The 60,137-nt window shown below is 32.9% G+C and overlaps 1 protein-coding gene across 1 annotated transcript; it reads left to right on the top strand.

The window, feature by feature from the left end:
- Nucleotides 1-2,133: 2,133 nt before the first annotated feature.
- On the top strand, nt 2,134-56,490 carry LOC133190639 (uncharacterized). The gene is made up of 17 exons (XM_061326330.1): nt 2,134-2,203; nt 11,024-11,161; nt 18,354-18,529; nt 21,588-21,854; nt 25,481-25,604; nt 27,515-27,717; nt 30,255-30,397; nt 34,542-34,686; nt 40,475-40,563; nt 43,608-43,806; nt 46,843-46,985; nt 47,827-47,998; nt 50,442-50,606; nt 50,848-51,006; nt 55,129-55,216; nt 55,543-55,618; nt 56,404-56,490. The coding sequence occupies exons 3-17, from the start codon at nt 18,427-18,429 to the stop codon at nt 56,488-56,490; spliced, it is 2,163 nt and encodes a 720-aa protein (XP_061182314.1). The 5' UTR covers nt 2,134-2,203; nt 11,024-11,161; nt 18,354-18,426.
- Nucleotides 56,491-60,137: the final 3,647 nt, after the last annotated feature.

Raw genomic sequence — 60,137 nt, 5'->3', positions numbered from 1 at the left:
AAGCTTCTTTTTTTGTTTAAATACATGTAATGTTACATTGATGTCATAGCTGCATGTTAAAAAAAAAATTCTCAAATTGTAATTTCCTTTGAAAGAAAAAATGCTATTTTTGGAATCCACAACCGGTGGTGACCTGAAGTAGGGCCTACCGACAACGTAAAAATGTTGATATTGCATATCTATCTGTCATGCTCTATGATCTCTGATAAAAAAAAAAAAAAAAAACTATCAATGTCTCACAATCTTAAGTATTATGAATTTGAAGAAGGGGTTAACTAAAGGGATCAAAAGTAAAACTTTTTACATCAAGTTTTCTTCTAAAACCAAACTACTATAGATTATATAAGTTAAAACATTTAAAAATTCAAGTTGAAATTGGAGATTCTGTATTTTCGAGGTATTGAGTACTTCCATGATTTAAAATTATATGCTGCCATCCTTACTGGAAGACGAACAAGTGAACAAATAATCAATCTTCAAGAAATGTTCATAATCACTTTAATTTTATAAATGATACTAGTAAATGGAGGAATATGATAATCATAAACTCAGAGTCTTACACATTATGATACATGTATAAGGACATGTAGGTATACTCTTGATATTAGAGAAAGCATGTGTTTATTGCCATTCTTTGTATCTTCAGAAAGTGGATAAATACTTGTATATCTCTACAATCTGAGTGAAATCAAATCTTAGATCTGCACCGTATTCACTCTGCGCGAATCTAGGGATACTGATATTGATTAGACTGAAAACTTCTGAAATACACTGGTTTTAAAGCAAGAATCATATGAAGTTGGTCAAGACGGGGAACACCCCCCTTTCCAGCTCCCATGCACACACACACACACACATATGAAAACAACTTGTATATATATCCAATCTTCCAGCATTGAAGACTTCAAATAGTGGAATGACTTGACAACAGTTGGAAGACTAGCCTAAGGGTATAAAAGGCAAAGTCAGGCATTCAGAAGGTAGCTGTAGAAGTTAGATGATGAATCAGGAATAAAAAGTTGAGGTGTTCCATCCTAACAGCAAAAGATTCAATGAAATTGAATACATATCAGATGTGTAGGTGTTGAATACTCAGTATAATTAGACATAATTCCCATTTATCACTATTAGCATGTAAGGGTGGGATGTGTCCTAATTTATGACCTTGAATTTTGGTAAGAATTATCTCCCCCTGTTTTTAATAACGCTAATAAACACAAATCAATTTTAAGAAACTTATCTGGTAAAAAAAAATCGTTATTTCTAAAAAATTGCTCCAAAGACTTCATCGCAATCTTTGTTAAGTACTCACTGCTTAATTAATTACATTTTGAAACTTTCTCTAGGTACATGTACATTGTAAATCCTTTTCTACTGTAAAATGCTTTAAATTAATATCAGAGTATTATGTATGTGATGGGCATTTAAGGATAGAGAAAACTTACAGGTAAGAGCAGAATAAAAGTGTAAAAGTTATAAACACCAGTGGCAAGTATCCGAGGAAATTGATGTTAAGCTCTGGGTGTAGTAAATCTGAAGAAGATTGAGACAACTGGTCCTTATCTATCAATGGGAACCTAGGGGAGAAACAATTGATGCAAGTAGTACCTTACCCATGCAGTCCCCATCTCTAGATAAGAGAAAATTTAAGTAGTGTGTGATATACCCATATATACACCCTCAGACAGAGCTGTCTTTAAGTTAATAATATGCATGTATCATTCCAATCATTAACTCAGACAGAGTAAAAGGAAAACATATATCCCTTTTAAGATCCTGATCATACAATTACATAGGAAATATCTTTGAAATCTTCTTCTCAAGAACAACTAAGCCATAATTAGTCATATTTATACAGAAACAACCTTAGGTATTGTAGAATCAAGTTTGTTCAAATAATGACCCCTCAGGGGTTGGGGCACAACAGAGGGTCAAAGTTTTACGTAAGAATATATAGGAATCATCTTGAAAAGAAAATCTTTTGCACAAGAACAGCAAAGCCATGATTAGTCATATTATTATAGAAGCATCCTCAGGTAGTGTAGATTCCAATTTGTTCAAATTTACGGTGCATTTAAATCGTTTTATCGAAACAGTTGCGAATTGACCGAACACCGCTTTTATATCAATGGAACTGAAAACACAAAAGAATGAAAAGGAGGAAGTAATTTATCAGTAAAGGATAGACAGACGACATAAAAAGGTATTGTGCTCGAGATAAAGGTAATTAACCGCTACAGTTTTTTGGTGAGTCTACTTCAGTTTTGTCTAAAATATGTATCGTAATATTTCATTTTTTTTAAAGCGAAAGTAGACATGTATTTTCATAGTAGTTTTGGGAAAATGTGTTTGTTTAGGTCCGATGGATAAATTAAGGAAAGACACCAGAAAGAAATATGTCGAACCTTAGACGCAGGAGTTCTTCTTTAATACCATAAGAAAACCGTGTTACATAATCATCATGTTCGTAACTTAAATATTATAGCTGATTCTCATTTTATTTTGTGAATTGTCTATAAAACAAAACAAGGTCATGACAAAAATGTCAAATAATCGATCATTCCCATGATGTGTTAGTTCTACTTGCATGTGTTCAAACCATAACCCCTTGGGTAAGGATTACACCAATAATTCTGGAACAGTTTTGATCAGAAATATTTTGACATTCACAAGAACAAAGTGGATAAAAGTTTATTTTGAACTTTGATACATGTTTTTTCAGACAATAAATATATTTGCATTATAGTTCTCTTGAGTTGTTGCATTTTATGAAATTTTATGTATCAAAATGAAATATATGGAGATAATGAACAGTATTCAAGCTCAAAAGTCCATTAAACAATACAAAATAGGAGCAGAGCAAACACAGACCTCCAAAACATCAGAGGTGAGATCGGGTGCCATGGGGGAGTGAGCACCCTCTGCCGACCAGTCACACCCGCCATGTGCTCCTTGTCATGATCGGGTAATAACAGAAAAATCCGTCGACAATTTAGTTTGTAAATAATAGCCTAACAATTAGTATGAAATTTGACAGCATTTGACTCAATGATAAATTGTATTTGCTGACAAGTTCATTCATTGTATGGACCATAGAACTTACGAAATGATGACTTTAAACGAGACTGCTGATATTCTTGTTTCATCAACTTGTTTGTCAATAATTTAGCTCGTTTTAGAAATTGTACATATGTAGAGCATGCTCTTGCATATCGAATTAACTGAGAGATATAAACCCCATATGCAGGTGATGGAGGTATATTGCTGCATAAGTAAGGAAAGTTGACGATTGAAAAGTTAAAGTCATCACGTTCATCATAAAGCTTAGTTGTTAGATTACCATTAACATCTTTTTCAAGTAAAATATCCAAATATGAAACAGATGTGTCAGACTCTGTGGTATATTTTATCTCAAGCTCACCGGGATTTATTGTATCATCATAAGAATGGAAATAACCATTGTTAATTAACAATACGTCGTCGATATATCTAAATGTCAAGTTGAAGGCCACAGCAAGTGTTTTCTTCTTTTCACGTATAAGATTTTGGACAAATTCTGCTTTATATGAATGCAAAAAAAGGTCTGCTAATAACGGGGCACAATTGGTACCCATGGAAATTCCAATAGATTGTTGGAAGACCTGGTCTCCAAAAACCATATAGATATTGTCAATCAGAAACTCAAGCATCTTTTTAATGTCAACTTCAGAGTACTTGTGTGTACAATCAGAATGTTTTTTAAGAAAATAATTTTGCAAATGACCAATGACAAGGTAAGTAAATTTACGAGTTCCATTTTTATTGAAAAAGCAGCTGTCAATGATATCAAAAAGCCTGGACTTTAATTTATCATGGGGAATGGTTGTGTATAAAGTTGAAAAGTTGTAAGTTTTTAAGCTGTTGATTTTGGTAAAATCTTGTGATTTCAAATTTTCCAAAAGTTCCTTGGAATTTTTAAGTATGTACATCTGATTTACACCACTTCTCGAATATATTGTTGCACAGTACTCTAGAAGTTTCTCCTTCACTACTGTTAATATCTTAGCGAGGAGTAAAGAAAGAGGCTTGGTTGAACATTTACTGGAACCCGCTATGTATCTTTATTTGTGAGGATTTTTATGAAGTTTCGGAATCCAATATAGATATGGTAATTCAAATTCATTTTGGTTGTTTGGAATATTAAAAATATTCAAAACTGATGTATGATTTTGAAGAATTTCTTCCTTAGAAAGGTAACTATGAGTATAAGTTGGATTACCACTTGAAGAATTAAATCCAAGTTCCTCTGAAATACCGGTACATTTAATATAATGAGCCTTACAAACAAGGACATTGTTGTTACCTGCTTTGTCAGCAGGGACCAGTACGTACTGATCATGTAATCTAATTCTTTTTTCACTTCTGGATTATTGAAAACAGAAGGATAGATGGTTCTCATATTGCCCCTCAATCGTTTAATGTGAGATTTTACATACATCTGATAAATTTAATCCATTCTGACAAAGTGTAAAGGTCTTCTTTTTCATGTCTGCCCATTGCGTGGCGTAATCCTCTACAGAATCCATAATATTTATGAAATTCCGATGCCAGTTGAAGGATCAGGATTCCCTATATTCAGGAGACCTTTTAAAATTAATGATCTAAGGTCCTCATTATTAACTATATTTACATCACCAGTAATAACGTGTCCAGCAGGACGATAGTTATTGGGTGAAGAAGAACATGAACAAGATGGAGGATTATGTTTCAGATATTCTATATCCAGGCCCTGTAAAGTTTTCCTGTAATTAAAAAGTTTGGAAGCAATAGTCGATGTATATTTGTAGGAAATACAAGGTGTAGTCTTTAACTTGAAATACGGTGGAATACAAGACTGGACCCTTTTGCATGTGATTAAGAATATTACTTGATATATTAACCAGGTCAATTCCTTTATTGGCACATTGAAGTTTAAAGGAAAAAACTGATTGTTTTAGCTGCATTTTCTTCAGTAAAACATGGGGGTTTCAAAACTCATTACTCCCTATTATATAAAGAAGATCCCTCTTGATTTTTAGCTATAGGTGGAATGGTTTGTTTCAGAAATTCATATGTAGTTGCTTAAAATGGTCTTCAGATGATAATTATAATTAGCTTTTTGCTTTGCATTTTTTACAATGAAAATTTATATAAACTTCCTATCAAAATGATCAAACATGATCAAATGTAAAAAAAAAATTAATATATTGCATAAACTGGTTTCCAGACTGAAAGTCTTAAATTATCTATAATGATCATGATTATTATTAACTTTTTTAGTTCTTTTTCTAAGATTTTGCAATAAATGTAAGGTTATAAACTATGATCATATTGCCCTGTTCTCATGGAGAGATTAATTTGAATTATATACAAGTTACTGCAATTTAAATTGGAATTGCATTCACATTAAAAATTTAATGCAAGTTAGTTTAATTAATTTAATGTGTATTCAGTTGCTCTACATTTACCATGTTAACTCCGTGTGAACACTAAGGATCTAAAAAAATTCCTAGTTTCTCATCCAATTTTTTTTTAAAGATTGAGGCGGGCGGGCAGATTTTATTTTCTATTTTTAGCTCACTTGAGCTGAAAGATCAAGTGAGCTTTTCTGATCACATTTTGTCTGTAGTCCATCTGTACGTCCGTCCATCTGTCTGTAAATTTTTCACATTTTCGACTTCTTCTCCAGAATCACTGACCCAATTTCAATTAAACTTGCCACAAAGCATCCTTGGGTGAAGAGGGTTCAAGTTTGTTCAAATGAAGGGCCACGCCTTTTCCAAGGGGAGATATTTAAGAATAAGTGACAAATTAAAAGCATCTTTTAAAATTCTTCTTCTCAAGAACCACAGGGCCAGGAAAGATGAAACTCATGTGGAAACATCCTCAGGTAGTGTAGATTTAAGTTTGTTCAAATCATGACCCCCGGGGGTAGGGCAGGGCCACAATGGATAATTACAATTTTACATAGAAATGTACAGGAAAAATCCTTAAAAATCTTCTTCTTAAGAACAGCAAAGTCATGATGAGTCATATTTATATGGAAGCATCCTCAGGTAGTGTAGATTCAAGTTTGTTCAAATCATGACCCCCGGGTGTAGGGGCCACAATGGACAATTAAAGTTTTACATAGAAATATATAGGAAAAATCATTAAAAATCTTCTAAAGAACAGCAAAGCCATGATGAGTCATATTTATATGGAAGTATCCTCAGGTAGTGTAGATGCAAGTTTGTTCAAATCATGACCCCCGGGTGTAGGGTGGGGCCACAATGGAGGATCAAAGTTTTACATGTATAGAAATATAGAGGAAAATCTTTAAAAATCTTCTTTTTAAGAACAGCAAAGCCATGATAAGTCATATTTATATGGAAGCATCCTCAGGTAGTGTGGATTCAAGTTTATTCAAATCATGACCCCCTGGGGTAGGGTGGGGCAACAATGGAGGATCAAAGTTTTACTTTGAAATATATAGGAAAAATCATTAAAAATCTTCTTCTAAAGAATAGCAAAGCCCTGATAGGTCATATTTATATGGAAGCATCCTCAGGCAGTGAAGATTCAAGTTTGTTCAAATCATGACCCCCGGGGGTAGGGTGGGGCCACGATGGAGGATCAAATTTTTACATAGATTCTGAAATATATAGGAAAAATCTTAAAAACTCTTCTTCTAAAGAACAGCAAAGCCCTGATAGGTCATATTTATATGGAAGCATCCTCAGGTAGTGTAGATTCAATATAGTTAAAATCATGACCCACAGGGGGATCCAAAGTTTTACATAAGATCATATAGGAAAATAATTTCTTCTCAAGAAAGAAAAGCTATGTTTAGTCATTTTGATATGGAAGCATCCTCAGGTAGTGTAGATTCAAGTTTGTTCAAATGATGACCCCTTGGATAGGGAGGAGCCACAATGGGGGATCAAATTTTTACAAAGGAATATATAGGAATTTTTTTTTAAAAATCTTCTCAAATACAACAAAGCCATTTGTTATATTGACATGGAAGCATCATCAAGTAGCTTAAAATTCAAGCGCCCCCCCCCCCCCCAATCTTTTCAATACTGAACTGATTTACTGATCTGTTCTTTTGCATAGCCAATGTGCTCAGGTGAGCGATGTGGTTCATGGGCCTCTTGTTTATTATGTTTTCATTGTGCAGATTTTTTGTTGACCTAGCTGATCAATCAGTGCAGATTTATCTATAATGCCTGAATAAAAGTCATGGTAGAGGTCCATGTAAATATGCATATCATTCCCTAACTACACATAATCACCTATCTATCACAACCAATGATCCTTGTTTTATGCATATTAACGTCTTGTCAGCTGTCAAAATCATGCTGACATTTGCGGGTTTTAAAATGAAAGTTGAATATAATGCTAGTTGAATACCAATCCCAATCAGAAAGAAGACAAAGAAAAACAGAAAAAAACAAAGGGGGGGGGGGGTAAAAAAATTGGGGCGGGTGGGGATGAGCTTGAGAATCTAGGAATTTTTTTATTATGGCCTTATTTATAATAAGCAAAGCTTATTTGAATTAAATTTTGACACGTGTATTAGCAAAATTAAACCACGTACATGCTATTATTGATTGAAAAACAAAGGAAAATTAAGTGTGTACAGACTCTACGAGACAAACTCTATGACATAATGTCAATTTTTTTTATCTGCTTTGCTTCAGGTGACTGATTTGTAATTCATAATAGCTTTATTTTAATTAGTAATAGAATTTTAATGGGCATTAGTTTAACAGGTAGTGGACACAATTTAAATTCACATTTATTTAATTTGCATTATTTTACTTCACATTGAATTACTGTGAATTAAAAATTTAATGTGCATTAATGTGAACAGTGCACAACTGAAGAAAGACCTCTATCGATTTTAAAGCCAAATAGTGAAATGTCAGGATCAACCCATCTCCTGTCTCTGTAATTATGAATTTAATAGGTCTTCCACCCACTGAATTTATCCTTGACAGGGGGACATAAATTCTCTAAATAAAAGCTTTTTTATAGACATGTACATGTTCATATTTTTTGTCGGCAAGATATATAGTAAGTCAGGTGAGCATTGTGAGCCATGGGCCTTTTGTTTTTAAACATTAATTGTTTTTGGATCAGTGCATCCAAACGTAAGGGTTCAAACACAAGAAAAAACTGTTCAAATCACGGGCTAGGGTTAGGGTGGCGCCACTTTAATGGATGAAATTTTTTACATTGAAACATATAGGAAAAAATCTTTAAAAATCTTTTCAAGAATCACTGGACCAGAAAAGATGAATATTATGTGAAGGCTTTCCCAGTGGATAAAGTGGGGCATCACAAAGGGTATAAAAGTTTCACTTGGAACTACATGTATGTATCTAAGATTTTTTTAAAAGTCTTCTTAAGAAACACAAAAGAATGATTAATTTGCAAGCATTCCCATATTGTGTGAATTTATTTATTTTTTTTTCATTATTATTTTTTTTAATTATGGACCCAGGTTAGAGTCAGTTTAAGGATACACGAAAGGTTTCCAAATGCCTGAATTTCATTAGCATGTAATACTGTAAACCAACTATTATTCGCATCATCTTTTATTCGCGATTCGTCAGTTTGCAATCAATCCACCATGATTAATTTTCGCGACCAAGATACATTCTACGAAAATACACAGTAAAATATATTGTTTGTGGTGATAAAAATTCGTGATTAAAGAAGGTCGCGAGACTTGCGGATATTTCTCGCACGCAAATAAAAGTTTGTTTACAGTATTTTTTTCATTATCATAGGTAATATAATAAAAGTAAATATCATTTGAAAGCTTATTAAATTCACTATTTAATTATCCTAACTTAAACTTTCATTGATAACTTTATATTTGAAAAATTTTTAAATTTTGATGTAAATTTTAGTGCATAAATATTTTATAAATCAACTTTGTTGTATTTAAATACCCCTCAAAGTAATCATTTGGTCCTTTAAGGTAAATTAAAGATTGAACTTTTTCTCTGATTTTTTATAATTCTTCTTATTCGAAGGTTACGGCCATTTGCACTTCAGGGTTACCAAAGCAAGATATCAAAAATCTGAGATGTGGTTTTGGGAACCCACATTTGAGAAGCAACTTAGCCAATTTTCAGAGAAATAGGTCCATAAATAAGGGAGCTGAATCCTTTGAAATAATACAAAATTATTATACCTCTACTAATTTTTGACCATATAAGAGTAAATTGATTTATTACATTTTCAACAGTGAAATACTGTAATTTATTTACTGAATAAAGTGATATTCTGACACAGTGTGAAAGCATGGTAATCTCACAGTGTGAAAATATCAGAAGTGCGGCAAAACTTACGATTTTCGTTCCCTTCACGAAGAGTGTTTTTAAATAAATCCCTGGCCTGTTATAAGATAGAGTTATTGAGCCATCCTAACAGAGACTTACAGTTATTCTGCCAAAGTTTTTCCAAATATGTCATTGAAAATCCATGTTTACAACATTTTTCAATCTCGCAATTGCTTAGCTATGACGTCTCAACAGCTCAACTATGACATCACAGCATATGACACTGATATATTTTGCTGATTCCCTGAAAATCACCGTTAAAAGACTTGATTCCCTGCAAAAAGGTGCTTCAGTTTGATGAACTGTCATACACACCTATTTGGAACACTTTACAATTTCTTTAAATCATATGAAAAGTACCGATATGTTCCAAATAAAATCATGAATATTATAATGCAGCTCAGTTAAAGTTATATATAAGGAGGCGGGGCCTAATATTTATACGGGAAAAAGTAACTTGTTATTGTGACGTCAACATGGTAAACTAATGTGCACTGAGAGCTAGATGGATCATGTTACTTTGTCACAGTGTAAATTGTTAATAAAATAAACAAAGTTGCTTGCAGATCTATACAAGTGTTTTATAGACCATTAATTGATTCAAATGCAAAGACCTTTTATTGAATTTATTTATTTATTTTATCTACATTCTGAGTAATCAAAGTTTCCCAGTGCACACCTTTAATATACAGGTAATTGCACTGCATATAAAATAGAGTTGCAGTTACGGATTTTGAAAATAGTCTAATTTTGGTATTGGTATAATAAAACAGTTAAAGTATATCATTGAGGGAGTCAGCAAGATTCCCTCCGCTGCACCTGGGGAAATAGACTTGCTTTTGGGAACTGAAATCTTGCTGACTCCCTCAATGATCCATATACTTTAACTGTATACTGTCTAATCTTCCTTTACAGTAGAGGGCAAAAACCCATTACACAACAAAATCTGCCAAAGGTAGAAATATATGATACCTTGGAGATTCAGCTTTGGAAACCTGTCACTTAGTCATATTTCCTATGCATATTCACAAGTATGGGAGGTTCTTTTCTATATTTTGATGTTACGAATAAAAGCCTTAAAACTTTGCTTTAAACTTAGTCTAAATAGTTGTTATTTTACCCCCCTCCCCCCGCAAACGACGTTTGGGGGTATATTGGAATCAGCATTTCCGTCTTTCTGTCCTTCTGTCTGTAGACGTGATTTTGTCCAGACCTTTTCTCGGAGACTATTGCATGGATTTGTCTGAAATTTTGTACACTTATTATTCACCATATGAAGGTGTGCACCTGGTATTTTCATCATGATTGGATAATTTTTCTGCATTTTACAGGTGTTTTTTTTTCATTTTTATTGACTTGGTCATTTTGAGTTCGTGTAGGTTTGAGACAGAATCTAGAATTGCTAGTTAGTACATCTGTATAAAAATGTGAATTGCAGCTTAAAACTACTCATTGAAACTTAAAAAAAAATCACCAAGTATGAAAAAAAGATTTTTGGTAGATAATCTGTACAAATCTAAGAGTCATATACAGTAACCTTATTAAAAAGAAGTTGCATCAGGATTACTCATTTCTTTTTTTTCATTACATAAAACTTTGTAACAAATTAAAAAAAATCTTTGTTTTCAACAGAATGACATATACGTGCATTTTCTATTGTGTGACAGATCAGATGGTGTAAATCCATTTGTCCCTTGGGAGTAATGATTGGACATGCATCCAGTTGAAGAGTTCCGAGTGGGAAGCTTTTAGAACATCTCTGATCTTTTATCTATGTCTCCTGGGAATTTGGCAGAAGAATTAAGGTACCTAAAGATCTCTGTTCTCTAAATCTCTTAATTGTAATTTATAATAGTCTAGCTGCCAAATTAAAATACAGTTACTGCATGACCAGCCTTTTATTTGAAAAATGAATTTTGGATTAAATTATCAAGATTAATTTGATATTGTATAATATGATATTTTTATTCTTTTTCAACAAACAAACTGCAGAGTGTACAATGTAATTTCTCACAAAAATGACAAATGCAAAAGTGTTCCACACGCAATTGCCACAAAAAAAAAAAAAAAAAAAAAAATGAGTAAAACAAACACGATGCATATGAGAATTAATTCAGTACAAAATCTAAAAAGAACAATGGGTTTTAAAATGAATCATGTACAGTTTTAAGTAATAACTAAATAACTAAATATAAGACATCCTACAATTTGTTACAAACAAACACAAAAATTATGTGTACCGTAATTTTTTAAAAAGGTAATGCAAAAACAATCTCATCCCCTCCTTCAAACTTTGTATATTAAAGGTAAACATACATATTGAACTGTTAGGCATGCATTAATTTGCATTTGAAGCATATATAATTATATATACCTTCAAGAATTGACAATTATATACATGCAGGTACATGTATGAAAGATATATCAAAGAAAATACATTTTACTGGATGTTTATTGAATGCCAACAATCAGATAAGAATTGGAGCTTAATTGTGTAATATAAAAAATAAATCATTTAATTAAGATGCAGTGTATTGTGTCATTGATACATATGTAATAATATTTTCTATTCTACAATTCTCTTTCATTCAGAGACCACCATGAAGGAAACGAGGAGAAAAAACAATTTGGTCAAAAGATGCTATTTATAAGTGATTTAAATGATTAGCCAAGTAATGATGGGGGGGGGGGGGGTATTTTGAAGCATTATACTTTCATGTAAATATTTTTTTTTTAAAAGTGGGTCAAACTCTTAGGTCAAGGTGAAAAGGTCAAAAATATTTACACCCATGGAAAGGTCTTGTCAAAATGAATACACTTGTGAATATTAAAGCCCTAGCACCAACTATTCAAAAGTGATGACCAAGGTTAAAGTTGGGTAATTTTTTGCAAAAGTAGGTCAATCTCCAAGGTCAAGAGGTCAAATATGTTGGTATCCAAAGGAAGGTCTTCTCGCAAGGAATACACATGTATTAACAGTAGTGAAGGAGAAACTTCAAGAGTACTGTGCAACAATATATTCGAGAAGTGGTGTAAATCAGATGTGGATACTTAAAAATTCCAAGGAACTTTTGGAAAATTTGAAATCACAAGATTTTACCAAAATCAACAGCTTAAAAACTTACGACTTTTCAGCTTTATACACAACTATTCCCCATGATAAATTAAAGTCCAGGCTTTTTGATATCATTGACAGCTGCTTTTTCAATAAAAATGGAACTCGTAAATTTACTTACCTTGTCATTGGTCATTTGCAAAATTATTTTCTTAAAAAACATTCTGATTGTACACACACATGACACAAGTACTCTGAAGTTGACATTAAAAAGATGCTTGAGTTTCTGATTGACAACATCTATATGGTTTTTGGAGACCAGGTCTTCCAACAATCTATTGGAATTTCCATGGGTACCAATTGTGCCCCGTCATTAGCAGACCTTTTTTGTATTCATATGAAGCAGAATTTGTCCAAAATCTTATACGTGAAAAGAAGAAAACACTTGCTGTGGCCTTCAACTCGACATTTAGATACATCGACGACATATTGTCAATTAAAAATGGCTATTTCCATTCTTATGTCGATACGATATATCCTGGTGAGCTTGAGATAAAAGATACCACAGAGTCTGACACATCTGTTTCATATTTGGATATTTTACTTGAAAAAGACGTTACTGGTAATCTAACAACCAAGCTTTATGATAAACTTGATGACTTTAACTTTTCAATCGTCAACTTCCCTTACTTACGCAGCAATATACCTTCATCACCTACATACCGGGTTTATATCTCTTAGTTAAGTCGATATGCAAGGGCATGCTCTACGTATATACAATTTCTAAAACGAGGTAAATTATTGACAAACAAGTTGATGAAACAAGAATATCAGCTGTCTCGTTTAAAGTCATCATTTCGTAAGTTCTATGGTCTATACAATGACCTTGTCAGCAAATACAATTTATCATTGAGTCAAATGCTGACTGACGTTTTTCATACTAATTGTTAGGCCATCATTTACTCGCTGAATTTTCAACGGATTTTTCCGTTATTTCCCGATCATGACAAGGAGCACATGGCGGGTGTGACCGGTCGGCAGGGGATGCTCACTCCTCCATGGCACCTGATCCCTCCTCTGATGTTTTTGGAGGTCCGTGGTTGCTCTGCTCCTATTTTGTATTGTTTAATGGACTTTTGAGCTTGAATACTGTTCGTTATATCCATATATTTCATGTGAAATGTGAAAGCTATAGCTCCAATCATGCAATCAAAAGTTGTGAGCAAGGTTCAAGTATTTGCAGACAGACAGACCAGGGCAAAACTATATATCCCCAATCTTTGATACGGGGGCATAAAAAAATAAAACCTCATACTTGATATAAAAGAATACATTATTACCAGAGTGTTGAATATCTTGATTTTGCATGGTTGAGGTCATTTGAATATTAGTTCTGAAATCTGCTGAGTTAGTAAGTGAAAATACTGTCCCTTAAATTAACATGATTGTTCTTTGCACAGTTCAGTTGCTCTTGATATCTTGAACCAAGAACATTTGATTAAGATTAGTATTCAAAAAGGTAAACTTTCATCAAGGTTACACATGTATTCATGTTTTATAGGTCCCCCGAGTCACTCAGCTGACCTATTATGATCTGTTCTTGTCTGTCGTCATGCGGATGCATGTGAACTTTTTCCCATTTTCAGCTTCTTCACAAGAACACTGAACCAATCAGGGTTCGACACTAACTTTTTAAGGCTTTAGTCCGGCCGGACTAGTGCTTCTTTACTTTTACTAGTCCGCACGCGATTTTATGAGTCCGTCAAAAAAAAAGTTTTTAGACATTAATTTAACGTGACAATTAATATACGTTTTATACTTTTTTTGAAATAAACAAAGCATTTACGAGAAATATATTATTCCACAGATTCATTCAAATCTCGCAATCAGCAAGTGCGATCATATTACCGATCTCGTTCTTTTTTTTTTTTGTCTTTACATTACATTCAAAACGTCCAACACCTTTCTTTAAAGTGTCATATACTAAATCATGATCGCTAAAACCTTTTACTTCATATCGATCAATCGAAAAATAAAGCGCTGAATTGACTCGGAATTGCGTAGCTAGAAATCTAAAAATAAATGCGGGGTTTTCTAGTAAAAGTTGTCGAGAATCATACATCAGTAATTTATTCAAACTGTTTTCCAGAAATTTTTATTGGTCCACTCGGACTAATTAGTCACAGATTTTATTAGTCCGAATGAAAATGTATTAGTCTGAGACTAACGGACTAACGTTAGTGTCGAACCCTGCCAATTTCAATCAAACTTGCCACTAAGACTAAATATCCTCCATTGAAAGAGATTCAAGTTTATTTAAATGAAGGGCAGAGCCCTCTTTGAAGGGGATATATTTAAGGATGGATTCTTCTCATATTTATTGTATTTAAAATTTAATGAAAATTTCACAGGTTTAACATGACAATATCACTAAGAGATGGTATCAGTGAGATTAAATTTGAACGTTTTATTTTAAGTGTAAGGTCAGGTCAAGGTCATCATCTTTTTCTTTGACATCAAGAAAAAAAAATGTTACCAATCATTTGATGCCTACATTTATTTTAAAAGATTAAATGTTTTTCTTTTTGCCTAAAATGATCTCACCATATAAGGTCTATCAGATGGTACTACCAAATTAAGATAAAAAAATATATAGCTAAAATAGATATTGGCTAATCCGAATTTCCTCTATTTCAATTGAAGTTTTAGGGAATATTCGTTATTTTGATATTCTTTATATATTTAAATTTTTCTTATTTTCACATATGGTAAAGTAGTCATGTTAAGATACAAAGTGATACAAAAACAAAAGGTTTTGACCATTTAGTAAAAGAGAAAAAACAATTTTAACTGATTTTTTTGCTCAAATCTGTTCTTAGATCGGAAGCTTTCAAAAGCTAATAAGACTAGTTTCTTTAGAAAATTGAATTTATTTTATATATTTTAAAACTGAAGTCCATAGTGATTAATTTTAGTCACTTCAGAAAATTTCATTCAGTCCTTAATTGTTTTTAAAAATTAACCAATTTCAATGTTTTATAGTAATTTTAAGATGCAGAAAAGGAGACATTTTTCATACACCGCTATTACACAAAAAAATATAGTCCCTGCTAGATATCAAACTCAACCAACCATTAATGTATTCAAAGTTATAAAGTTATGAGAAGGAAAGAAAAATATTATCTTTTAAATCCTTTACATCTAAATATATGCGACATATGGGCAAATGCACTTTGAATATTTCATTTAATAAGAAACCAGACAAGAATCCCAGTCCTTAATAAAATTAAGCAAAATAAGGCTGAAATTTAAAAGATTTTCTTCTCAAAAACACTTAGCCAGAATATTTGAAACTCATAAGAAAGTTTCTTTACAAAGTGAAAATTTAATTAAGTTTGTTCAAAGCATGCCCCTAGGGGTAGGGTGATTTAGCCACAGAAGGGGATCAAAGTTTACATGAAAATATATAGAAAGAAATCTTATAAAAGAAATCTTTTAAAGTTTTCTTTTGAAGAACAGCAAAGCACTGATTAGTCAATTTTTTTAAATATGCAGGCAATTTCATTTAGAGCAGATTCAAGTTTGTTCAAGTCATGGTCCACAGGGATGAGGTGGTGCCACAATAAGGGATTAAACTTTTGTATGAATATATATACATGTAGAAAAATGTTTAAAAATCTTCTCAAGAACATTTTACAGTCACATTAATATGCAACATTCATAAATTCATGAAATATTTTCTCAAACTGTGATAACAGACTTTTTAGGATAATTACATTTTGCATCAAGATTAACGCAGAATGAAATAATATATTTTTTGATTATTACATTATTATATTTTTTGCATTGATGGCAACACAAAATGTAATATAAATAAAAATGTTACAACACAAAACATAATAACTTTTTTTGTATTGTGTTCAATGCAAAACATCATAAAATTGATTTGTCAATGAACATATCTTTAATATAACAAAATATTGATAGGTATTAAAGTGCCGAAGTGGAGTCAGTTAGGAGTCTGAAATGCTTTTAAGGTCCTTTATATAATTTTCCTTTGTTTATGCATAAATAAAGCTTTGTTTCATAGAATTTTGAGTTTTGGTTTCCAAGTAATTTTTTTGCATTGAACGTTCCTATCATAAAAATTGTATATCCACTGAATACTAGTGGTACTGAATGCAAAGATGATTTTAAATTGGTGGAATTTAATCAGTGATTCAATTGGCGAATCAAATACTAGTTATTCAAATATACGTAAACACAAGAAATGGCATGTCCTTTTGCATTTAAAAACTAATAATTGTCATGTCTGAAAGCATGAAATCTGCAGCACATTATATTGGATCCCTTGAAATGGAACTTGCATTATTTCGTTGATAAGGAAACAGCTAATAATAAAGCAATATATAATCATTGGTATGAAAATTATTCTCAACCTAACTGACCAAAAAATATGTTTTTGCAATGTTGTGTTTTGCTTAATATTGACGCAAAAATATAACATTTTACAAAAATATAACATTTTGCGTTTTTAGATTTTGCATTGACATCAACGCAAAACGTAATAACGCAAACTGTAATATTCCTGAAAGTTTCTTATTACATATTGCATTATTACATTATGCGTTTATTTAGATGCAAAATGTTATAGCGCAAAATGTAATCCCTGTTTACTACAATTTGCATTATTATTACATTTCGCATTGTAACAAAGTATCCTAAGATACTGAAGATTCATGTTTGTTCAAATCATGGTCCCCAGGGGTTAGACTGGGCCACAATAGAGGATCAGAGTTATATGTGGGAATTAGTTATAGAAAACGAAAAAATCAACCATTCATGAACAGCTAGACTATGCTAAATAGCATGAAATCCATGGTTCTGCCACCAGAGTCAGACTAAGTTTGTGATAATGATATATTGAAAACTCATAACTTTGTCCTTTGTAGGCACAACGGTGGGGGATAAGTAGGTCATATATTTAGAATTCTTAACAACTTTAAAAATGTTCTTTTCCAAAGGACATCTTATGGACAAACTGATTTTTTATTACAGTGTGCAGAATCCTTTACCAGAATTGGAAAATTCATAATGAATTATTAAAAATGCTTAAAAACTGGGAAAATCTTTAACTCATGGATATCAAGCAGACAAACTGTTTACATGATTAAAATGAACACTTAGCCTTTACCAAAATTGTGTATTTTTTGTCCCCTGGTCCTTGGTTCAGGGCCTAGGAATGGGGTGAAGTTTAGTCATATATTGAAAATCCATTACATATTTGAAAATCGTCACTTGTTCTAAAAGGTGAATAAGTGGGCATTCTGATTTATGAATACAATGAATGCAGAACCCTTTCCAAAATTTTTAAAATTCAAGTTTTCTGGCTCCAACTTCGGGGGTTGGGGGGTTGGGGGTTAGACTAAATTGGTCATATACTGAAATTTTATTACTTTGAAATCACTTCTTTCATTGAGGTTTAATTCTCAATTTGGGGGGAGGGGATATAAAGAGATCCACAATTTCATATCCTCCACAAAGTTTTGAAATTTCAAAGTACAGCATCTGCATGTCTATCTACGTGTACCAAGCACAAAAATAAATCCTCTTGAATTGGCAAATTTTTACACAATCCTCGAAAATATGACCCCACAAAAATAAGTGATTTTACAGTATATAGATTCATTTAGAGTTGGGAATTAAACCATATGATAGCTAGAATACAATTTTATAATAACACGAAATTTAATATCCTCTCATTCTGAAAACATTTCAGGTTTTTGTGACTAAACCCGATAAGTCATTTTTTTTGTCTTCAGTGTTTGACCCATTATGATTTTAGAGTTTTTCAGTCCATTGTTTTGTACAGCTATACATATATAGTAATTCCATGATTATTTCTTTATTGTCAGTATTCAGAAGTTTTATTCCCTTTCCAGCTAACAGACCAGATGTAGATCATATCTGCATGTGCAGACTTGGAGGAAGTAAACATCTTGCTGTACTGGAATAATGATGATGGAACATTTTGTTCGTATGATGGGATTTTCTCTGATTCTCAGTCCATACATGTATTTTACTGCTTTTGGCTTTTTCTTTGATAGTTCTGTTGGGGGTAAGTTAATTAATGGTTGAAAAGAGTATTTTTTATCTTTTTTTTTTGCATGGACAATTCTAAGTCACTAAAATGACCCTATGCTATGATCCGTTTTTGTCCATTATTGTGAAATCTACTTTAATGTATCAATGTGAAATAGATATTTTGAATTTTAGTTTATATCTAATTAACTTTAATTTTGGAAATGTTAGCTTTTTGAAATAGAAGACGTACAGTAAAAACTTGTCTAATCCAGACACCACGTACTGGATCCAAAGAAATTGGCTGGATTAGACAACGTTAACATTCTGTATTAGACAACATTTTAAAACAGTTGAATTTACTGAAAGAGACTTTAAGTTTACATCATAATAGGCAAGATTTCAGAATATACACCATTTGGATTAGCCAAGTTTTACTGTATCTACTGAGTATAGGAAGAAAAAACATAAATTTTCTTTGGATTATATTTTAGCATGCATAAATAGAGTGTATTCAATGTTTTGTAGTTGAATATAGAACTTATTATCCAAGTGTGACAGGATGTTTTGATATTTTCAATTGTGTAAAGCACCTGCTTGTTTCATATGTACATAAACAACTATAAAACATTAAATTTTCTGTTTACCGGTATTACATTTTCTTAATTTTCCTTTTGCCCTTTTCTTCGCAGCCTCAGAAAATAGTTTCCTTTCTTGGGGAACAATAAATTTGCTATTTCCCCCATACCCTTTCCATAACTTACAGTGTATTATAGACCTGGATAATGGTTGAGAACCCTAGGATGGGGCTAAAACAGAGTTTGTGACATCCAAATAAAATCATTATATAACCATTTTCAGGTCACCTGAGTCACTCAGGTGACCTATTGCTATCCGTTTTCGTTCGTCGGCGTGCATCGCGTGTTAATATTTGAACATTTTTAGCTTCTTCTCTGAAACCGCTTAACCAATTTCAACCCAATGTAGCATATAGCATCTAAGGGTGAAGGGGAACAAGAATTTTGAATTTCATGGTCCCTGCCCCCCTGGGGCTTGAGGGGTGGGGCTAAAATCACCAAAAATAATGCAATCTTTAAAAATCTTCTTTACTCCTGGACATCAAGCAGTCAAACTGTTGGCATGATTGTAATGATCATTGAGCCCTCCACTAAAATTGTGAAATTCATGGCCCCAGAGTCAGGGATTCTGGTGCTAGGATGGGGCTATATAGATCATATATTGAAAGTGCATTATTTCTTTGAAAATCTTCTTCTCTTCTCCTGGGTATTAAGTAACTAACTACATAGTTATGAAGCGTAAGAGTGCTTCTTCCAAAATTATGAAATTCATGGCCCCAGGGTCAGGGGTACTGGTGTTGGGGTGGGGCTCTATTGATTATATAGTGAAAATGCATTAATTCTTTGAAAATTTTCTCTTCTGCTCCTGGGCATTAAGGTGATAAACAAAGTACATAGTTATGAGGAGGAGGAGGGCCTCTTCCAGAATTGTGAAAGTCATGGCCCCTGAATGAGGGGTTCTGGTGTTAGGGCAGGGCTCTATTGATTACATAGTGAAAATGCATTAATTCTTTGAAAATCTTCTTCTCTGCTCCTGGGCATCAAACAAACTAAGTAAGTACATAATTATGATGAGCAAGGATGCCGTTTCCAGAATTCTGAATTTCATGGCCCCTGGGTCAGGGGTTCTGGTGTTAGGGTGGGGCTCTATTGATTATATAGTGAAAATGCATTGATTCTTTGAAAATATCTTCTTCTCTGCTACTGGAGATTATTTAAACAAACTAAATTCATGATTATGATAGGCAAGGATGCCTCTTCCAATATTTTGAAATATGTGGCATCAGGTTTGTGGGTTCTTGTGGAGGGGGGGGGGGGCTCTATTGATTATATAGTGAAAAAGCATTAATTCTATTAATTAATAATTAATTAATCCTGTCTACTCCTTAGTGTTGAGCTGATAAATAAATTGCTTAACTATGATGAAAAAGGGAGCTTCGAACAGAATTTTTAAATCTTGTGGCCCTAGGGTCAGGGGTTTTGGCATAAAGGGGGGGGGGGGGGTGGCTTTTGATAATATAGTGGAAAAGTGTTAATTCTTTGAGGTCCATACTTATGATGATGAGGGTAACTCTTCCAAATTTGTAAATTTCTTGACCCTGGGTCTTGGGTTCTGGTGTTAGGGTAAAGCTTTGTTGAATCTGTAGTGAAAATGCATTGTACCTGTGAAATTCTTCTCTGCTTCTGGGCATATCAGAAGCAAACTGAGTGAAAGTTTTAATGATATAAGTAAGGGTATTTTTACCAGATTTTTGAACATCTGGACCGTTTGGTTAAGCATTCTGGTCCTAGGCAGGGCTCTATTAATTTGTATTCTACTGAGAGAAGTTGTTCCCCTTTTCCATTCACCTTTGATAACTAATCACTGTAAATAATGTATTTGAAAGATTAATAGAATAAGATAATTATGCAAGAATTTTTATTGTTTAATTCAAAAAGTACTTTCTTTCTTCTAATAATCAGGTAGAGCTGTAAGTAATAGACAAATAAAAATGGGACAAAAATAAATTATCTTGTTAAAAGTTCTTCAAAGACCATAAGGGAGGTCAATGTTAGAGGTCTTAATATGGGTTTAAAAATAGTACAGAAGCACTAATGGTTTGTTAATAGTCTGCATGGTGGTAGTGTTAAGTGGGGGACAGATTAGAACTTGATTTATGAGCTGATACTGAATACTAGACTAATTATTTTGTTGATCCTGATCTTCCTACTTCTCTTGCTTTAGGGCAAGAAAGCTTCATCTATCAGTGTATTTAACTTCTAAATTGTTGTATTATACTCAGGTGACCGTTAAGGTCCTTGGGCCTCTTGTTTCACCTCCCCATCCATGTTATGGTGTTTTGAATGCCAAACTGGTTTCAATACATTTTATAAGGAGAATACAGTTTGAATGTAAATATTATTGCCTTAACAGACCTTAGAAGGAGACTCATGCATGTGATGAATTCCTAAATAAACTGAAGCATGCATATATCTATATTCATCAACTCGCTAAAAGTTTTTTTTTCTGTACTCCAGTGTATCTTAGGGTATTAGTGAATCAGACTTTGGAGATGAACTGTACTGTGTTTGAAGATTCAGGTCTTAATGCTTCCCTTCTGGACTGGGTTATTTATAATGCTTCTAGCGCATCTCCAGATACAGTATTTATTAATGAAGAAAGAACATTGACATTCCGGAAAAAAATCACCAGTGTTGAGGAAGAAGGGAGTTACTTATGCAAGAGAACTGACAAAGGGGAACCTGCAGCCAGTTTTGTGAAAACAGTTTCTTTGATTATTGAGTGTAAGTCAATTATGTTAATGAGAAATTGATTACATGTATTACAGAATTGTGGAAAATTTCGTGAAAGAACAAGGTACGGATAGGTCAAAAAATGCAGCGCTTCAAAATCTGTATAGTTGGAAACATTTCCAAAAGCTAAGCATTTACCAAATTCAATAATATATAATTTATATGTATTACCCCAAAGGTGACTTAGTAAAATTATGATGAATACTACACCCTTTTATAGCAGAGTATGTCAAAATTTCACGGAACAGTCAAATGCGAGATCATAAAGATTAGGCTACATGTCTTCTGCCGATAATCACATCTAATCGTTACGTGCCTTTTTTCCGATGTTTACATACATATTGCAGGTAAATGATTCAGTTATGGAATGCTGCTTAATTTTTTTAGGTAAATTTATTAAGAAGTTTATCTTCTACCTATTCAATGAATAGCAAAAACAATATGCAGGTAGGTTAAGGCTTCCCGTAGAATATCACAGTGCACTCTGTGCCTTCACATCTCTGAACTACCAAAATATGACGTCATAATGAAAAATGACGTCAAGTCACTGCAAACTCAAAAGGTCAAATATGAAGGTATCCAAAGAAGGGTCTTGTCTCAAGGAATACACATGTGAAATATGAAAGCCTTAATTCCAACCATTCAAAAGTTATGGGCAAGGTTAAAGTTTTTGTGGACAAACAGACAGTTAGACAGATTGACAGCTAGACAGACGGACAGATAGTGCAAAAAACTATATGCCCTCGAATCATCAATTATGGGGGTATAAAAATAAGAAATTTTAAGTGGACAGACTATTGAGCTTGAAGATAAGATTCCTTAACTATGGCCCCCTATTTTTTGGTTGAAAAAGCAGTGCAAAATATAACTATTAACTAGGTTAGCAATATAAGATTGCAGATTTGCATTTCTTTTTTACCTTTTTAATAACTTTGTCTTTAAACGACCCACCCCAAATCCAATCTTGCCTTCACAAACTAACTGCACATGTATTTTGAAGTACGTTTGCAAAATAACTTTTTGATTAATTGATTGTATGTTGTCAAGATTAGGACTACCTTTGTATTTAAGACAATTGTATATATTAAGGACATGAAACATTTTTTTTATCAGTCAGATGATTTACAAATCATCTTCAGGTATAAGAGAAGAAAAGAGAAGTGCTGAAACAGTGGTTGTCATTCTTGGCAGATAAACCACAGGCACTTGTCGACAGAACCCCCCCCCTTTTTTTTCCCCCGCATATTCAACCCCAAAGTTTCTTGGACTTTAATTTTTACCCAAAAATTGTATTATTTACACTTATTTATCATATACACCATAAGAAAAATCAGGAAAAAACCTCAAAAGAATCGTTCACACAAAAATACTCCACTATACATAATAAGATGTATAGTGGGGTATTTTTTTTCGGGTATATAGTTTTTACCCTGTCCATCCATCTGTCTAGCTGTCAGTCTAGCTGTTTGTCCGCAAAATCTTTAACATTGCCCATAACTTTTGATTAGTTGGAGCTATGGTTTTCGTATTTCACGTGTATTCCTTGTGACAAGACCTTTCTTTCGATACCATCATATTTGACCTTTTGACCTTGACCTTGGAGTTTGACCCACTTTTACAAAATTTTACCCAACATTAACCATAGCCATAACTTTTGAACAGTTGGTGCCAGGGCTTTCATACTTCACATATGTAATCCTTGTAACAAGAACTTACTTTGGATACCAACAACTTTGACCTTTTGACCTTGGCCTTGGAATTTGACCTTCTTTTGTAAAACTTTAACTTTGGCCATAACATTTGAACAGTTGGTGGTAGGGCTTTCATATTTCATATGTGTATTTTTTGTGAGAAGGCCTTTCCTTGAGCTTCAATAATTTTGACCATGACCTTGATGTTTGACTCACTTTTGAAAAACTTTAACCTTTTCCATATCTTTTCAATGGTTGCTCTAGCGCTTTCAAATTTCACATTTATATTGTTCAAGGCAAGACCTTACTCTGGTTACCAACATAGAGAAAGTTTAATCTTCTCTATAAGTTGCCATAGGGGGCATCAGTGTTTCACAAACACATATTGTTTACAAAGAATGTATATTTTGTTATGAGAATTTCAATTATACCCAGATTTTCTTATCTTTACCTTTCTTACTAACTTACACTTTTTAGCTCACCTGAGCCGAAGGCTCAAGTGAGCTTTTCTGATCAAAATTTGTCCGTTGTCTGTCGTCGTCGTTAACTTTTCACAATTTCATCTTCTTCTCCAGAACCACTGGGTTAATTTCAACCAAACTTGGCACAGAGTAACCTTGAGTGAAGAGGATTCAAGTTTGTTCAATTGAAGGGTCACGCCCTCTTCCAAGGGGAGATAATTACAAAATCGTGAAAATTAATGGCATCTTTTAAAAAATCTTCTCAAAACCAATGGAAAGATGAAACTCATGTGGAATCATTGTCAGGTAGTGTAGATTCAGTTTTTTAAAAATCATGACCCCAAGGGGTAGGGTGGGGCCACAATGGACGATCAAAGTTTTACATAGAAATATATAGGAAAAATCTTTAAAAACCCTCTCAAGAACAGTAAAGCCATGATTGCTCATATTTATGTGGAAGCAACCTCATATGGTTAGATTCAAGTTTATTCAAATCATGACCCCGGGGGTATGGTGGGGCCAAATTGGACTATCAAAGTTTAACATAAGAGGTATATATAGGAAAAAGCTTCTTCTCATGAACAGCAAAGGTATGATTGATCATATTTATAAGCATCCTCAGGTATTGTATATTCAAGTTTGTTCAATTCGTGACTCCAGGGAGGAGAGTGGGGCCACAATGGACAATCAAAGTTTAACATAGGAGTATATAGAAAAAACCTTCTCAAGAACAGCAAAGCCATGATTGCTCATATTTATATGGAAGCATCCTCAGGAAGTGTAGATTCAAGTTTGTTCAAATCATGACCACACCAGGGGGTAGGGTGGGGCCACAATGGATGATCAAAGTTTTACATAGGAATATATAGGAAAAAATCTTTAAAAATCTTCTCAAGAACAGCAAAGCCGTGATTGCTCATATTTATATGGAAGCAACTTCAGGTGGTGTAGATTCAAGTTTGTTCAAATCATGACCCCCGGTGGTAGGGTGGGGCCACAATGGACGATCAAAGTTTTACATAGGAGTATATAGGAAAAATCTTTAAAAATCTTCTTTTCACGAACAGCAAAGCCATGATTGCTCATATTTATGAGGAAGCATCCTTAGGTAGTGTAGATTCAAGTTTGTTCAAATCATTACACCCAGGGGTACGGTGGGGCTGCAATGAAAGTTCAAACTTGTAGGAAAAAGCAACAGTTACCGGTAGTCAAAGAAATATGTAAGCATCTTTAGTTAATGTAGATTCAATTTTGTTTAAATCATGCCCCCCCCCCCCCCCATTTTAGGGGTAGGTCGAAACCACTTATGCATTTAAGCTTTTCAATACGGATCTGATTTTTGCTTTTTTCCTAGCCACTGTGCTCAGGTGAGTGATGTGGCCCATGAGCCTCTTGTCTTTATTTTGCAAATGAACTGTAGTACACAGTGTAAATGTCCTGCTGTGATGTTTCTTGTTTTTTTTAGATGAAGCTGTGAGGAATGTAACAAACTTTACTTGTATATTGAATGAAGAGAAAAATGAGTTTCACTGTAGATGGGAACTTGGACTATACAACCACCCTGATCATCTCCATATCTCAATTATAATGTAAGTCATTCAAATTCTGTCAAATAGCAAAGTGAAGTATTGCTTCTTAATGTTGTTTGTTTGTATTATCTTATTATAATTTCAGCTGTTAAAAGTTTATAGTAATAATAATGTAGTTGAACTTCGGTATCTTGAACACCGATATCTCGAATGCAATGAATATGTCGAAGGGATTTATAAGTCCCAACCACTTATTCTTTAAGTATTTTACCCTATATAGCTCAAATCGTTGGATATCTCAAAGTTTTTTCTTGGTCCCATTGAGTTTGAGATAACGAGGTTTGACTGTATATAAAAGATACTGTAGTGGTTATTATCAGAAAATGGCCTTTAAGCCGTTTTAGTATAATAGACTAGACTGTGACATCATAGGTAAGAGGTTGTTAGATTGAAAATTTGTAAACATGGTCATGAATTTTATCAAGAATTCAGAGAAACTCTAGCTGTTTTTATCTGAGTGTCAGAATTGTTTATTCATTCTCACTGTACATGTACATGTATATTTGGTGTATCTTCTTTAACAATTAAGGAAAATAATTCTTGCTGTGAACTTAATTATAAACACTTGAAAAATACACTTTTTATGCCCCACCATGAATATAGCTGGGGCATTTAGTGTTTGTAATCTCATCTTTTGTCCTTCCACCCTTTTGTCTTTCTATCACACTTTGTGTTTAGCTGAATTTCAAAGAAACTGTTCAAGATATTTAAACCCCTGGAACCTTAGTTTCAGGGTACTTGGGAATCACCGTGTACATCTTTCTGTCTGCCTAGCTGCCCCTCATTTCTGGGCCGTAATTTTGTAATGGAGAAACATCGGAAGTTCCCATACTTTACACAAGAATTGCTTACATGTATGACCTGAGGTTTGTCATGATCTTGATTCAAGGTCATCCAAACAAGTTCAAGGTCACTGGTTGGAAAAGTGTAAAATTTGTGTCAGGTCTATAACTTTGTAATGGAGAAACATTGGAAGTTCATACCTAATACAAAGATTGCTAATGACCTGAATGTGTGTTATGACCTTGATCCAAGGTTATTTACTCATGTTCAAGGTCACTTTTAGAAAAATGTATGATTCCTGTCCTGAACATATTTTGCAATGGTGTAACATTGAAAGGTAAAACACCAAAATTTTATGGCTTTTGGTGTGTCATGACCTTTTCATGACCTTGACCTTGACCCAAGTTCATGGTCATTGACAGAAAAGTGTATTATACATTTCAGGTCCACAACTCTCTAATATAGAGCATTGGAGTTTAATACTTAACACGAGGTTGCTTATAATCCAAGAGTTTGTCTAAATCTTGACTTTTTTGGCAATTTCAAGGTCACTGGCAGAAAACGTGTAAAATTTATTTCCACTTCAAACCTGTTTTATGGAACAACATTAGAGGCTCATATTTCACATGAATATTACATGTACCTATTTTAATTATAGTAGTTTAGGCTATATGGACTGTGAATATAGGCTTATGGTTAGCTCAGTGGTCAAAGCACCTGACTTGTGATACAGGCCCCCAGGCTTGATTCCTGATCCAGTCATATGTTTTCTTCATTCCCCCTCTCCTACTACACTTATGTCACAAATATGTGTCATGACCTTGACCCAAGTCATTGATGAGTTCAAAGGAGACTTGCAGAGAAAGTATAGAATTTGTATCCAGTTCATGATTTTGTAATGGATAAATATTGCAAATTGTTACTTCAGCAAAGATTATGGACAAGTTGAGGGTATTCATAACCATGACCAAAGTTATTTGGCAAGTTCAATGTCAGTGGCAGAAAATGTATAAAATCGATGTCAGTCCACAGATTTCTAGTGGAGAAACATTGGAAGTTCATAATATACACAAATGTTACTAGTCTGACCAGAGGATGTGTCATTTTAATTTGTTGATTTCATTTAGGTCTCCTGACAATGGGTCAACTGTTCTACCTTGTCCAGAGAAATTTACCGGTAAATACCAGCAGAACTGTTCTTGGGCAGAAAAAGATGGTTTTACTAATGCTGCCATCTTCTCGATGTCCAAGATTGTCATCCTTAATGTAACAAACCTGGAATTTAATGTAGTGAAGTCTTTCCGGATGGAATATATAACAGAGAACATAAGTAAGTTTCAACCTGGCTTAAGTAGGTTTTGAACATTGACTCTTAGCATACTTGATTCTGACAAATCGGATGTGTCCAGCTAAACTGATGATGACCAGTGGCACACTTGATTATGAGCAAGTATTGCATATGTATCATCAGGGTTCTCCACAAGAGGTTTTATCTAGGCAGCCAGCAATGATTAAATTAATGTGTGCCATTGTTAAACAAGTTGCACCATGGTCAAAAGCGGTCGGACTGTGCTAAACAAACAAGACGGTCGTTGATCAGTGATTTTGCCATGAAGCATGATGATTGAGAGTCAATCAGATGGTGATAAATTTCATGAGAGTTAATTTTTCTGTACACATGTAATTGGGTAGGGATTCCAACATGTTCACTATATAATAAATGATTTACAAAAAAAAAAGAATAGCACAGTAACATAACGATGTCAAAAAATTGACAAGCACCCAAGTCAAGTTTCTGCAGCCAGAGAGAATTCACCCTTTCAAAATTTTCTATTCCGACCTTGTATTTAATCAATTCCTGTAGGTCTGTTTTTAATTTAATATATATATATATATATATATATATATATATATATATATATATATATATATATATATATATATATATATATATTTTTTTTCATATATATATTTGTTTCATATATTTCTGGTAGAATGTACTTGAACGTCAATTGCCAAGTCTAAGTTTTAGGGTTACATGTACCTCCCATTCTTATGAAACATCGCGTGGCGCTATTTTTAGACTGGGTCATGTGGAGAAGTAACAATGGAGGGAAATCGGCAAAAAAATGCAGTGTAGAGGGGAAAAAAAAGAATGGAGAAAGGAAAATTAAAGTTGTGTTAAATTTATGCCCCTGCTTATATGAAGATTTGATACTTATACTATGTATATAATCAGTAAGTTTTCTAAGACCATATGCAGTTTTAAAAGCCTAGGTCGGTGTTTGTTTGTCTGTGTGTCTGTAAACTTTTTTTTTCAAAATACTGCTCCTTCATCAGTTTTGGTCTTATTGGAATAAAAATTAACATACAATAGACAACATCAATTCTGTAATTATATCGATTTTTGAATAAAATTTGATGTTCATTGTTGCTATGGTTACTTATATTTGAAATTTAAAAAAATCTATGAAATTCTTTTATAATGCCCCTACAGTTTTGGTCCAACTTTAATAAAACTTTGTATATTTATAAAGTAAGTTATTTTTGTTTGTTGTTGTTGTTTATTTTTCTGACCTTTTTCTTTTTTTTTCTAATACAACTTTTTATTTGCAATGGTCAAGTTTTGTGAAATCAAACAATAATTAATGAAGCTTAGAAAGTCTAACACACCCTAGTGCTTTCGATCACATTTCAGCAGATTCCTCCATGGTTAAATTTTCAAATTGGAGAATCCTAATCATGTTAGGTGAGCTGATTGAGCTGCAAAAATTTAATAGGCTCAGGCAGCTTCAACATGAAGGTAGTGGTATCGAAAGTTGATTGTTGAAAGACATGAAGCTTTTGATCTTGGTACGCTGGTTAAGAGAGCATGATTGTAAAAGTGTTGTCTTTTTCTATGCTAGGTATTGCTTTATGATAAAAATACAATTACTATACATTAGTCATTGTAAAAATAAAAATGTAGCAAAAAAGATTTGTATCAGAATGAAGTATGCTATCTGATTCCATTCAAATCTGGTTCGAATTCAAAACTTTTTGCTTAAATTTTACTTAAAAATGATAAAAATAGCAGAGAATGACAATGATAAGCTCCTTTCCTTTTAAAAAATGTTTGAATAGAAAGTCAGGAAAAAATGGTCTTAATATGAGGAGACAATACTCATATCCGCTGTTCTAGTTAGAGAGGATGTTCTCTTTTGAGATTTTAAGGGTTCTGGGGGGAAATTGGGACAGGTTAAGTGGAGGAAGGGTTGGGAGGAAGTAGCAGTTGTTTTGAATGTTTAAGGAAATTATTTTCACGTAGAACAAGTGTTAAATTTAAAATTAATTTGTTAAGAATGCAGAAGTGTTTTGTATCTATAAATTAATATTGTGTTAGGGTTCGGCAGAATTAAACAGATTAAGATTATTTATTTATAATTGTAGGAGAAAATAAACCTGCACCAAAGAAAAACCTTTTTCAAATAAATCTTGTACCTTAAATGCACTATTCATATGTTGCATTTAACAATCTTACCACAGACCATGAGAGATTCTTTTTATCATATGTTTTACACGTATAACTATTTCACGTTTTACACTGATTAGTATATGTAAATTTTTTTAGCGATCTTATGGTGCATAAAAAGATTGCGGTGACCTCTTATGCAGAATAAATTGTTAGCAATATTTTAATTTTAGTGCTCTCAACATCCTTGGTAAAATGCCAAAATTGAGTCCTTGCTAAAATTTCTTCTTATACATTATTAGCATGTAAATAAATTAGGGGACAAGAAACAGCACAAAATGCACTAAAATATGATTGCCATTAAAATAATTTATTAACAGTACATGCAAACACATTTTTTCAATTTTATTTTGTAGAGAAACCTTTGCCTACAGAATACATTAATGCCTTGTCCTTGGGTTCTTGTGGATGTGCCAATGTGTCATGGGAGACAATTCCAGGAGAGGTCAAGACATCCTCTCAAGTCAGCCTGATGTCACAATGGAACAGTACCCCTCTGGTATAAATAACTAAAGATAAATAAAGACTGAGTTTTCTTGGATGTTTCTGGATAGCTCCAGAGGATGAGAATTGTTGATTTGAAATGTAAAAGCCTAGGTATTAGCCCCCCTTCCCATCTCAGTATTTCTTTTCTGGAAAGGAATACAGTAAAAGTCGTTTAGTACGAACACAGATATTGGAAATTCACGGATATAGGGAAGTTTCCTTGGACCCTTCAAGTGGTAAATAAATTTTACGAATTCCTTATACGGATACACATGTATAACGGATATAGCGAAGTCATTTCATAGGTTCCAGTGACTTCGTTATAACCAGGTTTTACTGTAGTCCTTATGTAATTTTTATGCCCCGCCATGAATATTGCCGGGGCATATAGTGTTTGTCATGTCCATCTTCCATCCTTCCGTCTGTCTTTTCGTCGTGCTATGCGTTTAGCTCTGTTCAAAGCTCAGTTTCAAAGAAACTATCCAAGATATTTTTACCAAACTTCATATGCTGATAGATAGTAACGAAAACTATGCAACATCATCAACATTTTTTAGCCTTGACCTTTCCTTTGACCTTGACCTCACTTTTCTTAAATTAGTGTTAAGCTCTGTTTTAAAGATACCATTTAAGATGGTGTAATCAAACTTCATATTTTCTATTCAACTGCATCAAAATTTTTTTTACCTTAACCTTTCCTTTAACCTTGACCTCACTTTTCTTAAATTAGTGTTTAGCTCAGTTTTAAAGAAACAATTCAATACAGTGTTATCAAACTTCATATGCTGATACATACATGTACTGATGAGAGCTATTCAACTGCATCAACATTTTTTTACCTCTCCTTTGACCTTGACCTCTTTTTTCTTAAATTAGTGTTAAACTTCATATGCTGATACATACTGGTGTAAGCTATTCAACTGCATCAATATTTTTTTTACCTTGGCCTTTCCTTTGACCTTGACCTCACTTTTCTCAATTTGTGTTTAACTCAGTTTTAAAGAAACCATTCATAATATTTTTTTTATCAAACTTCATGTGCTAATACATACTGATGTAACCTTTTCAACTGCATCAACATATTTTGACCTAGAACTTTCCTTTGAACTTAACTTCATTTATTTTAAATAAACCATTCAAAATATTTTTATCAAACTTAATATGCTGATATGTATTTGTGAGAACTATTCAACTGCATCAAAAATGTTTGACCTTGAACTTTCCTGTGACCTTGACCTCACTTTTCTTAAATTTGCATTTTGCTTATTTTTAAATAAACCATTTAAGATATATTTATGAATGCTTATGCACTTATACATAATTTGGTGAGAACTTATCATCTATATCCAACTTTCAATTTTAAAGAAACTATTCAAGATATTCTCATCAAATTTTATACACTAATATTTATTTTCACGTTGCATTACTAATATACCCTCGGCAGGGCATTCATGTCCTATGGACATATTTCTAGTTTTTTAATAAAAAGAAATCATCCATAACAACAAGAACTTCATTTCTTTTCTACTTAGAGTGCTCTCAAATACAGCTGATCTTTTCTCTGTGTAGAAAAATGAATTAGGTCACCATGTTGTTGTAGCTCCTATGACTGCTTCCCTTAACACCAGAGGTTCAACTTGTTTATTTACATTATATTAATTACAATCGAATACCATATTTTTTATCTTTAATTGTAACCAGGTATCCTGCATGCAGGAAGAAAGCCTCGTTTGGATTGGATAAGTTTTATTTCAAGTAGTTTACTTTAAAACCCTGTTGAATAAAATCAAATTAGTGACAAAATAAAACTGAATCAGAAATCGGTAAACTTTAGTAAAAAAAATATCCATTGAAATATGCTTGCTGTTTATAATTGTCACCAATACATTATAAAGGTAATTAATTCTTAATCATGAAATTAATTATCAAAGATAATCTAAGATAAAGGGAATAATGAATTCAATATGATTTTTAACTTCCTTTTCAACATGAACACAATACAAAAAAAGAAAAGAAAAAAAACGAATAATTTATAAATAGTAGGGATGGCAATTTGTAACCGGTTAATCGATAACTCGGTCGGAACGATGGTATTTGGTAAGATAATCTGTAAAGGTACGTTAGTCGGAAAAAATAAAATATATGTAAATTTGAATGCAATTTTCTAAAAATTCATTTCTAAGAAAGAAATCTCTGCATAAAATTGATAATTTAGCTTTTTTCTCATATCTATTTAAGCTTCATTGGGGGTAATTTATGATTCTCCAGATTGAGATCAAGGGGTAATTGGTCAGTTTAAGAAGTTTTACATGTAATTACTTTTTTTAAGAACCCATGCCGTTACCCTGACTTTCCTGTAATTCTTTAATTATGTTAGATAAAGCATTGTTGAGCACTGTGAAAATTGGTATGTCTAACTTTTGCCTCTATCTTTTAAATTATATTAGACAAACTTATAAATTAAGTGAAAGATCAGACGTATAATTTTAATGGTGTGTACCCATTTTGCACTCATTTGCTAAGTAGGTATTATGGAACAATAAATCTGAAATATGTTTTGATAGCAGTTATAGTCTGTTTGTTTGTTTGTTTGTATGTTATTTAACGTCCCTCTCGAGAATGTTTCACTCATATGGAGACACCACCACTTGCCCGTTGAGAGCTGCAAATTTTGTCCTATACTCGGCACTTACGGCCATTGAGCAGTGAGGGATCTTTTTCGTACCAGCACCTACTGCGACACGGGACCTCAGTTTATACGGTCTCATCCGAAGGACAGGTCTCCACGTCCCACAGTGGGATTCGAACCCGCGACGTAAGGATCAACTCCTTACTTCGCGACTCTAGAGCAGACGCTCTAACCACTGCGCCACGGCGACCAGTTATAGTCTGATCTCCGTCTGGGATTTACCTGGAATTACCTGCATTTTACCAATGCATTATACATGTAATATATAATTAAAAGAATAACAAATACATAACATAATATTATGTATTATGTAACAAAATACAATAACAAATTTCAATACCTGAAATTTAAATGTGTGCAAAACGGGAACAAACCGTTTTCATTATAGTGACAATGCAGAATGAACTTGTGTGACATTTGCTCTGGAAAATTATCAATGTCCGATTTTACAGGTATGCATGTTTCATGTTTTTCTTAATTTTTTCTTGTCTATTGAAACTGAAATAAAATATATGTAAATGTAGTTTCCTGACCAAGTTAAGCAGAATGTTTCCAGCTTCTAACGTTTTTAAGGCTTCCTGTATACAAATACAGAGGTACTTGAAAAAAATGTCCAATAATGTGTATTAGTCGGAACGTCTTGCGGTTAAACGATTAGCAATTCTATATTCGATTGCCATCCCTAATAAATGGTGCATGTTTTGAAGATGACAGTTGAAATTGACACCCCAAGGAAAACCATTGTCAACCGACGCATCAACAATGGTTTTCCTTGGGTTGTCAATTTCAACTGATAGCTCCCAGCACTTTTCAAGTCAACATTTTTCTCCAAAAGCATGCATATGCCCTTGCACTAGCATCATTTTCTACATTCAGCTTAACGATTCTATTTTTATACCAGCCAAGTGACACACAGCTGATACATGCAATGTAACTGTTACTGAGTACGACACAAACCTATCCATTATGGATATCTATATTGCCTTTCCTTCATGTATACAGTTACTTTGTTACACATATTTTCAAAAATAATACATATTAAGAAGGTACTTATATATGGCATTTTCCACTTCCTTCCTTAACATAGCTGAGCATTTCAGAATGTGTAAGTTTACTCTCGATTGACAAGTCAATCTTTTAATTGCTCTGTTGAAGCGAATTGACCTGGAGAAAAGGTCTGTTGATATTAAAAATGAAAAGGTCAAAGATCAGGGTCATTTGCTTTGTTTAGTCATGACAATTCGATCATCCCGTCTTATATACTTCAAATAGAGATGCTGGACCTAGCTGAATTATCTGTTCAGTGTGAATTATTTTGGCATTTAGGATGGGATACTCCATCTTGTCTCCATTCAATTTCTGAGATGATCCAGTATTCTTCATAGAAATTGGTCCTTCCACACATTTGATAAATATATACACTTCAAAAGTCAGAAATAGGTCTTTATTATTTACTTCTTATATTTAGATTCACAATGTTGATGTCAACAAGAGCCTTATTGTATGTAATCTGATTCCTGCAACAACATACACAGTTGAAGTGAAGATTAAACCTTTAAGAGGATTGTACTATAGTGATCCCAAGCAGAACAACTTTGATACATGTGAAACAGGTATTAATTAAGAACCAGATAGATCATATAAAGATACATTAAAGCTTTGAATAGCATTTTCTTTAAAAAAAACTATTCAATGAAGTAAATACCTACTAAAAAAAATTGTGTACTTTGAAATTTATTAATTAAATGTATGTCTTCCAAAACTATTCGTAATCATAAATTCTAGGGGTGGGACGATACACAGGACTTACGATACGATACATATCTCGATACATAAAATACTATACATGTATCTTGATATTATGATAAATTAGAAAACTATAAGAAATTGATTATTTTATTTGTCTTCCAGCGTTTCATTTTGGTATGTGTCCTGCGTAAATTACGCATGAATTTTGCTCTGGACGCATTATTTCCATAGATACTCCCCAGCTTAATTTGTTAAAAAATATATATCTACTATACAATAAACATGCTTATAGTATAGACTATACAATAAACATGTTTATTGTATAGTAGATATATATTTTTTAACAAATTAAGCTGAGGAGTGCCTATGATTATTTCATTAAATGTGTATCCCAATTGATGCATTTAATTTATAAAATGAAAGGTATTATTTTAAATTATTTCATATAATCTGCTTCAAAACTTGGCCGATTGCATCATATCCACGTGATAAGCGATTTTAACTGGTATAATGTTACCAACAACAGATCAGAGTTATATTGCAGTTAACAATGAAACAATTATCAGAAAAAGATAATTCAATTTTGTCTGCTGTGGAACATTTCTGAAGCGTATAATAGCATATTTTAGCTGTAACCTGAATCATTTTAATTTTTTCCTAAGAAGCAAATAAGTATGATCATTCTCCTTCAGGCTATTTTTTTTTTTTAAAAGAAAACTTTCTTTACTTCATTCAGTAGAGCAACTGGTCTGCTTCTGTGATTTTATGATAGATACAAATTATGTGTGAAATCGTATATGTACGATCTAAAAATAGAAGCAAGGTGCACAGTTGACAATATATTATTTACATTCAACAAAATCGTTTATTCTTACTTCCAATTGATAGTAATTATAGTATAAACCACTCACAGCTTCAATAAAACAACTGCACTTTCAGACAAAACCCTTTTCTATTTCACCAGAATTTCCTCTTAATATCTAATATATGGTACCATTGAGTACCCTTGGATTTTTACACATTGGTTTTTGGCATGGGACTCAATATTGTCAGTAAAAAGGGTCCTTTGGACCCATGATAGCCATTTTCAAAATGAATCACTGGTCTTCTTGACAATCAATCAACAATTTATTTAATATCAAATCACATGTGCTTTGAAATTAATACTTGGAAGTTCAGTTCATCAATCTCATTGACTATAAATTTACAAAATCAATATCTCATGTACATAATTATTACTTGGTAAAAGTCTATAACCGGAGTTTACAAAAAATGTTTCAAAATTTCAAATTCTTTTTAATGAAAATAAGAGAGTCCATACTATGTCCGAGCTGTTTATGCCAGATGGACACTAAAAAATAAAGATATCCCCCATTGAGGAAACGATACTTTCTGTATATAATACATTTTAAAGACTGAACTTTTCTTGTTCCGTCTTCCGAGGATGCTTAAAAGTGAAAATCCCCCCTTATCTACGACTTATTAGTGCTAAAGCTTGTTTTTCAATATCAAAATCATCTCCTCGCTTCATAAAGTTCGTATACACATCACCATTTTCCATGATGACTACTTCATTTTCAAATTTTTCATAGGTCGCTCTTGTATCATTTCGTACCGATATTTCAATGAATGTATAGTAAACCGTATCTTAGCAGACAATATTGGTATGTATCGGTGTATCGGTATATTGTCCCACCTCTAATAAATTCGTTAAATTAGATACGTTATACAAATCTGCTTTAAAAATCACAAATTAAACACTGAGAATTACCACAACGAAGTTGATGTGAGATTATGATCCCCTCTCTCCAAACACTGGCCTGTCTAAGAATTTAAAATTTATACAGCCAAACCTCATTATCTTGAACTCAAAAGGACTGAGGAAAAACAACTTCGTGATATCTGAGGGTTCGAGATATTGAGGACAAAATACTTAAAGAATAAGTGATTGGGACTTACAAATCAGTTTGACATATCCATGGTATTAGAGATATTAGTATTCAAGATACTTAACTTCAACCGTATTTTATTTTTGAAAGTTCTTGAAGGTTTATGACTTCAGTTATATTTTTCACCCAAGAATATTCTAGGGCATGTTTATATAGTATACTGGTATACATGCAGTTAAAGTGTATCATTGAGGGACTAACAAGATTCCAGTTCCCCGAGACCAACACTATTTCCAGAGGTGAACCTGATGGAAATAGTTCTACCACTGGTCAAGGTGAACTGGAATCTTGCTAACTCCCTCAATGAAATATTGTCAAACCTCATTATCTTGAACTCTTGAACTGGATAGGAAGGGTAAAATACTTAAAGAATAAGTGGTTGGGACTTCCAAAGTAGTTTGACATATTAAGTGGAATTCTCGATAACAGAGTTCGAGATATCGAAGTTCAATTGTACTTTTTAACTGTTTTATTATATGGATACAAAAGCAAAATCTAGAGGATCAAAGAAAACCAGGAATTAGTTTTCAAAGCAAGGATTAGCTTACTTGACTAATGCACGGCAAAATGGATATTAGTCCATTCACAGCAATTTCTAGGGAATTATTAACATTTAACAAACTAAAGGACAAGTGCGCTTAAGCAATGCTTAATGGGCCCTTTTCAGTGCCGTATTACTTTAGAATATATCACAAAATTGTTCTCCTCTGGTAACAGTTAAACACAAGTGGATATTTCTAATTAAAATCACGTTAAAACATCACCTAAATCAGCATGGGTTTGAAACAAATGAAGATTTTGAAATGCCTATAGACACCCCAAATCCGGAAAAGTCGTACCAAACCAACTTTGAGTTTCGTTTATTTGAATCAAGGGGAGGAGACATTTAAATCGGACACTTGAACAATCTGATGGTGGATCATTGACAGGCGCGTTTGCTGAATGATACTTCTTGAGCTATTTTACCTGAGGAAAAAAAATCGAATCAAGTTGTATATAGATGCCTGTAGCCATAGTGATCAAACTAAGAAATTTGCACGCTTGCATTTGAAATAATACAATAAGTATTAACATTAGTTCCTTTAAATTTTAAAATGAAAAAAGTGTATTTAGGTGGCTTTCAATACCGGTACCATTGTCTTACATGAATGTTAAAAATGTTTGACGCTTTTATGTATGATGACATTTTAACGATACTAAACTCTCCTAACCCTCCCGTGTTCCTACAACCAAATACATACAAACTTCTTTAAGCAGCACGACTTTGATTTAATGATACAAAACGTGGCTATCTTTTACAGTGAGCACCTTTGAGGAATGTTTACCTGGGTAGAACTCACGTGACTACCGGAATTTTGAACAATTTATTCCACGGGTGGGTTCAACATAGATCATACAGACAAATACTCTCGTTTGCAATAGGAAAAACACTGAACTTTTCATACATTTTTAATATTTTAAGTACAAGCCTAATCTTGTACAAATTTCATACTTTAAAGGGTTTTTATCACGTATCTAAATTTCTTAAAAATGAAACACTATTATATTCTTGAAACATATAATTATCATTTAATTATGAAATAATGTTGAAAACGGCCATAATTAGACGATGAAAGGCCCGTAATATAGGGTCCTCGAAGTAAAAATCTCCACTAATTAGATAGGGGTCACGTGGTACTGAAACGTCATACGGTAGGTGTCAATGGTCAATAGAACTCGTAAAGCTTATCGTAAGAAAAAATATATTGAATAGATTTTTACACTAAATAAATAGAATACACAATAAAGCCGGTTGAAATTTTGACATCGACTATATTCCTTATTATGGACGGTCAAATTTTAATGTATGAAAGTCTAGCAGAGAGAAATAACCCAAAAATATGCCGACAATTGGAGAGAGGTCACCGAAGACGAAGCCATTGACAACTCGGGACTTAATCAACTAAATAGAACGAATTACTAAAGTTTAACTTTTAAACATTTATAAATATTTGAATTTTAAATTCTCCTTCATTATTATTTTAATTAAAATAAATCCTGTATATCTTCTAAGAGTATCTAGCAGTGAAAATGACACTTCTTTAATGGCGCCGTACGCCATTACGAAGTTCACAACTTTCCTACTAGATTCTGTGCGACTTTCAAAACATGCATGTTTATCATTTATTTTTTTTTTTTTTAAAAAGTATCTTTCCTTAAAATATTTTATAGGACAGATAAAAATTCGTGATCGATCAATCGGGCATAAACGATTGTTCTGAATGGAGATAAACGCCATATTGTATTTGCAAAAAAAGGCCCCCCTTTCATCTCTCGACCAAATCAAGGAAATGTGGGGGAAAATCTTCCTAAAACCTTTCTTGTGCACATTTGTGCATCATAAAGCCATAAATTATACCTTAAAAGCTGTCAATTATTCAATTATCACTTAATTATTTTCTAACAAGTTTAATAGACACAACAAATGAGCCCTTTTGCATACACAGTAAGTGCTTCGCTTGACCAGGATTGACACCTATGATGTCAGGGCAATGGTGCGTAACATCGGCGATCAAAATATGCATATTGAGATAATTTGAGAAATTCAAACTTTGAATCGCTGAAACATCAAAAATATTAATTTTCTAGCAAAGATTTTTAAATATATGATTTTAATAGCATGTTAACTTTGTCATGTCAAAAAATTTTGAGATGTGATAAAAACCCTTTAACACAAGTCTTATAGATGCATAATGCGTTTTTTGTCATTCGCACAAGTTTGTACAACGTTAGGCTGACAGTAAACAAAAGCTTTGAAATGAATGACCGTCCACGATTTACTATAGAAAATCACGAATGTCGGCTGACCCCTACCACATTGTATGGCTTTGCTCTTTGTATATTCATGAATTTCAGCACTAAAATTTGTTGAATCTTATGGTTTAGATATCAATTAATGATCTGAGATGAAAAATTATGCTTAATTTGATTCATCATTTTTTCACATTTTACCGGGGTCCAAAAGTGCACTCTTTCTTTTTATAGCGAAACATCAGTAGAGATATAATTACATTTGAAAAGTATCAGGTCTTAATTATCTAGTCCTGATGAATTTTTTAAAAATCTTTAAACTGGAATATATTACTGTATTTACATTCAAGAAACTTGCAAACTGTCTAGGGATTATTATGTCATTTAAGCTTAGAGTAAGCAAATTACTGATCGATCCTTAATCATCAGTTGCTGTTCAAGGAATCTTAAAAGAGTAACGACATCATTGTTCTGTGCTCAAAAAGTGTTGGGAGAATGTACAGCAAAGTGATTAAAAGCCCTTACTGGACTAAAGTTGAAGGTTGTCTAGTATCAAACACAATTCATTGCATTTGACCTACTTACTATGGCCAAGTTTTTGAAGCAGGTCCATTATTAAATATTGACAAACATGTATACAGTCGACTCCCAGTATAACCAGTTGCTAGGGACATCGGTATAGATCTTACATCCTCATATTGAACAACAATTGATGATGAGTAATATTGCAGATGCTAACACTAACATGCCTCGGACTGTCCAACGCTACCATGCCTTGCAATTGGACCGTCTAATATCTGATAATGGACAGTTTTCAGCTTATAACCATTACAGATATTTCCCTGACCTCTGACCTCCCCTTTCCTTCTTGTATGCATGTATTGTATATATTTGAAAATTTTATTTGTTGTAGTCCCCTCTCTTGCTCCATCCATGCAGCCCAGTGGTTATTCCTCAGAGATTTATAACTCGGGAAATCGATCCATCACTGTTTACTGGGAGGTAATGCTTTGAAAATTTTATTCATCATTTTACAAGTAATCAAGATATCAGAATAAGATTATGACCATTTTTGATAAGTTTTAATTTTTTTCAAAATTTCAAGAACCATCTAATATCTAATTTCAAGTAACTTTAATATAGTTGAAACGTATTAAAATAGGATGTTCCTTTAAAAATGTGAATGGAGGGTCCTTTTTATAACCAAAAATTTGTAAATGGTTCAACTGCTGCACTTTAAGGACCATTTTTTTTTATTATTATTATCAAGGCTTTGAAATTTTGCCATGAATCCATTCCTTCAGAATATTTGTAAATATATTGGAAATACAATGAAAAAAAAATTGGTGGCCATTTAATGCACTTTTTAACGTCTGAAATTTTAACCTCCCAATATACATATTTCAAGAGAGAACCACATGCCATAGTTTGTGACATGTGCTCGACTCCTTAGAAACAGTAAAACTTATAGCGCTCATAGCGAACATGCTTAAAACGATTTGATGCTTACAGCAAAGTGATTTTCATTCCCTTGATTTTTAGATATATTGTGAATTTAACAAAATTAACAAATTTCATTCATGACAATACAAAATTGTCCATTCGTAGCACTTTATTATAATTAATGTGTTTAACTGTCACTAGGAAGAACAAGCAATATGGGGTTTTATGAATTTTTTCACACTTCGGCAAGCTCAGATGTCATAATGTTTTGCAATGATAATTAAATAATTAAAAATATAAAGTAATTATAAATTGTAAGTTATGAAAAATAATTTTACCCTGATTTTAAAGTAATTGTGATGTTTACATTTATGTCACAACACCAGTCTGTCATGATGCATAAAATATTAATTGATTGATTCTAAGTTACATTTGTTCCACACGGAGAAAACATATTATCTGGATTTGTTATAAATGAAAAGAAAAAAATTAAATTCCTGCTATAAGTATTGTATACAGTTTTAATTTGTATTAACTAGCTTAACATCGCTGTTAAATACATACATGTATGATCGTAATGGGATGCATTTGCCATCTTGTATATAGAACTACATTGTGTAACTATTTAATTGAAAACATTAAACGTCAGACAATACTACCTGCCAATTGTTGTAAAACACTGAATTTTTCATTGTTATTGACATTTAAGAAGGGTAAAATAGTTGAATTTGCACACAATTGTATAAAGCAGTCATATTTTGTTAAAATACGTTCATTTCGAAATCTCAATAGTCGCTACCCTTTGCCATCCATTGAAATCTTTGTTACCTTTTTACGATTTGATGTTGGTGTTTATAAATGATAAGCAGAGGTTCATTTATTTATCTGTATGGCTTTATTTATATAATACATAAATTTTTAGCCACAATATCAAAATCCCGCTGTTGCCTCGTATTTTTGCGACTATTTTTGGTATGTTTACATAGAGAAGCTTGGAAGGCGTCATGCATATGACATCAATCAATCAATAATTTTATTTGAATCTCATCACCATTTTACAATAGTATATAGAGACTTACAGTATATGGATAATTTAATACATAGCAATAGCATGCGTTAATAATAAAGAACAAAAATTAGTATGTTGCTATAAATGTGAAGCATGGGAATTCTAGGCCGGGAGCATATTTTATTTATTTTCTTTACATGTATAAACGAACTCATTTTTCTAAGAAAACAGTGTTTATTACTATTCATGATTTTTTTAAAAACTAATTATATTCTTAAATCTTATGTGTTTTTCTGTTATGCATAGCATTCTTTCATTTTGTAGTGAAGTGCACATTAGTATATAATGAAATTCATCTCCGATTTCTTTAAGATTACAATGGGGACAAATTCTGTCTTGTTTTGGTATATTAAGCCAGCGTCCACTTTTAATTGGTAAATGATGGTTACAAGTTCGGAATCTACAAAATGTAGTTGAATTCTTTTTTGATAAAATATTAAAATAGTTTTCAAATTTTAATTCGTCTTTGTATATTCTATATAATTTAATGCTTTAGGTGAGGTTTGAAGAGTTGATTGCCAACTTTGCTTGAATTGATCAATTAATGTGAGTTTAACTTTCGCCTTTAACCATTTTGCATTATTTGAGCTTTGTTCAAGCCAAATATTAGATAGTCCACAATTATTCAGAATATTTCCAATATTTTCAAACCAGCTGATTTTTCCTCCTATTTCTTGATTTATAATAAAGCCTAATTTATAGCATAAATTTGCAATTTTTGTCTCCTTTCCAGTAATTAATTTTGACCAAAAAGATATCATGGATTGTTTGTTTTATTTGAATTTCCATGGGGTATCGACCAAGCCGACCATATATCATAAAATCTGGGGTTGAATCTTTTAAATGGAGTAAAAGTTTACAGAATTTTAGGTGAAACCTTTCTATAATTGTATTAATTGAAAATCCCCACACCACATAACAATATAGGTTGAACGATTTTATCAAACAAATCGAGTTGACACTGTATCGATAGATTATATAATCCTCCTTTCTTTAATACTCCATATAATGCTTTTGTTGCTTTTTCAGCTATCATCAAGTACATATACCACATAACTATCAAACTAATTAACTCAATTAAGAATTAATCGATTGCTAGTCAAAAATTAGACACAATTACATGTAACTGTCCATAACTCTTAAATTATACAAAATCAATGCAAATAGTGAATGTTTCCATTAAAGTCAGTATAGTATAATGTAAGAAAATTTGACCTAAAATTGGTGAATAGACATTGTACATGAAAGAAATAATACTAAGTTCATGTAGTAAATTATTGAATCCTACATTACATAACCATAAACAATAATTAATCTCGATGGCATGATTCTTGAGTAGCTGATGGAATTAAAGAAGATTAAGATTTGAAATTCGGTCATATGCTTAGAAATCCTAGCTAAATTAAATCTTAATGATTTACATAAATTGATTTATACATAAATATAGCCAAAATTTATGGTGAAAGTTTTATATTTGTGTCCTTATGATATCTCCATTCCTCAAAACACTAAAATCATGACAAAATGTTTGTAGAAGATTCCCAGGAAATTTCAGAATGGACCTTTGAAGGAATATAGGGTGTCATTAGGTGATGAGAATTGGAAGAAAGTGGCCCCAAATGCAACATCAGGTACTATTGATATCCCTTGTGGTGGTCATAACATATCTGTCCAAGGATGTAACCGGCGGGGATGTTCACCAGATTCTTCAATATACATACCAGCCTACAGAGGTAAATAAAAATAATAGTAGAAAAAAAGAACGAAACGTTAACTAGTTATGACAACAACAGAAATAACAATTCCTAATGATACCAGAAAAGGAAAAAAATTAAACTGTTTAAAAGTATTAAACTACATTCAAAACCTACCACTGCATCCATTAAATCCCGTACAGCAAGATAACAAGTCACTGATCGTAATACTTTTGTCCACATATATAGTGTCATCATGGTAAAATTGGATGCATATTATGTGCATTGAGAGGCAGATCAAGGAATTTTTTAACAGTGAAAATGAATTTTATTTTTATACAGAATGTTATACACAAATGTTTGATGTTTAATAGACCATTAATACTAATGCATAACCTTTGTTTGATGCCATTATTTAATTATTATCAAGGAAAGGTATTGAATTAATTCTATATGTTTTTATGTACAGGAATGGCATGTTTTAGATTGAGGTGCCTTGTTAAATCACCATTTTGCAAGGGCATACACTTAATTAATAGATCTTGACCATTTTAAGCTCACCTCGACGAAGTCGTCATCGGCATTATATTGTCGGTGTCCTGAAAGTTTTAGGAGCAAGTCCAAGTAACTATAAGCCCTACCTGGACCAGACTTGCATGGATGATGCATCTAGGGATGGACACTACCACATTTGCTTCGGATGCTGGATCTGACCTAGATTTTCCAGATGAGTGACCAGGTTAAAGTTTTTAGAGCAGGTCCATTCCCAAGTAACTATAAGCCCTTCCTAGACCAAACTTGCATGTATGATGCATCTAGGGATGAACACTACCACACTTCCTTCGAATGCTGGATCTGACCTAGATTTTCCACATGAGTGATACCGTTCAGGGTAGATTAGTCAGTACAGTGCTCGCTCCGTGATCGGGAGGTTGTGAGTTCGAATCTCGGCCGCGACTGACCTAAGTCGATAAAAAATGGGTAGCAACTGTTCCTTCGCCATGCGCTCGGCACTTTGAAGTGAAAGTTGCGGTTCCTTCAGATGAGATCTTAATAACCGAGGCCCGTGTCACGGCAGACGTTGGCACGATAAAGATCCCTCACTGCTCAAGGCCCTGAGTGCCGAGTAAAGGTCAAAATTTGAAGCCCTTCACCGGTATATGGTGACATCTCTATACGAGTGAAAAATTATCAAATGGGACGTTGAAAAATTATCGAATGGGACGTAAAACAACATACAATTAATCAATCAATCCACATGAGTGACCACGTTAAGATTTTGGAGCAGGTCCATTTCCAAGTAACTATAAGCCCTCCCTGGACCAAACTTTCTTGGATGATGCATCTAGGGATGAACAATAATCAACCTGCTTCGGATGCTGGATCCAACCTAGATTTTCCACATGAGTGAATTTTGGACATATTTTAACTAAATTACCATGGATGATGTATCTAGGGATGAATACTTCCAGACTTGCTTTGAATTCTGAATCTGACCTACATTTTCCAGATGAGTGACCAGGTTAATTTTTTTGGAGTAGCTATATAATAGTATGGCCTGTTATGATTAAACTTGCATTATGGTGCATCTAAGGATGAAAACTTCCAGACTAGCTTTGGATATTGGAACTGACCAAAATTTTCTTGATTAGTAAACAGGTTAAAGGTTTTTTGAGCAGGTATTTTTCCAATTAACTATAAGTCCTACTTAAACCAAACTTGCAGTGATCTTGGGATGTACACTATTACATTGTAGATAAAGGAAATATTCCATAACCTGAAAAGTACTGCTGCTTTCATGAAATGGAGAGCATTAATAACTTAATAAATACATAAAATACACATTAAGGATGGAATTTAAACTACATGTATTTAAAGGTGAACTCTATTTAATGCAGTGCGTAGCACTTTCCAGAAACTACAAGGTATGTAGAAATATTTAGCTTTTGAATTTTTAATTTGAATTAGGGTATGCCCTTGCAGTATTGAAATTTGTTTATGACCTGCACGCAGGACACATTATATAAGCATTATCACGTACATAACTGTTCACCGGTTAACCAAACTAAATTTAATGCAGGTTGAGATAATTACTTTGTTACATGTACTGTGGAATCATTAAATTTAGTGGGGGCCAATTTTCAGGGATTGCTAAAATTTTACAGGTTTCGTTGGGACATAATTTCATGTATTCACTCATATCTACAAAAAGAAAGATTAATCTGAAACCCTTGACTATTAATTAATTAATTAATTTGTGGATGAAAGGTACCCACGAATTCCATGAATATTGAGCCATCACGAAATCTAACGATTCTGCAGTATTTCAATTTATATTAAAATCATATGATAATATAATAACTTAACAAATAAACTGCAAAAGATGCACATTCCTTACATTTACGGTAGATATCTTCTTTAGTTGCCTTAAGCCTACCAAATTAAACTATTTTTGTGTCACTTGCAGAGCAGAGTGACACATAGGAATCATGTCTATCTAGCTGCCTTTCCTTCCATTGGTCTATCTGTCACCCCTAATATCTCAAGAAATGTTAGAGGAAGGGGTTTGATATTTTGGTCACGCATTGCTTGGAACAATAGCTTTGAAAATAATCAGGCTTATACTAATTCATGGAACAATAGCTTTGAAAATAATCAGGCTTATACTAATTCATGAGCTTTGAAGTTGACCTTTGATCTACTTTTCAAAACACCCCTTATTGCCATTATACACTATATTCTTTGACTTTTGAGATAAAATACTGCGAGTCCACTGACCTTGACCTTTGACCTACTTTTAAACAATGCAAGCTTGCATGGATGAAGCATCAGGGTATGCACACTACCAAACTTGCTTCAAAAGCTTTTTCCAGATGATTGAACAGAAAAAGTTTTTGAAACAAGTCCATTCCCTGTTAACAAAATCCTGCCAAAGCCAAACTTTGATAAAAGTTGCATCTATAGGGATGAAGATTACCAGAATATTTGTTTAGTCATGTAAGTCTTTTCCTTACTGAAAGATAACATTCATTGAAGTAAGCTTTGTAATCTTTGATTATCTATGTTTTTTATTAGATGTCGCTTCCCCCCAAAAAGTTATAGTAGAACAGATGGGGCTATCAAAGGTCCAGATATCCTGGTTTGGGTTGGAGAGAGAGGCCATTCTGGCTAATGATGTAGCATGGTGCAAAGTGAAGCCTGCAATACTGCAGTGTCAGGTAATATAATAAAAATGAAAAGCTCATTCCTACAAAAGGTATCTATAGCTTTATAGAATGAAAGAAAAAAACTGGACTGTCATATAAAATATGTACTGTTTAAAAAAAAAACCCATTTCTTGAAAGGCATTTTACCTAACAGACTGAAAATACTGCAATGTTAGGAAAGATATATATAAAGTAGGGAAGAAGGGTTGGACACCAGTACTCGGTATCCGTACCATACTGAGTACCGGTAGTTGTTTTAAAATTACTGGTAAAATACCATTAATGAGTCATTTAATAACGGTACCTATATTGATAATACTGTTTTTGTCATGTATTTTAATGCATTCAAGGCAACTGAACAAAACTCTGTACTTTTGAAAATATATAACCACAAGATTGAATTTTAAAACATGTATAGTATTGTTATGCTACGCACCAATATAAATTATACTGGGCCTTGCTTTAAATTTGTAAGTTGCCTAAAATTTTTCAATTAATCAATGATTGATTAGTATAAATGTCTATTAAGTGCAAAATGACATTACCAGCTCTACTATGTGGCCTTGTCATTGTCCACACTTATGCAAAATTGCTACTGGAAAAGAAAATCAAATGTTAAACTATAAAAAAAACAAGGGCAGAAATTTTCCAGTATATGTCTTTGCTTTATCAACTTTTTATTGTATAGAAAATATGAAAAAAAATGTAATAGGGCTACCTCAAAATAGACCGTTTCGGACCTGAGAACCAATTTTATTTAGCCTAATAACGTGTCGAGATGCTTTGCTTCGACTTCCTTTATTTAATTATAATATTCATCATTTAGCTTGACGTCTAATAATTCTTTATTCAGGGTGAAATACATATACTGAGAAGAACGGGGAATATGAACCAAACTGTTCTCCATGCAGACACTATTGATCAAGCTCTGGATGATGTTATATTTGGTGTGGCAGCCATCAGTGATAAGAATGTCAGCAGTGGAATCAAATGGCAGGAGGAATGCAGATATGTGAAAGATGCAGGTATAAGAAAATGTGAAAGATGCAGGTACAGTACTAGAATATGAAAGATGCAGGTATAAGAAAATGTGAAAGATACAGGTATAAGAAATGTGAAAGATGGGGTACAGAACAAGAAATGTAGAAGATGCAGGTATACAGTACTAGAATGTGAAAGATGCAGGTATAAGAAAATGTGAAAGATGCAGGTACAGTAGTATAAATGTGAAAGATGAGGTTATAAGAAAATGTGAAAGATGAGATTATAAGAAAATGTGAAAGATGCAGGTATAAGAAATGTGAAAGATGCAGGAATGTGAAAGATGAGGTTATAAGAAAATGTGAAAAATGCAGGTATAAGAAAATGTGAAAGATGCAGGTACAGTACTAGAAATGTGAAAGATGCCAGTGCAGTACTAGAATGTCAAAGATGCAGGTACAGGACTAGAAATGTGAAAGATGCAGGTGCAGTACCAGAAATGTGAAAGAGATGGGTACAGTACATATAGGAGAAATGTGAAATAGGCAACATATACTGGAAATGTAAATTAAGCTATAAAATCATAATACATCAAAGGTCATTGTAAGTTGTTTTGATGGATGTATTACTTTCCCTTTTAATGAATTTATTTAATGTTAACAAGGGTAAGTAATTGATTGATTGATTGATTGTATGTTGTTTTACGTCCCATTTGAGAATTTTTCACTCATATAGAGACGTCACCATATACCGGTGAAGGGCTTCAAATTTTGACCTTTACTCGGCACTCAGGGCCATTGAGCAGTGAGGGATCTTTATCGTGCCAACGCTAGGGTTGGATACCGGTACTCAGTACCAATACCGAACCGAATAGTTACTTCAAAAGTACCGGTAAAATACCGTTTCATTTAATACCCGTATTAATAACGGTATTTCTCAATCTTTGAAACATTTTAATACATTCAAAATAATTTTCAAAAAAGAGATTCCAGACTCGCTAAAATGAAATTCTCCGCGCATTGAAAGGGTAGGCTAATTAACAAAATGGATGCTTAGTACGATACTTGCTTTTGACTGCCGATATTCGAGGTAAATCAATACGTATATTTAAAAATAAAAAAAAGCATTCACATTAATCATGTTTTAATTTTATTTATAAAAACTGATAATAATTGTAAATAAAAATGCAAAATGTCGCAAAAATGTTATGTGCATCTCTATCCATTTTTAATGTTTCGTCGTTTAGTGCGACCAAACAAAATGGGTCCTGGCAAGTGGTAGCCGGGTGAAGCGGTCAGCTGTATCTAGTTAATTTGTTTGAGATTCAATTTATTTGTTTTGTTGATGATTTATTAAAAGGTTGAAATATAACATAGTATATATACTCATTTTAGATTATAACATCGAATGGCTGAAGATTGGTGAAAGCACATTTGTTAAGAAATAAGTACCGTATCGTTAAAAATACCGTATCGTTCTAAAAATACCGGTATGGTATCGTACCATTTCATCCATAACGGTATCCAACCCTAGCCAACGCCTACCGTGACCTGGGGCCTCGGTTTTAAAGGTCTCATCCGAAGGACCCGCAGCTTTCACTTCAAAGTGCCGAGCGCATGGCGAAGGAACAGTTGCTACCCATTTTTTATCGACTTAGGTCTGTCGCGGCCGAGATTCGAACTCACGACCTCCCGATCACGAAGCGAGCGCTCTACCGACTGAGCTACCGTGAACGGTGGTAAGTAATTGAAGAACAGAATCAAATGCCAGAGTTAAATATAATATTTGCTACGAAAACATGCATGTATCTGAGATTGTCAAATTTATGTACCCCAATGACCAGGGATCAGACCTTGGGGTGGGGCTTTAAGTTGGTCATATGCTGGAATTTATAACACAGTGTTTTGTATCCTCTTTAATAGTCCTAAACTTGTTGGAGTCCAGCTGTAGAATGATAATGATTATATCATTAATAGTGTCTTCAAATAATGGTAAAGGTTTTGTCACACAAGATCAGACTGGTTTCAGGTGGGCCCAATGTGGTCATAGCCTGAGAAACTTATGATAATCAGGTGAACATCACATACCTCTTGTTAAAGGCACTTGCTAACCCCCCCCCCCCCCCCCCAAAAAAAAAATCTTGAAATAAAGTATAAGATCTATGTCAATATAAGAGAATTAATAAGTTTAACCAGAGAATGTTTTATTCTTATTCAAGATTTTGCAGTAGTAACCTGTAAAGTGTTAAAAAATGTATAGATTTATAAGGGGATGGCAAAAAAGAGATTTTTAAACTTGGTGGTACATCTTGTACATCAAAATATATAAAAGTAAAATATTAATTTTTGATTCCAATTTAAGACAATTCTCCCGGACTTCAACGCATAAGTTCAAATCAGTAGAGCTACAGTCTCATATCAGTGAATTCTGGTTGTGCTTTCAATCCATTCAATTCTTCATTAAATATACATTTTTTAAAAATTTCAGTGCCTCGCCCTGTGCAGACTAAGCCCCTCCTCCCAGATCCTCCTAAAAACAGTCTAGTAGTATCCTGGATCCCTCTGAAATGTGATTCAGGGGCTTCAAATAATGCCTACATCAAAATGTACCAGATAATCTACTGCCAGTTAAATACCCATGGATCTTGCAAAGGTTTGAGAGTATTTCACGGTGATGTCTAAACTTAAATGTATCATTGTAAAGTAAAATGCTCTTCAATTTTTATGCTGTGACATATTCAGGAGTATTGATAATCTGTTTATGATTTAAAGCTAAATTTTTTAGTTGTAAATAGTGGAAACACAATAATTTTGAAATGATTTTAATCCCTACAATCTTTAAGGAGCTAGTTAATTGAACCTTTTGATTTTAACTAATTGATGTTGATTTCTAGGTGGGGAATTTTCTGTGAATGTTCCTGCAGACAGTACTACACAGTACACACTAAGAAACCTTGAGGCAGACACTGAATATGGTGTGTGGGTACAAGCCATGTCACTTACAAAGGAGGGACATAAAAGTAAAATGGTGTCTGGACGACCTACTAATGATGGTAAGAATTATTCTTCCATAAATATCAGTTTACTTCAGTTTTAACTGAACTTTCATCAAAAATCATATTTTGACATGTACATGTCATATGCATCTTTTAAAGGGAAATTGAAAAATATAGTCAGGCCAACTTTAAAATAATGTTTGCTTGCCCTCTCCCGACTCAGGATGAAAAAAATGAGTCTGTAGGTAGATGAAAATTTTTTTTCAAAGAAAATTTCAGAATCAATGCTGAATTTTCAAAATCTATTTTCCGGAATGCATAAAAAATTGCTTTCTGGAGGTTAGTAAAGTTTTGAGTCTGGCCATTTTTATCCAGTCGGTCGGGAGAGGGCAATCAAATAATTTTTAATTCACCTCAACGAAGTTGGGGGAGCTGATGTAATACCCTCGGCGTCGGCGTCCCAGGTTAAAGTTTTTGGAGCAGATTTCTTTTCAAGTACTTTTATGCCTTATATCAATCAGAGGTGCATGGAGGATACCTCTAGTGTGTTTCATTGAACCAGTCAAGGTTTCAGATGCTGCAATATCAGCTAAAGAATGACCAGGTTAATGTTTTTTGGGCAGGTTTGATTTTTTGCAGCAGGTTAAAGGTTTTGGAGCAGATCTTGTTTCCAAGTAACTGTATGCCCTTTGTTGACAATACTTGCATTGATGATACATCTAAGGATGCACAGTAATGGATTTGCTTCAGATGCTGGATCTGACCGACATTTTCCGGATGAGTGACCAGGTTAAAGTTTTTGGAGCAGATCTCATTTCCAAGTAACTATAAACCCTATGTTGACCATACTTGTATGGATGATACATCTAAGGATGCACACTACTGGACTTGCTTCGGATGCTGGATGTGACCTACATTTTCCGGATGAGTGACCAGATTAAAGTTTTTAGAGCAGATTGCATTCCCAAGTAACTATAAACTCTGTGTTAACCATACTTGCATGAATGTTACGTCTAAGGATGCACACTACTGGACTTGCTTCGCATGCTGGATCTGACCTACATTTTCTGGATGAGTGACCAGGTTAAAGTTTTTAGAGCAGATCTCATTTCCACGTAAAAGTAAGTCCTATGTTGACCATACTTGCATTGATGATACATCTAAGGATGCACAGTACTCAATTTGCTTAGGATGCTGGATCTGACCGACATTTTCCGGATAAGTGACCAGATTAAAGTTTTTAGATCAGATCTCATTTCCAAGTAACTGTATGCACTATGTAGATCATAGTTGCATGAATGATACATCTAAGGATGCACACTACTGGACTTGCTTCGGATGCTGGATGTGACCTACATTTGCCGGATGAATGACCAGGTTAAAGTTTTTAGAGCAGGTCCATTGCCAAGAAGCTATAAGGCCTTTCTGAACCAAACTTGCATGGATGATGCATCAAGGGAGGAAAACTTTCAAACTTGCTTCGGGTGCTGGATTTGACCTACATTTTCTGAATGAGTGACTTGTAAAGTTTTTAGATAAGTCCATTCCCAAGTATCTGCAAGCCTTATCAGACCAAAATTGCATAAATGTTGCATCAGGGATGCACACTACTAGATTATTAGTTTAGTGTGGGACTTTGCCTTACTTAAAGAAAACATTGGTTGGGATGAGCGCTGTAATTTCTGATTTACTTATGTTTTAAAGATGGCCGCAGCTAAAATGTATTATTCTTGCATATAAACAGGAATTTTTTTTGCAATTGTAACTAAAAACTTATTGTTTTCTCTTTCAGAAAAGAAAATTGTTTTGATATAGATTGATCTTATATATATATATATATATATATATATATATATATATATATCCAATAAATTTCCTTTTATTTGACAATGTGTTTTTAAATTAATTGTGAAAATTATAATTTATTACCCAAAGATATTATACAAAAATATAGGGACATATTCACTGGTGATTATCACAATAATGAATTTTCCTTACTTGAAGAATTCTTTCTTAAATGGCTTGCCATTGAGTAAAGAGTGCAGTATGAGTACGCAGGTCAGGTACTTTTTGAGACTGTTAAATCAGTTTTAGATACTTGAGTGTCTGGACCTCTGGTGACATATAATTACTGTGTTTTTATTTGCAAGTTGTTGAAGCATGGTAAAACTTTTGAAGAGGCAGAGGAAATTTGGTCATATATTTGAACTGCCTTGAATGTATTCTGTTGCTTCTTATCAAGTTATGTTCCAAGTGTGGCAAAGCAATGATCCAGGGTCATTTAGAGGTCAAGGTCATTAAACATAAAAATATGATTTTTTTCTTGATATATTAAGTACATGTAATAACTTAGTTACACAGAAATATTAGAAGCTTATTTTGTCAAAAACAAGTGTATTTTAACCTCGATGTCCGTAATCATCTGATACTTTGAAGATTTTTTGGTCCCATCAAGTTTGAGATAATGAGATTTTACTGTATAATCAATTTCATTGTACGAGGAGTATTATTTTTTTTTTTTTGGCATTCCATGGTGCCATATCTCACCCTTTTGTGCATAGAAATTAGTGCACAATAGAGCATTAATTATGAAAATCTGTATGCTCATCAATGTACGTAACATAATTGCATGCACATGAATTGCAGGAAAGGAATTTTATACCTTTGTTTTTTTCCAAACAGTTAGTACATTTGTATTTATTTCTGTGACATATAAATTTGTACCCCTGTAATATTATAGCAATGCAATTCAATTGTAAGAGTAATTTGTAATGAGAATAATTGTGAAAAAGAAACATAATTCAATGTTTGCTTAAATCTAAATCAAATTTAAGTTTACTAAATTGAAACTTATAATCCATCTTACAATACTCTGAAACTATAGTTTGTGATACTGTTAAGGGAGTGTAACCATCGTTATAGAGCAGGTAGTGTACTTGAATGATACGAACAACCAGTCACCAGACAATCTGATTAAAATCAGATCTTTGTTACGCTCCGAAATTCTGATGGTTACAGCGACCATCAGAATTTCAGAGCGTAACAAAGATCTGATTTTCATCAGTTTGATCACCAGACTGAGAGTGCAGAATTTCTTGTAAACAGGATTTTATGTTCATGTTTAGGAGTTCTGTTATGCTTTTAAATAGAAAATAAGTAAAATAAATTTCCCATTTTCCAAAATCTTTGTGAAATTTGAAAGAACATTTTCAAAAGAACATCTCTTAATTGTGGAAAATAAATCCAATGGAATGTTTACACTACATGTATATTTATATACAGTCAAACCCCATATCTCAAACTAGATGGGACTGAGAAAAAAATTTAAGATATCCAAGGGTTAGAGATATTGACGGTAAAATATATGGAGAAAAATGGTTGGGACTTTCACTTTGAAATATCCATGGTATTTGAGATATTGATGTTAGAGATACTGAAGTTAACTGTATTTTCTATATTTAAATTAGTTTAAATCCAAGGTAAAGATGACACAATAATTTGATTTATATTTGTTCATTAGAAATTCTTGCTAAAATTACATGATTGTTAACCTAGAAGAGTTGTCTTTCTTTGTGCTCTTCACAACTTGTTACATGTGCATGTGTGTTGAGTAAAATTACTGAAGAGGTTAAAGTGAGAGGCTGGCTGTTTGTTTATGTGATATAGGTATTAATATGGAATACGATGCTAGACAGAAATCTCTAATGAATAGCAATCTCACCAAATAGTTTAATACCAAGATTTTGACACTAAAAACCTGGTCATAACTTGATTTGCAAAACCAAGTTGCCTATGTTCAATGTGGTATCATAAATAAATCTTTTCAGTTGATAATACGATAATTAACACATGGAAAAGAGACTTCTCTATTTCGTTCAACAAACCTTGACTATTTCCAGTTTCTATTACCTTATTAATATAATACTGTGAAATGACTATTTGCGTGGTGTCAAATTTTCTTCGTTTTAAGAAAAAAAATTGTTTCTTGGGGATTTGATTTTGTGGTTAGGGAAGTGTTGATTAGTTATATATATGAAATTTTATATTTAATTTGTGGGTCTCTTTGTATCTCGAAAATCATGAAAATCCCCCCCCCCCCCCCCCCCCCCCCCCCCGAAAATTAATGATTTCACCCTAAGCATTTAACTAATTATTAAATGATCAATATTGTCATTGTAGATTTACCTGATGCATCAATTGCAGGCATTGCTATTGGGGGAATATTCGTTCTTGTACTTGTCATTGCAGGATTCGTATGTGTTTGCAGGTATGTGTTTCTGCTGGCAAAGGTATTTAGGTTCAGAATTTTATGATAAATAATATTTTTCTTGGATATACTGAAAATACATGCTTATCATTATTTTTTATTTGTCAATGAGTATTTATCACTGGATTTATATAAGAAAGACAATTTTATTTTTATATGTAATACTTTGGACATTGTATTTTGTTTCGTTTAAAATATTTTTTTGTAGAAAGTTTGCAGTGAAAAAGTAATTAAAGAAATGTGCTCATGTAGGTGAACTAAACTTTGTGTATGGTACTCATTTTCCTTGAACATATGATGTTTGTAACCTTTTTATTCCTTTACAGACAAGTAAAACGTAAATTAGGTCTGGATGAAACATTTGATATAGAAAATATACAAGTTAGACGCTTTGAAAATCTGGTATGTATACGTTGAGTAGAAAATTTAATAATTACAGACAATTCTGATGATCACTTTGGTGTTAGACATTAAAACTATTTAAAGCAATGGTACTGTTCTAAACGGTTATTATAAATCAATCTTTCATGAGATATAATCTGGACAAAGAACTCTTCTTAATTGTAGGTTATAACAAGATTCTTCCAAGAAAACACCTATAGTACAACATTTTTAAGGATAAAATTGTTTCAAACTGGATTTTCTTTCTTATCAAAGTTTTTTGGAAGCTTTTTTTAATTCTTGAGTGGAAAGTTAAATGCAAAGGCCAAGGTCACAAAGTGGTTATTAATATTTGTAGGACTTGAATTATCAAGAAACTGACACAATGAATATTGTCTCCATCTAATACTGATAAATATATAGACATCATGCACCCCCCCCCCCCCCAAAAAAAAAAAAATTAAAAAACCAAACTTTTTTAAGATTCACACGGTCAGGAAGCCCATATACAATAAAACATCTGTCAAATTTTTGGGCAGAAATACATGCATAAGAAATTTCCGTCTCTTGTTCTCTTGTTAACAAAGCAGAGGGAATGGCAAGAAGACGGAGAACTGAATGCTTAAAAAACAGAGGTCTGAGGTTTTATCTTTGAAAAGTTGGGTTGAACTCATCCTCATCATTTCTTAAACTGAACACAAACTCTTGCATTCATACATTACAAACTTGTAATATGTATACAAAAGGTAGATACACCATATTATCTATGTTAAGATGAAGATTTTTAGGAAATGTGTGTTTTTCAGCCTACTGGAAGCAATTTGTATAACCTTATTACGACACCAGCTGACAGGTCCAGCTCCCCCCTCTTCACCCCTGTAAGTATACTGTAACAACTGATAATATGCACTAAAATTTAAATAACATCACCACATAAGTAGATTCTAGATAACTCCACACCATCTAACACACATACACTGTATCTGTAAAAAAAGAAATGCCACTGACAATATCATCCAATAAAGACCTTATAAATATAATATAACCACATCATCTGACATAAACCTTAAGTATAGCATAAGCATGCCATATGACATACACACCTGTATGTAATGCACCATGTCTTGTGATACACCTGTATGTGACATCACCATGCCATTTGATACATACATGTACCTGTACATGTATGTAACACATCATATTATGTGACACACCTGTATGTTACATATGTGACACTATTACATTTATTGACTGGGTTCTAGGGCAACATGTGTTTTGCTGGACCCAAGAACCAAACTGTTTTGCCCGAGAACACAGTCAATGCATGGTTTGTTATACCTTTAATTTATTTATTTATTTTTTTGTTATATGTGTATTTTGTGTTGGCTTCTATACCAACGAATGCAAATAAGATTTAGCTGATCCCACCCACCGTGTGACGTAAGCTGACCAATATTTCACTCTGCAGTCAAACATTGATTTTTTTATGACCACTCAGAAAAACATTAGAAATGTTTGATTTTTTGTAGTATACATTTATACTACAACTAATTTTTAAAGGTATTACAATTATATTTATGTAACACGTCATCTTGTCATGTGATACACACATGTTTGTTACATCATCACCATGTATAGTGACATACACTTGTTTTTATGTCATCACCATGGTATGTGAAACACACCTGTAAATACCCTATCATATAGTACACACATGTAAGTATAAAGCTGCCTGTTTAATATTTACCACACTGTCTAATATATCAGAAAGTATAATAACATCACACAACATAACACTATATACATGTGTTATGAGACACGCTAGATATTGACAAAATTATAGATTCCCATTTAACTTTCAAGTTATCTTTGATTGTATTCATTATTAATTTTACTCTATTTCTCATATCATTTTTATGACACTCTGTAAGATAAGGTACCTGGGGCCCATTTTACAAAAGAACTTATGGCTAACACCAAATACTTTAGATGATTTAAAAAAATTTCAAATTTAATTGTTCTATTTGAAATTGATGGCATAAACTTATCTTTTTGTAAAATTCTTTTTAAAACTATTAAAACCATATTCAAGTTGATGTTCAATAGAAAGTAATAAGTGGAAATATTATATGTTGGTTTTAGTTGTAAGGTTTTTTTAATTGTAAAACGGGCCCCTGGAAATTATATATATAAGCTAGAATACATTTTCTTCTTGCATGGTTTGTTTTTCTATGCAGTAATGCCTTCAAGAACCCAATGTATCTTTTTCCCTTCCATCAATATTTATGTTCCCCAAACGAAGTTGGGGAACATATTGTTTTTACTCTGTTTCTTCTTCTTATTAAGGTCTTCCGTCTTCACGGAAGACCTTATAGTGATTCTACTGTTTCTTATTATTATTAGGGTCTTCCGAGCTTCCTTCGGAAGACCCTACTGTTATTCTACTGTTTCTTATTATTATTTTATTTTTTTTTTCCCGCCGATTTTCAGCAGGCGATTTCTCAGAGACCTTTTGTCCGATTGCTATGAAACTTTCAGGGTAGATACAATGTATTATTGCCTAAAAACGGTTTTTTCAAATTTTTGATATATACCCCCGTTCATGAGTTATTGCCCTTTAATCGATATTTGGAGGGTCTCTTGTCCAGTAGAATTCTCAATAACGACACATGATATTTGCATGAAAACTGGAGAACTTGTAACTAATACATTGCAAATGCGCAGAACATTAAAATTGTAGGCTAATTTTTTTAAGTTCGGAAGCTATGTGACGGCAAGTTTTAAGAATTATTTTTCCATGAAATTTTGCTGCTTTTTGTTTAATAACTTTTAAACTGATAAAAATTTGGTAAGACATATAGAATAAAAGTTGTGTGTAATTACAAGAGCTTTCAGATAACATCAAGAAAAAGGGGCTGCCCCCTATATTCAGGGGACAGCAGGTCATAAAAGTATTTTTTGGATAGCTAAAAGTATTAAAATATTATGAAAAAGTTTGAATGACATAATTTCTAACATATTAAATCTTGTCATGTGGTATAAAGAGAAACAAGCTCCGTGCTATATTTTATTCTATTTTATATAATAATTATTCGAGAATCGTACAGGAACAAGTTGTCTACAAACCAGCCACGCCTTTTAGGGCATCGTAACACATGCTTGTACGGTTTTAGATAGTTGTTGTGTTTTAAATAAATTGTTTTGATTCGATTTCTCTGTTTTCGGTTATATAAATCGTTTATAAATGCAAGTTATTTACACAAGTAAAGGTAAATCAACATTTACAAATGCATCCGTATAGAAAGAGTCTTAATCGGGGCCTCTTGTTTGTAACCTGGATGTAAACAATCACGAGCGGCATTGTGGGAAGAAGACACTAAAGACCCGATATATGAAAAACGTGATTTGATCTGATGCTTTGTTGGCAAATATTTAAAAAAAAGTGTAGTTTAGTATAGCATAATGCTTCATAATCAATAATTTTTAAAAATAAATCATGTATAACACTCAATCTGATTATTTTATTTTTTGAAAAATCATCAGGTCGAATATCAGGTCTTTAGTATATCAAGTCTTTAGTACGTCCCCGGAAGTAGCCATGCAACCGGCCTGCCTAATTGAAGACCTACAGGTAATTGAAGACCTACGGAAGACCTAGGGAAGACCTACAAAAATATGGGCTATATACAGCAAAACTGATGTGATATTCTGATTAAAAATGTCTTAAATATATAAAATACACAAAAAAGTTTTATAAAAAGAGGTTTTAAAGTGTATTTTTCAAGCTCGGTATGGGGAACTATTTCTTCTCTCAGACGACCTATCGCAAGAACGGTAACTCTGGTTAACTTGTAAACAACAACATGTATATTATGGTGAAGTGAACAGGGAAAATGAGAATACACAAATAAAAAAATTCAAATGATATTTTTTGAGTTTTCCAATCATTTTTATAATAAAGATATAAGCTGGAATGTGAATTTTGATGAGATTGATATGTATAAATTAATATTTCACATTAGATGTATACTGTCAATATTATCTATAGTCAATATTTAATTATAGTTTATTGCAATTCTTCAAACATGTAATATGTTTTATGGGATAAATATTAAATATTTTAATCTAAAATATTGATATGTATACTGTGGATTTGTCTTAAACCATGTAAGGTAAGATATCACTCTGACCTAAAGGCTTCACCACTAATGTGTTATATACACACCCTGAGGATATATCCATGTTTTGATTGCAATTATCAACATACCCCACTTGCTCTGATGAAGTTAATTTACAGTCAGCAAAGCAGATATACATTTTTAAAAATCTTTTAATTATATTATCTTAATTCTTACAGAGACACTCATTGTCTGTGCTTCATGAAAGAATAAGATTTCTTAATATAAAATAACTTTTTAAACCTATTAAGTGAAGCAAATAAAAAAACTCAATGAGTTTTACATGTGACTAAAATGATAGCATTTTGAAAAAAAAATTCCAAAATGGTCACTTTTTTCTCTTAATAAAAAACATATTTATA

The sequence above is a fragment of the Saccostrea echinata genome, unplaced genomic scaffold (genome assembly GCF_033153115.1).
Source record: "Saccostrea echinata isolate AGI-Se365-2 ecotype Australia unplaced genomic scaffold, CSIRO_AGI_Sech_v1 ptg000022l, whole genome shotgun sequence".
Taxonomy (NCBI): domain Eukaryota; kingdom Metazoa; phylum Mollusca; class Bivalvia; order Ostreida; family Ostreidae; genus Saccostrea; species Saccostrea echinata.
Note: the sequence above shows the minus strand (reverse complement) of the source record. Positions and strands in the feature narration are given on the sequence as shown.

Coding starts and splice junctions, on each gene's coding strand:
- LOC133190639 (XM_061326330.1), top strand. CDS start 18,427: ATGATGATGGAACATTTTGTTCGTATGATGGGATTTTCTCTGATTCTC. Junction 18,530..21,587: donor CTTTGATAGTTCTGTTGGGG/GTAAGTTAATTA, acceptor TCTGTACTCCAG/TGTATCTTAGGGTATTAGTG. Junction 34,687..40,474: donor CTTTGATACATGTGAAACAG/GTATTAATTAAG, acceptor TATTTGTTGTAG/TCCCCTCTCTTGCTCCATCC.